Raw genomic sequence first — 72,089 nt, 5'->3', positions numbered from 1 at the left:
CCCACAGGAAAGCAGCTGCAAATGTGACACCGTGCTGGCTGCTAGACTGCATGGGGACCTACTTACTACTGTAGCTGGGGTCTGCCTTCCTGCTTTCTTGTAGCTCCCATACTCAGCGGTATACCTTAACTGACAGATGTATTCTTTCAATGGGAGCTGAACAGAAAAACTGTGGTATTGAAGACAGCTCCCACAGGAAAGCAGCTGCAAATGTGACACCGTGCTGGCTGCTAGACTGCATGGGGACCTACTTACTACAGTAGCTGGGATCTATCTTCCTGCTTTCTTGTAGCTCCCATTCTCTGTTGTATACCTTAAGAGACAAATGTATTTTTTCAATGGTAGCTGAACAGAAAAACTGTGGTATTGAAGATAGCTCCCACAAGAAAGCAGCTGCAAATGTGACACCGTGCTGGCTGATAGATTGCATGGGGACCTACTTATTACAGTAGCTGGGATCTATCTTCCTGCTTTCTTGTAGCTCCCATACTCAGTGGTATACCTTAACTGACAAATGTATTCTTTCAATGGGAGCTGAGGAGAAAAAGTGTGGTATTGAAGATAGCTCCCACAGGAAAGCAGCTGCAAATGTGACACCGTGCTGGCTGATAGACTGCATGGGGACCTACTTACTACAGTAGCTGGGATCTATCTTCCTGCTTTCTTGTAGCTCCCATACTCAGCGGTATACCTTAACTGACACATGTATTCTTTCAATGGGAGCTGAACAAAAAAACTGTGGTATTGAAGATAGCTCCCACAGGAAAGCAGCTGCAAATGTGACACCGTGCTGGCTGCTAGACTGCATGGGGACCTACTTACTACTGTAGCTGGGATCTATCTTCCTGCTTTCTTGTAGCTCCCATACTCAGTGGTATAACTTTACAGACAAAACGTAGTTTATTCAATGGGAGCTGAACAGAAAAACTGTGGTATTGAAGATAGCTCCCACAGGAAAGGAGCTGCAAATGTGACACCGTGCTGTCTGATAGACTGCATGGGGACCTACTTATTATTGTAGTTGGTTTCTGCCTTCCTGCTTTCTTGTAGTCCCCGTAGTCAGTGGTATACCTTAACTGAAAAATGTATTCTTTCAATGGGAGCTGAGGAGAAAAAGTGTGGTATTGAAGATAGCTCCCACACGAAAGCAGCTGCAAATGTGACACCGTGCTGGCTGCTAGACTGCATGGGGACCTACTTACTACTGTAGCTGGGGTCTGCCTTCCTGCTTTCTTGTAGCTCCCATACTCAGCGGTATACCTTAACTGACAGATGTATTCTTTCAATGGTAGCTGAACAGAAAAACTGTGGTATTGAAGATAGCTCCCACAGGAAAGCAGCTGCAAATGTGACACCGTGCTGGCTGATAGACTGCATGGGGACCTACTTACTACAGTAGCTGGGATCTATCTTCCTGCTTTCTTGTAGCTCCCATACTCAGTTGTATACCTTAACTGACAAATGTATTTTTTCAATGGGAGCTGAACAGAAAAACTGTGGTATTGAAGATAGCTCCCACAGGAAAGGAGCTGCAAATGTGACACCGTGCTGGCTGGTAGACTGCATGGGGACCTACTTACTACTGTAGCTGGGGTCTGCCTTCCTGCTTTCTTGTAGCCCACGTACTCAGTGGTGTACATTAACTGACAAATGTATTCCTTCAATGGGAGCTGAAAAGAAAAACTGTGGTATTGAAGATAGCTCCCACAGGAAAGCAGCTGCAAATGTGACACCGTGCTGGCTGATAGAGTGCATGGGGACCTACTTACTACTGTAGCTGGGGTCTGCCTTCCTGCTTTCTTGTAGCCCCCATACTCAGTGGTATACCTTAACTGACAAATGTATTCTTTCAATGGGAGCTGAAGAAAAGAGTGTGGTATTGAAGATAGCTCCCACAGGAAAGCAGCTGCAAATGTGACACCGTGCTGGCTGATAGACTGCATGGGGACCTACTTACTACAGTAGCTGGGATCTATCTTCCTGCTTTCTTGTAGCTCCCATACTCTGTTGTATGCCTTAACTGACAAATGTATTCTTTCAGTGGGAGCTGAACAAAAAACTGTGGTATTGAAGATAGCTCCCACAGGAAAGCAGCTGCAAATGTGACACCGTGCTGGCTGATAGACTGCATGGGGACCTACTTACTACTGTAGCTGGGGTCTGCCTTCCTGCTTTCTTGTAGCCCCCGTACTCAGTGGTGTACCTTAACTGACAAATGTATTCTTTCAATGGGAGCTGAACAGAAAAACTGTGGTATTGAATATAGCTCCCAAAGGAAAGGAGCTGCAAATGTGACACCGTGCTGGCTGCTAGACTGCATGGGAACCTACTTACTACAGTAGCTGGGGTCTATCTTCCTGCTTTCTTGTAGCTCCCATACTCAGTGGTTTAACTTTACAGACAAAACGTAGTTTTTTCAATGGGAGCTGTGGAGAAAAAGTGTGGTATTGAAGATAGCTCCCACAGGAAAGCAGCTGCAAATGTGACACCATGCCGGCTGATAGACTGCATGGGGACCTACTTACTACAGTAGCTGGGATCTATCTTCCTGCTTTCTTGTAGCTCCCATACACAGTGGTATACCTTAAGAGACAAATGTATTTTTTCAATGGGAGCTGAACAGAAAAAGTGTGGTATTGAAGATAGCTCCCACAGGAAAGCAGCTGCAAATGTGACACCGTGCGGGCTGCTAGACTGCATGTGGACCTACTTACTACTGTAGCTGGGGTCTGCCTTCCTGCTTTCTTGTAGCTGCCATACTCAGTGGTATACCTCAAGAGACAAATGTATTTTTTCAATGGGAGCTGAACAGAAAAAGTGTGGTATTGAAGATAGCTCCCACAGGAAAGCAGCTGCAAATGTGACACCGTGCTGGCTGCTAGACTGCATGGGGATCTACTTACTACTGTAGCTGGGGTCTGCCTTCCTGCTTTCTTGTAGCTCCCATACTCAGCGGTATACCTTAACTGACAGATGTATTCTTTCAATGGGAGCTGAACAGAAAAAGTGTGGTATTGAAGATAGCTCCCACAGGAAAGCAGCTGCAAATGTGACACCGTGCTGGCTGATAGACTGCATGAGGACCTACTTACTACAGTAGCTGGGATCTATCTTCCTGCTTTCTTGTAGCTCCCATACTCAGTTGTATACCTTAAGAGACAAATGTATTTTTTCAATGGGAGCTGAGGAGAAAAACTGTGCTATTGAAGATAGCTCCCACAGGAAAGGAGCTGCAAATGTGACACCGTGCTGGCTGGTAGACTGCATGGGGACCTACTTACTACTGTAGCTGGGGTCTGCCTTCCTGCTTTCTTGTAGCCCCCGTACTCAGTGGTGTACCTTAACTGACAAATGTATTCTTTCAATGGGAGCTGAACAGAAAAACTGTGGTATTGAAGATAGCTCCCACAGGAAAGGAGCTGCAAATATGACACCGTGCTGGCTGATAGACTGCATGGGGACCTACTTACTACAGTAGCTGGGGTCTGCCTTCCTGCTATCTTGTAGCTCCCATACTCAGTGGTATACCTTAACTGACAATGCATTCTTTCAATGGGATCTGAGCTGAATAAGTGTGGTATTGAAGATAGCTCCCACAGGAAAGCAGCTGCAAATGTGACACCGTGCGGACTGCTAGACTGCATGGGGACCTACTTACTACTGTAGCTGGGGTCTGCCTTCCTGCTGTATTGTAGCTCCCATACTCAGTGGTATACCTTAAGAGACAAATGTATTTTTTCAATGGGAGCTGAACAGAAAAACTGTGGTATTGAAGATAGCTCCCACAGGAAAGGAGCTGCAAATGTGACACCGTGCTGGCTGCTAGACTGCATGGGGACCTACTTACTACTGTAGCTGGGGTCTATCTTCCTGCTTTCTTGTAGCTCCGATACTCAGTGGTATAACTTTACATACAAAACGTAGTTTTTTCAATGGGAGCTGAACAGAAAAACTGTGGTATTGAAGATAGCTCCCACAGGAAAGCAGCTGCAAATGTGACACCATGCTGGCTGATAGACTGCATGGGGACCTACTTACTACTGTAGCTGGGGTCTGCCTTCCTGCTTTCTTGTAGCCCCCGTACTCAGTGGTGTACCTTAACTGACAAATGTATTCCTTCAATGGGAGCTGAAAAGAAAAACTGTGGTATTGAAGATAGCTCCCACAGGAATGGAGCTGCAAATGTGACACCGTGCTGGCTGATAGAGTGCATGGGGACCTACTTACTACTGTAGCTGGGGTCTGCCTTCCTGCTTTCTTGTAGCCCCCATACTCAGTGGTATACCTTAACTGACAAATGTATTCTTTCAATGGGAGCTGAAGAAAAGAGTGTGGTATTGAAGATAGCTCCCACAGGAAAGCAGCTGCAAATGTGACACCGTGCTGGCTGATAGACTGCATGGGGACCTACTTACTACAGTAGCTGGGATCTATCTTCCTGCTTTCTTGTAGCTCCCATACTCTGTTGTATACCTTATCTGACAAATGTATTCTTTCAGTGGGAGCTGAACAGAAAAAGTGTGGTATTGAAGATAGCTCCCACAAGAAAGCAGCTGCAAATGTGACACCGTGCTGGCTGATAGACTGCATGGGGACCTACTTACTACAGTAGCTGGGATCTATCTTCCTGCTTTCTTGTAGCTCCCATACTCTGTTGTATACCTTAAGAGACAAATGTATTCTTTCAATGGGATCTGAGGAGAAAAAGTGTGGTATTGAAGATAGCTCCCACACGACAGCAGCTGCAAATGTGACACCGTGCTGGCTGATAGACTGCATGGGGACCTACTTACTACTGTAGCTGGGGTCTGCCTTCCTGCTTTCTTGTAGCTCCCATACTCAGTTGTATACCTTAAGAGACAAATGTATTTTTTCAATGGGAGCTGAGGAGAAAAAGTGTGGTATTGAAGATAGCTCCCACAGGAAAGGAGCTGCAAATGTGACACCGTGCTGGCTGGTAGACTGCATGGGGACCTACTTACTACTGTAGCTGGGGTCTGCCTTCCTGCTTTCTTGTAGCCCCCGTACTCAGTGGTGTACCTTAACTGACAAATGTATTCTTTCAATGGGAGCTGAACAAAAAAGTGTGGTATTGAAGATAGCTCCCACAGGAAAGCAGCTGCAAATGTGACACCGTGCTGGCTGATAGACTGCATGGGGACCTACTTACTGCAGTAGCTGGGTTCTATCTTCCTGCTTTCTTTTAGCTCCCATACTCAGTGGTATACCTTAAGAGACAAATGTATTTTTTCAATGGGAGCTGAACAGAAAAAGTGTGGTATTGAAGATAGCTCCCACAGGAAAGCAGCTGCAAATGTGACACCGTGCTAGCTGATAGACTGCATGGGGACCTACTTATTACAGTAGCTGGGATCTATCTTCCTGCTTTCTTGTAGCTCCCATACTCTGTTGTATGCCTTAACTGACAAATTTATTCTTTCAATGGGAGCTGAACAAAAAAGTGTGGTATTGAAGATAGACCCACAGGAAAGCAGCTGCAAATGTGACACCGTGCTGGCTGATAGACTGCATGGGGACCTACTTACTACTGTAGCTGGGGTCAGCCTTCCTGCTTTCTTGTAGCTCCCATACTCAGCGGTATACCTTAACTGACACATGTATTCTTTCAATGGTAGCTGAACAGAAAAACTGTGGTATTAAAGATAGCTCCCACAGGAAACCAGCTGCAAATGTGACACCGTGCTGGCTGATAGACTGCATGGGGACCTACTTACTGCAGTAGCTGGGGTCTATCTTCCTGCTTTCTTGTAGCTCCCATACTCTGTTGTATGCTTTAACTGACAAATGTATTCTTTCAGTGGGAGCTGAACAAAAAAGTGTGGTATTGAAGATAGCTCCCACACGAAAGCAGCTGCAAATGTGACACCGTGCTGGCTGATAGACTGCATGGGGACCTACTTACTACTGTAGCTGGGGTCAGTCTTCCTGCTTTCTTGTAGCTCCCATACTCAGCGGTATACCTTAACTGACACATGTATTCTTTCAATGGGAGCTGAACAGAAAAACTGTGGTATTGAAGATAGCTCCCACAGGAAAGCAGCTGCAAATGTGACACCGTGCTGGCTGCTAGACTGCATGGGGACCTACTTACTGCTGTAGCTGGGGTCTGCCTTCCTGCTTTCTTGTAGCTCCCATACTCAGCGGTATACCTTAACTGACAGATGTATTCTTTCAATGGGAGCTGAACAGAAAAAGTGTGGTATTGAAGATAGCTCCCACAGGAAAGCAGCTGCAAATGTGACACCGTGCTGGCTGGTAGACTGCATGGGGACCTACTTACTACTGTAGCTGGGGTCTGCCTTCCTGCTTTCTTGTAGCCCCCGTACTCAGTGGTGTACCTTAACTGACAAATGTATTCCTTCAATGGGAGCTGAAAAGAAAAACTGTGGTATTGAAGATAGCTCCCACAGGAATGGAGCTGCAAATGTGACACCGTGCTGGCTGATAGAGTGCATGGGGACCTACTTACTACTGTAGCTGGGGTCTGCCTTCCTGCTTTCTTGTAGCTCCCATACTCAGCGGTATACCTTAACTGAAAAATGTATTCTTTCAATGGTAGCTGAACAGAAAAACTGTGGTATTAAAGATAGCTCCCACAGGAAACCAGCTGCAAATGTGACACCGTGCTGGCTGATAGACTGCATGGGGACCTACTTACTACTGTAGCTGGGTTCTATCTTCCTGCTTTCTTGTAGCTCCCATACTCTGTTGTATGCCTTAACTGACAAATTTATTCTTTCAATGGGAGCTGAACAAAAAAGTGTGGTATTGAAGATAGACCCACAGGAAAGCAGCTGCAAATGTGACACCGTGCTGGCTGATAGACTGCATGGGGACCTACTTACTACTGTAGCTGGGGTCAGCCTTCCTGCTTTCTTGTAGCTCCCATACTCAGCGGTATACCTTAACTGACACATGTATTCTTTCAATGGTAGCTGAACAGAAAAACTGTGGTATTAAAGATAGCTCCCACAGGAAACCAGCTGCAAATGTGACACCGTGCTGGCTGATAGACTGCATGGGGACCTACTTACTGCAGTAGCTGGGGTCTATCTTCCTGCTTTCTTGTAGCTCCCATACTCTGTTGTATGCTTTAACTGACAAATGTATTCTTTCAGTGGGAGCTGAACAAAAAAGTGTGGTATTGAAGATAGCTCCCACACGAAAGCAGCTGCAAATGTGACACCGTGCTGGCTGATAGACTGCATGGGGACCTACTTACTACTGTAGCTGGGGTCAGTCTTCCTGCTTTCTTGTAGCTCCCATACTCAGCGGTATACCTTAACTGACACATGTATTCTTTCAATGGGAGCTGAACAGAAAAACTGTGGTATTGAAGATAGCTCCCACAGGAAAGCAGCTGCAAATGTGACACCGTGCTGGCTGATAGACTGCATGGGGACCTACTTACTACTGTAGCTGGGGTCTATCTTCCTGCTTTCTTGTAGCTCCCATACTCAGTGGTATAACTTTACAGACAAAACGTAGTTTTTTCAATGGGAGCTGAGGAGAAAAAGTGTGGTATTGAAGATAGCTCCCACAGGAAAGGAGCTGCAAATGTGACACCGTGCTGGCTGCTAGACTGCATGGGGACCTACTTACTACAGTAGCTGGGGTCTGCCTTCCTGCTTTCTTGTAGCTCCCATACTCAGCGGTATACCTTAACTGACAGATGTATTCTTTCAATGGGAGCTGAACAGAAAAACTGTGGTATTGAAGATAGCTCCCACAGGAAAGCAGCTGCAAATGTGACACCGTGCTGGCTGATAGACTGCATGGGGACCTACTTACTACAGTAGCTGGGATCTATCTTCCTGCTTTCTTGTAGCTCCCATACTCAGTTGTATACCTTAAGAGACAAATGTATTTTTTCAATGGGAGCTGAGGAGAAAAACTGTGGTATTGAAGATAGCTCCCACAGGAAAGGAGCTGCAAATGTGACACCGTGCTGGCTGGTAGACTGCATGGGGACCTACTTACTACAGTAGCTGGGGTCTGCCTTCCTGCTTTCTTGTAGCCCCCGTACTCAGTGGTGTACCTTAACTGACAAATGTATTCTTTCAATGGGAGCTGAACAGAAAAACTGTGGTATTGAATATAGCTCCCAAAGGAAAGGAGCTGCAAATGTGACACCGTGCTGGCTGCTAGACTGCATGGGAACCTACTTACTACAGTAGCTGGGGTTTATCTTCCTGCTTTCTTGTAGCTCCCATACTCAGTGGTTTAACTTTACAGACAAAACGTAGTTTTTTCAATGGGAGCTGTGGAGAAAAAGTGTGGTATTGAAGATAGCTCCCACAGGAAAGCAGCTGCAAATGTGACACCATGCTGGCTGATAGACTGCATGGGGACCTACTTACTACAGTAGCTGGGATCTATCTTCCTGCTTTCTTGTAGCTCCCATACTCAGTGGTATACCTTAAGAGACAAATGTATTTTTTCAATGGGAGCTGAACAGAAAAACTGTGGTATTGAAGATAGCTCCCACAGGAAAGCAGCTGCAAATGTGACACCGTGCGGGCTGCTAGACTGCATGTGGACCTACTTACTACTGTAGCTGGGGTCTGCCTTCCTGCTTTCTTGTAGCTTCCATACTCAGTGGTATACCTCAAGAGACAAATGTATTTTTTCAATGGGAGCTGAACAGAAAAAGTGTGGTATTGAAGATAGCTCCCACAGGAAAGGAACAGCAAATGTGACACCGTGCTGGCTGATAGACTGCATGGGGACCTACTTACTACAGTAGCTGGGGTCTATCTTCCTGCTTTCTTGTAGCTCCCATACTCAGTGGTATACTTTAAATGACAAATGTATTCTTTCAATGGGAGCTGAGGAGAAAAAGTGTGGTATTGAAGATAGCTCCCACAGGAAAGCAGCTGCAAATGTGACACCGTGCTGGCTGCTAGACTGCATGGGGATCTACTTACTACTGTAGCTGGGGTCTGCCTTCCTGCTTTCTTGTAGCTCCCATACTCAGCGGTATACCTTAACTGACAGATGTATTCTTTCAATGGGAGCTGAACAGAAAAAGTGTGGTATTGAAGATAGCTCCCACAGGAAAGCAGCTGCAAATGTGACACCGTGCTGGCTGATAGACTGCATGGGGACCTACTTACTACAGTAGCTGGGATCTATCTTCCTGCTTTCTTGTAGCTCCCATACTCAGTTGTATACCTTAAGAGACAAATGTATTTTTTCAATGGGAGCTGAGGAGATAAACTGTGCTATTGAAGATAGCTCCCACAGGAAAGGAGCTGCAAATGTGACACCGTGCTGGCTGGTAGACTGCATGGGGACCTACTTACTACTGTAGCTGGGGTCTGCCTTCCTGCTTTCTTGTAGCCCCCGTACTCAGTGGTGTACCTTAACTGACAAATGTATTCTTTCAATGGGAGCTGAACAGAAAAACTGTGGTATTGAAGATAGCTCCCACAGGAAAGCAGCTGCAAATGTGACACCGTGCGGGCTGCTACACTGCATGTGGACCTACTTACTACTGTAGCTGGTGTCTACCTTCCTGCTTTCTTGTAGCTCCCATACTCAGCGGTATACCTTAACTGACAGATGTATTCTTTCAATGGGAGCTGAACAAAAAAGTGTGGTATTGAAGATAGCTCCCACAGGAAAGCAGCTGCAAATGTGACACCGTGCTGGCTGATAGACTGCATGGGGACCTACTTACTGCAGTAGCTGGGTTCTATCTTCCTGCTTTCTTGTAGCTCCCATACTCTGTTGTATGCCTTAACTGACAAATGTATTCTTTCAGTGGGAGCTGAACAAAAAAGTGTGGTATTGAAGATAGCTCCCACACGAAAGCAGCTGCAAATGTGACACCGTGCTGGCTGATAGACTGCATGGGGACCTACTTACTACTGTAGCTGGGGTCAGCCTTCCTGCTTTCTTTTAGCTCCCATACTCAGCGGTATACCTTAACTGACACATGTATTCTTTCAATGGGAGCTGAACAGAAAAACTGTGGTATTGAAGATAGCTCCCACAGGAAAGCAGCTGCAAATGTGACACCGTGCTGGCTGATAGACTGCATGGGGACCTACTTACTACTGTAGCTGGGGTCTATCTTCCTGCTTTCTTGTAGCTCCCATACTCAGTGGTATAACTTTACAGACAAAACGTAGTTTATTCAATGGGAGCTGAGGAGAAAAAGGTGGTATTGAAAATAGCTCCCACAGGAAAGGAGCTGCAAATGTGACACCGTGCTGTCTGATAGACTGCATGGGGACCTACTTACTACTGTAGTTGGTTTCTGCCTTCCTGCTTTCTTGTAGTCCCCGTAGTCAGTGGTATACCTGAACTGAAAAATGTATTCTTTCAATGGGAGCTGAGGAGAAAAAATGTGGTATTGAAGATAGCTCCCACAGGAAAGCAGCTGCAAATGTGACACCGTGCTGGCTGATAGACTGCATGGGGACCTACTTACTACTGTAGCTGGGGTCTATCTTCCTGCTTTCTTGTAGCCCCCATACTCAGTGGTATACCTTAACTGACAAATGTATTCTTTCAATGGGAGCTGAAGAAAAGAGTGTGGTATTGAAGATAGCTCCCACAGGAAAGCAGCTGCAAATGTGACACCGTGCTGGCTGATAGACTGCATGGGGACCTACTTACTACAGTAGCTGGGGTCTGCCTTCCCGCTGTATTGTAGCTCCCATACTCAGTGGTATACCTTAAGAGACAAATGTATTTTTTCAATGGTAGCTGAACAGAAAAACTGTGGTATTGAAGATAGCTCCCACAAGAAAGCAGCTGCAATTGTGACACCGTGCTGGCTGATAGATTGCATGGGGACCTACTTATTACAGTAGCTGGGATCTATCTTCCTGCTTTCTTGTAGCTCCCATACTCAGTGGTATACCTTAACTGACAAATGTATTCTTTCAATGGGAGCTGAGGAGAAAAAGTGTGGTATTGAAGATAGCTCCCACAGGAAAGCAGCTGCAAATGTGACACCATGCCGGCTGATAGACTGCATGGGGACCTACTTACTACAGTAGCTGGGATCTATCTTCCTGCTTTCTTGTAGCTCCCATACTCAGCGGTATACCTTAACTGACAGATGTATTCTTTCAATGGGAGCTGAACAGAAAAACTGTGGTATTGAAGATAGCTCCCACAGGAAAGCAGCTGCAAATGTGACACCGTGCTGGCTGCTAGACTGCATGGGGACCTACTTACTACAGTAGCTGGGATCTATCTTCCTGCTTTCTTGTAGCTCCCATACTCAGTTGTATACCTTAAGAGACAAATGTATTTTTTCAATGGGAGCTGAACAGAAAAACTGTGGTATTGAAGATAGCACCCACAGGAAAGGAGCTGCAAATGTGACACCGTGCTGGCTGGTAGACTGCATGGGGACCTACTTACTACTGTAGCTGGGGTCTGCCTTCCTGCTTTCTTGTAGCCCCCGTACTCAGTGGTGTACCTTAACTGACAAATGTATTCCTTCAATGGGAGCTGAAAAGAAAAACTGTGGTATTGAAGATAGCTCCCACAGGTATGGAGCTGCAAATGTGACACCGTGCTGACTGACAGAGTGCATGGGGACCTACTTACTACTGTAGCTGGGGTCTGCCTTCCTGCTTTCTTGTAGCCCCCATACTCAGTGGTATACCTTAACTGACAAATGTATTCTTTCAATGGGAGCTGAAGAAAAGAGTGTGGTATTGAAGATAGCTCCCACAGGAAAGCAGCTGCAAATGTGACACCGTGCTGGCTGATAGACTGCATGGGGACCTACTTACTACAGTAGCTGGGATCTATCTTCCTGCTTTCTTGTAGCTCCCATACTCTGTTGTATACCTTAACTGACAAATGTATTCTTTCAATGGGAGCTGAACAAAAAAGTGTGGTATTGAAGATAGCTCCCACAGGAAAGCAGCTGCAAATGTGACACCGTGCTGGCTGATAGACTGCATGGGGACCTACTTACTGCAGTAGCTGGGTTCTGTCTTCCTGCTTTCTTGTAGCTCCCATACTCTGTTGTATGCCTTAACTGACAAATGTATTCTTTCAGTGGGAGCTGAACAAAAAAGTGTGGTATTGAAGATAGCTCCCACACGAAAGCAGCTGCAAATGTGACACCGTGCTGGCTGATAGACTGCATGGGGACCTACTTACTACTGTAGCTGGGGTCAGTCTTCCTGCTTTCTTGTAGCTCCCATACTCAGCGGTATACCTTAACTGACACATGTATTCTTTCAATGGGAGCTGAACAGAAAAACTGTGGTATTGAAGATAGCTCCCACAGGAAACCAGCTGCAAATGTGACACCGTGCTGGCTGCTAGACTGCGTGGGGACCTACTTACTACTGTAGCTGGGGTCTATCTTCCTGCTTTCTTGTAGCTCCCATACTCAGTGGTATAACTTTACAGACAAAACGTAGTTTATTCAATGGGAGCTGAGGAGAAAAAGGTGGTATTGAAGATAGCTCCCACAGGAAAGGAGCTGCAAATGTGACACCGTGCTGTCTGATAGACTGCATGGGGACCTACTTACTACTGTAGTTGGTTTCTGCCTTCCTGCTTTCTTGTAGTCCCCGTAGTCAGTGGTATACCTTAACTGAAAAATGTATTCTTTCAATGGGAGCTGAGGAGAAAAAGTGTGGTATTGAAGATAGCTCCCACAGGAAAGCAGCTGCAAATGTGACACCGTGCTGGCTGCTAGACTGCATGGGGACCTACTTACTACTGTAGCTGGGGTCTGCCTTCCTGCTTTCTTGTAGCTCCCATACTCAGCGGTATACCTTAACTGACAGATGTATTCTTTCAATGGGAGCTGAACAGAAAAACTGTGGTATTGAAGATAGCTCCCACAGGAAAGCAGCTGCAAATGTGACACCGTGCTGGCTGATAGACTGCATGGGGACCTACTTACTACAGTAGCTGGGATCTATCTTCCTGCTTTCTTGTAGCTCCCATACTCTGTTGTATACCTTAACTGACAAATGTATTCTTTCAATGGGAGCTGAACAAAAAAGTGTGGTATTGAAGATAGCTCCCACAGGAAAGCAGCTGCAAATGTGACACCGTGCTGGCTGATAGACTGCATGGGGACCTACTTACTGCAGTAGCTGGGTTCTATCATCCTGCTTTCTTGTAGCTCCCATACTCTGTTGTATGCCTTAACTGACAAATGTATTCTTTCAGTGGGAGCTGAACAAAAAAGTGTGGTATTGAAGATAGCTCCCACACGAAAGCAGCTGCAAATGTGACACCGTGCTGGCTGATAGACTGCATGGGGACCTACTTACTACTGTAGCTGGGGTCTATCTTCCTGCTTTCTTGTAGCTCCCATACTCAGTGGTATAACTTTACAGACAAAACGTAGTTTATTCAATGGGACCTGAGGAGAAAAAGGTGGTATTGAAGATAGCTCCCACAGGAAAGGAGCTGCAAATGTGACACCGTGCTGTCTGATAGACTGCATGGGGACCTACTTACTACTGTAGTTGGTTTCTGCCTTCCTGCTTTCTTGTAGTCCCCGTAGTCAGTGGTATACCTTAACTGAAAAATGTATTCTTTCAATGGGAGCTGAGGAGAAAAAGTGTGGTATTGAAGATAGCTCCCACAGGAAAGCAGCTGCAAATGTGACACCGTGCTGGCTGCTAGACTGCATGGGGACCTACTTACTACTGTAGCTGGGGTCTGCCTTCCTGCTTTCTTGTAGCTCCCATACTCAGCGGTATACCTTAACTGACAGATGTATTCTTTCAATGGGAGCTGAACAGAAAAACTGTGGTATTGAAGATAGCTCCCACAGGAAAGCAGCTGCAAATGTGACACCGTGCTGGCTGATAGACTGCATGGGGACCTACTTACTACAGTAGCTGGGATCTATCTTCCTGCTTTCTTGTAGCTCCCATACTCTGTTGTATACCTTAACTGACAAATGTATTCTTTCAATGGGAGCTGAACAAAAAAGTGTGGTATTGAAGATAGCTCCCACAGGAAAGCAGCTGCAAATGTGACACCGTGCTGGCTGATAGACTGCATGGGGACCTACTTACTGCAGTAGCTGGGTTCTATCATCCTGCTTTCTTGTAGCTCCCATACTCTGTTGTATGCCTTAACTGACAAATGTATTCTTTCAGTGGGAGCTGAACAAAAAAGTGTGGTATTGAAGATAGCTCCCACACGAAAGCAGCTGCAAATGTGACACCGTGCTGGCTGATAGACTGCATGGGGACCTACTTACTACTGTAGCTGGGGTCTATCTTCCTGCTTTCTTGTAGCTCCCATACTCAGTGGTATAACTTTACAGACAAAACGTAGTTTATTCAATGGGACCTGAGGAGAAAAAGGTGGTATTGAAGATAGCTCCCACAGGAAAGGAGCTGCAAATGTGACACCGTGCTGTCTGATAGACTGCATGGGGACCTACTTACTACTGTAGTTGGTTTCTGCCTTCCTGCTTTCTTGTAGTCCCCGTAGTCAGTGGTATACCTTAACTGAAAAATGTATTCTTTCAAAGGGAGCTGAGGAGAAAAAGTGTGGTATTGAAGATAGCTCCCACAGGAAAGCAGCTGCAAATGTGACACCGTGCTGGCTGCTAGACTGCATGGGGACCTACTTACTACTGTAGCTGGGGTCTGCCTTCCTGCTTTCTTGTAGCTCCCATACTCAGCGGTATACCTTAACTGACAGATGTATTCTTTCAATGGGAGCTGAACAGAAAAACTGTGGTATTGAAGACAGCTCCCACAGGAAAGCAGCTGCAAATGTGACACCGTGCTGGCTGCTAGACTGCATGGGGACCTACTTACTACAGTAGCTGGGATCTATCTTCCTGCTTTCTTGTAGCTCCCATACTCTGTTGTATACCTTAACTGACAAATGTATTCTTTCAATGGGAGCTGAACAAAAAAGTGTGGTATTGAAGATAGCTCCCACAGGAAAGCAGCTGCAAATGTGACACCGTGCTGGCTGATAGACTGCATGGGGACCTACTTACTGCAGTAGCTGGGTTCTATCTTCCTGCTTTCTTGTAGCTCCCATACTCTGTTGTATGCCTTAACTGACAAATGTATTCTTTCAGTGGGAGCTGAACAAAAAAGTGTGGTATTGAAGATAGCTCCCACAAGAAAGCAGCTGCAAATGTGACACCGTGCTGGCTGATAGACTGCATGGGGACCTACTTACTACTGTAGCTGGGGTCAGTCTTCCTGCTTTCTTGTAGCTCCCATACTCAGCGGTATACCTTAACTGACACATGTATTCTTTCAATGGGAGCTGAACAGAAAAACTGTGGTATTGAAGATAGCTCCCACAGGAAACCAGCTGCAAATGTGACACCGTGCTGGCTGATAGACTGCATGGGGACCTACTTACTACTGTAGCTGGGGTCTATCTTCCTGCTTTCTTGTAGCTCCCATACTCAGTGGTATAACTTTACAGACAAAACGTAGTTTATTCAATGGGAGCTGAGGAGAAAAAGGTGGTATTGAAGATAGCTCCCACAGGAAAGGAGCTGCAAATGTGACACCGTGCTGGCTGATAGAGTGCATGGGGACCTACTTACTACTGTAGTTGGTTTCTGCCTTCCTGCTTTCTTGTAGTCCCCGTAGTCAAAGGTATACCTTAACTGACAGATGTATTCTTTCAATGGGAGCTGAACAGAAAAACTGTGGTATTGAAGATAGCTCCCACAGGAAAGCAGCTGCAAATGTGACACCGTACTGGCTGCTAGACTGCATGGGGACCTACTTACTACAGTAGCTGGGGTCTGCCTTCCTGCTTTCTTGTAGCTCCCATACTCAGCGGTATACCTTAACTGACAGATGTATTCTTTCAATGGGAGCTGAACAGAAAAACTGTGGTTGAAGATAGCTCCCACAGGAAAGGAGCTGCAAATGTGACACCGTGCTGGCTGATAGACTGCATGGGGACCTACTTACTACAGTAGCTGGGATCTATCTTCCTGCTTTCTTGTAGCTCCCATACTCAGTTGTATACCTTAAGAGACAAATGTATTCTTTCAATGGGAGCTGAACAGAAAAACTGTGGTATTGAAGATAGCTCCCACAGGAAAGGAGCTGCAAATGTGACACCGTGCTGGCTGCTAGACTGCATGGGGACCTACTTACTACTGTAGCTGGTGTCTGCCTTCCTGCTTTCTTGTAGCTCCCATACTCAGTGGTATACCTTAACTGACAAATGTATTCTTTCAATGGGAGCTGAAGAAAAGAGTGTGGTATTGAAGATAGCTCCCACAGGAAAGCAGCTGCAAATGTGACACCGTGCTGGCTGATAGACTGCATGGGGACCTACTTACTGCAGTAGCTGGGTTCTATCTTCCTGCTTTCTTGTAGCTCCCATACTCAGTGGTATACCTTAAGAGACAAATGTATTTTTTCAATGGGAGCTGAACAGAAAAAGTGTGGTATTGAAGATAGCTCCCACAGGAAAGCAGCTGCAAATGTGACACCGTGCTGGCTGCTAGACTGCATGGGGACCTACTTACTACTGTAGCTGGGGTCTGCCTTCCTGCTTTCTTGTAGCTCCCATACTCAGCGGTATACCTTAACTGACAGATGTATTCTTTCAATGGGAGCTGAACAGAAAAACTGTGGTATTGAAGATAGCTCCCACAGGAAAGCAGCTGCAAATGTGACACCGTGCTGGCTGATAGACTGCATGGGGACCTACTTACTACAGTAGCTGGGATCTATCTTCCTGCTTTCTTGTAGCTCCCATACTCAGTTGTATACCTTAAGAGACAAATGTATTTTTTCAATGGGAGCTGAACAGAAAAACTGTGGTATTGAAGATAGCTCCCACAGGAAAGGAGCTGCAAATGTGACACCGTGCTGGCTGGTAGACTGCATGGGGACCTACTTACTACTGTAGCTGGGGTCTGCCTTCCTGCTTTCTTGTAGCCCCCGTACTCAGTGGTGTACCTTAACTGACAAATGTATTCCTTCAATGGGAGCTGAAAAGAAAAACTGTGGTATTGAAGATAGCTCCCACAGGAATGGAGCTGCAAATGTGACACCGTGCTGGCTGATAGAGTGCATGGGGACCTACTTACTACTGTAGCTGGGGTCTGCCTTCCTGCTTTCTTGTAGCCCCCATACTCAGTGGTATACCTTAACTGACAAATGTATTCTTTCAATGGGAGCTGAAGAAAAGAGTGTGGTATTGAAGATAGCTCCCACAGGAAAGCAGCTGCAAATGTGACACCGTGCTGGCTGATAGACTGCATGGGGACCTACTTACTACTGTAGCTGGGATCTATCTTCCTGCTTTCTTGTAGCTCCCATACTCAGTTGTATACCTTAAGAGACAAATGTATTTTTTCAATGGGAGCTGAACAGAAAAACTGTGGTATTGAAGATAGCTCCCACAGGAAAGGAGCTGCAAATGTGACACCGTGCTGGCTGCTAGACTGCATGGGGACCTACTTACTACTGTAGCTGGGGTCTGCCTTCCTGCTTTCTTGTAGCCCCCGTACTCAGTGGTGTACCTTAACTGACAAATGTATTCCTTCAATGGGAGCTGAAAAGAAAAACTGTGGTATTGAAGATAGCTCCCACAGGAATGGAGCTGCAAATGTGACACCGTGCTGGCTGATAGAGTGCATGGGGACCTACTTACTACTGTAGCTGGGGTCTGCCTTCCTGCTTTCTTGTAGCCCCCATACTCAGTGGTATACCTTAACTGACAAATGTATTCTTTCAATGGGAGCTGAAGAAAAGAGTGTGGTATTGAAGATAGCTCCCACAGGAAAGCAGCTGCAAATGTGACACCGTGCTGGCTGATAGACTGCATGGGGACCTACTTACTACAGTAGCTGGGATCTATCTTCCTGCTTTCTTGTAGCTCCCATACTCTGTTGTATGCCTTAACTGACAAATGTACTCTTTCAATGGGAGCTGAACAAAAAAGTGTGGTATTGAAGATAGCTCCCACACGAAAGCAGCTGCAAATGTGACACCGTGCTGGCTGATAGACTGCATGGGGACCTACTTACTACTGTAGCTGGGGTCAGCCTTCCTGCTTTCTTGTAGCTCCCATACTCAGCGGTATACCTTAACTGACACAAGTATTCTTTCAATGGTAGCTGAACAGAAAAACTGTGGTATTAAAGATAGCTCCCACAGGAAACCAGCTGCAAATGTGACACCGTGCTGGCTGATAGACTGCATGGGGACCTACTTACTACTGTAGCTGGGGTCTATCTTCCTGCTTTCTTGTAGCTCCCATACTCAGTGGTATAACTTTACAGACAAAACGTAGTTTTTTCAATGGGAGCTGAGGAGAAAAAGGTGGTATTGAAGATAGCTCCCACAGGAAAGCAGCTGCAAATGTGACACCGTGCTGTCTGATAGACTGCATGGGGACCTACTTACTACAGTAGCTGGGATCTATCTTCCTGCTTTCTTGTAGCTCCCATACTCTGTTATATACCTTAAGAGACAAATGTATTTTTTCAACGGGAGCTGAACAGAAAAACTGTGGTATTGAAGATAGCTCCCACAGGAAAGCAGCTGCAAATGTGACACCGTGCTGGCTGCTAGACTGCATGTGGACCTACTTACTACTGTAGCTGGGGTCTGCCTTCCTGCTTTGTTGTAGCTCCCATACTCAGTGGTATACCTTAAGAGACAAATGTATTTTTTCAATGGGAGCTGAACAGAAAAACTGTGGTATTGAAGATAGCTCCCACAAGAAAGCAGCTGCAAATGTGACACCGTGCTGGCTGATAGACTGCATGTGGACCTACTTACTACAGTAGCTGGGATCTATCTTCCTGCTTTCTTGTAGCTCCCATACTCAGTTGTATACCTTAAGAGACAAATGTATTTTTTCAATGGGAGCTGAGGAGAAAAAGTGTGGTATTGAAGATAGCTCCCACAGGAAAGGAGCTGCAAATGTGACACCGTGCTGGCTGGTAGACTGCATGGGGACCTACTTACTACTGTAGCTGGGGTCTGCCTTCCTGCTTTCTTGTAGCCCCCGTACTCAGTGGTGTACCTTAACTGACAAATGTATTCTTTCAATGGGAGCTGAACAGAAAAACTGTGGTATTGAAGATAGCTCCCACAGGAAAGGAGCTGCAAATGTGACACCGTGCTGGCTGGTAGACTGCATGGGGACCTACTTACTACTGTAGCTGGGGTCTGCCTTCCTGCTTTCTTGTAGCTCCCATACTCAGTGGTATACCTTAACTGACAAATGTATTCTTTCAATGGGAGCTGAAGAAAAGAGTGTGGTATTGAAGATAGCTCCCACAGGAAAGCAGCTGCAAATGTGACACCGTGCTGGCTGATAGACTGCATGGGGACCTACTTACTGCAGTAGCTGGGTTCTATCTTCCTGCTTTCTTGTAGCTCCCATACTCTGTTGTATGCCTTAACTGACAAATGTATTCTTTCAATGGGAGCTGAACAGAAAAACTGTGGTATTGAAGATAGCTCCCACAGGAAAGCAGCTGCAAATGTGACACCGTGCTGGCTGATAGACTGCATGGGGACCTACTTACTACAGTAGCTGGGATCTATCTTCCTGCTTTGTTGTAGCTCCCATACTCAGTGGTATACCTTAAGAGACAAATGTATTATTTCAATAGGAGCTGAACAGAAAAAGTGTGGTATTGAAGATAGCTCCCACAGGAAAGCAGCTGCAAATGTGACACCGTGCTGGCTGCTAGACTGCATGGGGACCTACTTACTACTGTAGCTGGGGTCTATCTTCCTGCTTTGTTGTAGCTCCCATACTCAGTGGTATACCTTAAGAGACAAATGTATTTTTTCAATGGGAGCTGAACAGAAAAACTGTGGTATTGAAGATAGCTCCCACAAGAAAGCAGCTGCAAATGTGACACCGTGCTGGCTGATAGACTGCATGGGGACCTACTTACTACAGTAGCTGGGATCTATCTTCCTGCTTTCTTGTAGCTCCCATACTCTGTTGTATACCTTAAGAGACAAATGTATTCTTTCAATGGGATCTGAGGAGAAAAAGTGTGGTATTGAAGATAGCTCCCACACGAAAGCAGCTGCAAATGTGACACCGTGCTGGCTGATAGACTGCATGGGGACCTACTTACTACTGTAGCTGGGGTCTGCCTTTCTGCTTTCTTGTAGCTCCCATACTCAGTGGTATAACTTTACAGACAAAATGTAGTTTTTTCAATGGGAGCTGAGGAGAAAAAGTGTGGTATTGAAGATAGCTCCAACAGGAAAGCAGCTGCAAATGTGACACCGTGCTGGCTGATAGACTGCATGGGGACCTACTTACTACTGTAGCTGGGGCCTGCCTTCCTGCTTTCTTGTAGCTCCCATACTCAGCGGTATACCTTAACTGACAGATGTATTCTTTCAATGGGAGCTGAACAGAAAAACTGTGGTATTGAAGATAGCTCCCACAGGAAAGCAGCTGCAAATGTGACACCGTGCTGGCTGCTAGACTGTATGTGGACCTACTTACTACAGTAGCTGGGATCTATCTTCCTGCTTTCTTGTAGCTCCCATACTCAGTTGTATACCTTAAGAGACAAATGTATTTTTTCAATGGGAGCTGAGGAGAAAAAGTGTGGTATTGAAGATAGCTCCCACAGGAAAGGAGCTGCAAATGTGACACCGTGCTGGCTGGTAGACTGCATGGGGACCTACTTACTACTGTAGCTGGGGTCTGCCTTCCTGCTTTCTTGTAGCCCCCGTACTCAGTGGTGTACCTTAACTGACAAATGTATTCTTTCAATGGGAGCTGAACAGAAAAACTGTGGTATTGAAGATAGCTCCCACAGGAAAGGAGCTGCAAATGTGACACCGTACTGGCTGCTAGACTGCATGGGGACCTACTTACTACTGTAGCTGGTGTCTGCCTTCCTGCTTTCTTGTAGCTCCCATACTCAGTGGTATACCTTAACTGACAAATGTATTCTTTCAATGGGAGCTGAAGAAAAGAGTGTGGTATTGAAGATAGCTCCCACAGAAAAGCAGCTGCAAATGTGACACCGTGCTGGCTGATAGACTGCATGGGGACCTACTTACTGCAGTAGCTGGGTTCTATCTTCCTGCTTTCTTGTAGCTCCCATACTCTGTTGTATGCCTTATCTGACAAATGTATTCTTTCAATGGGAGCTGAACAGAAAAACTGTGGTATTGAAGATAGCTCCCACAGGAAAGCAGCTGCAAATGTGACACCGTGCTGTCTGATAGACTGCATGGGGACCTACTTACTACAGTAGCTGGGTTCTATCTTCCTGCTTTCTTGTAGCTCCCATACTCAGTGGTATACCTTAAGAGACAAATGTATTATTTCAATGGGAGCTGAACAGAAAAAGTGTGGTATTGAAGATAGCTCCCACAGGAAAGCAGCTGCAAATGTGACACCGTGCTGGCTGCTAGACTGCATGGGGACCTACTTACTACTGTAGCTGGGGTCTATCTTCCTGCTTTGTTGTAGCTCCCATACTCATTGGTATACCTTAAGAGACAAATGTATTTTTTCAATGGGAGCTGAACAGAAAAACTGTGGTATTGAAGATAGCTCCCACAAGAAAGCAGCTGCAAATGTGACACCGTGCTGGCTGATAGACTGCATGGGGACCTACTTACTACAGTAGCTGGTATCTATCTTCCTGCTTTCTTGTAGCTCCCATACTCTGTTGTATACCTTAAGAGACAAATGTATTCTTTCAATGGGATCTGAGGAGAAAAAGTGTGGTATTGAAGATAGCTCCCACACGAAAGCAGCTGCAAATGTGACACCGTGCTGGCTGATAGACTGCATGGGGACCTACTTACTACTGTAGCTGGGGTCTGCCTTTCTGCTTTCTTGTAGCTCCCATACTCAGTGGTATAACTTTACAGACAAAATGTAGTTTTTTCAATGGGAGCTGAGGAGAAAAAGTGTGGTATTGAAGATAGCTCCAACAGGAAAGCAGCTGCAAATGTGACACCGTGCTGGCTGATAGACTGCATGGGGACCTACTTACTACTGTAGCTGGGGCCTGCCTTCCTGCTTTCTTGTAGCTCCCATACTCAGCGGTATACCTTAACTGACAGATGTATTCTTTCAATGGGAGCTGAACAGAAAAACTGTGGTATTGAAGATAGCTCCCACAGGAAAGCAGCTGCAAATGTGACACCGTGCTGGCTGCTAGACTGCATGTGGACCTACTTACTACAGTAGCTGGGATCTATCTTCCTGCTTTCTTGTAGCTCCCATACTCAGTTGTATACCTTAAGAGACAAATGTATTTTTTCAATGGGAGCTGAGGAGAAAAAGTGTGGTATTGAAGATAGCTCCCACAGGAAAGGAGCTGCAAATGTGACACCGTGCTGGCTGGTAGACTGCATGGGGACCTACTTACTACTGTAGCTGGGGTCTGATTTCCTGCTTTCTTGTAGCCCCCGTACTCAGTGGTGTACCTTAACTGACAAATGTATTCTTTCAATGGGAGCTGAACAGAAAAACTGTGGTATTGAAGATAGCTCCCACAGGAAAGCAGCTGCAAATGTGACACCGTACTGGCTGCTAGACTGCATGGGGACCTACTTACTACTGTAGCTGGTGTCTGCCTTCCTGCTTTCTTGTAGCTCCCATACTCAGTGGTATACCTTAACTGACAAATGTATTCTTTCAATGGGAGCTGAAGAAAAGAGTGTGGTATTGAAGATAGCTCCCACAGGAAAGCAGCTGCAAATGTGACACCGTGCTGGCTGATAGACTGCATGGGGACCTACTTACTGCAGTAGGTGGGTTCTATCTTCCTGCTTTCTTGTAGCTCCCATACTCTGTTGTATGCCTTAACTGACAAATGTATTCTTTCAATGGGAGCTGAACAAAAAAGTGTGGTATTGAAGATAGCTCCCACAGGAAAGCAGCTGCAAATGTGACACCGTGCTGGCTGATAGACTGCATGGGGACCTACTTACTACAGTAGCTGGGTTCTATCTTCCTGCTTTCTTGTAGCTGCCATACTCAGTGGTATACCTTAAGAGACAAATGTATTTTTTCAATGGTAGCTGAACAAAAAAACTGTGGTATTGAAGATAGCTCCCACAAGAAAGCAGCTGCAAATGTGACACCGTGCTGGCTGATAGATTGCATGGGGACCTACTTATTACAGTAGCTGGGATCTATCTTCCTGCTTTCTTGTAGCTCCCATACTCAGTGGTATACCTTAACTGACAAATGTATTCTTTCAATGGGAGCTGAGGAGAAAAAGTGTGGTATTGAAGATAGCTCCCACAGGAAAGCAGCTGCAAATGTGACACCGTGCTGGCTGCTAGACTGCATGGGGACCTACTTACTACTGTAGCTGGGGTCTGCCTTCCTGCTTTCTTGTAGCTCCCATACTCAGCGGTATACCTTAACTGACAGATGTATTCTTTCAATGGGAGCTGAACAGAAAAACTGTGGTATTGAAGATAGCTCCCACAGGAAAGCAGCTGCAAATGTGACACCGTGCTGGCTGATAGACTGCATGGGGACCTACTTACTACTGTAGCTGGGGTCAGTCTTCCTGCTTTCTTGTAGCTCCCATACTCAGTTGTATACCTTAAGAGACAAATGTATTTTTTCAATGGGAGCTGAACAGAAAAACTGTGGTATTGAAGATAGCTCCCACAGGAAAGCAGCTGCAAATGTGACACCGTGCTGGCTGATAGACTGCATGGGGACCTACTTACTACTGTAGCTGGGGTCTATCTTCCTGCTTTCTTGTAGCTTCCATACTTAGTGGTATAACTTTACAGACAAAACGTAGTTTATTCAATGGGAGCTGAGGAGAAAAAGGTGGTATTGAAGATAGCTCCCACAGGAAAGGAGCTGCAAATGTGACACCGTGCTGTCTGATAGACTGCATGGGGACCTACTTACTACTGTAGTTGGTTTCTGCCTTCCTGCTTTCTTGTAGTCCCCGTACTCAGTGGTGTACCTTAACTGACAAATGTATTCCTTCAATGGGAGCTGAAAAGAAAAACTGTGGTATTGAAGATAGCTCCCACAGGTATGGAGCTGCAAATGTGACACCGTGCTGACTGACAGAGTGCATGGGGACCTACTTACTACTGTAGCTGGGGTCTGCCTTCCTGCTTTCTTGTAGCCCCCATACTCAGTGGTATACCTTAACTGACAAATGTATTCTTTCAATGGGAGCTGAAGAAAAGAGTGTGGTATTGAAGATAGCTCCCACAGGAAAGCAGCTGCAAATGTGACACCGTGCTGGCTGATAGACTGCATGGGGACCTACTTACTACAGTAGCTGGGATCTATCTTCCTGCTTTCTTGTAGCTCCCATACTCTGTTGTATACCTTAACTGACAAATGTATTCTTTCAATGGGAGCTGAACAAAAAAGTGTGGTATTGAAGATAGCTCCCACAGGAAAGCAGCTGCAAATGTGACACCGTGCTGGCTGATAGACTGCATGGGGACCTACTTACTGCAGTAGCTGGGTTCTGTCTTCCTGCTTTCTTGTAGCTCCCATACTCTGTTGTATGCCTTAACTGACAAATGTATTCTTTCAGTGGGAGCTGAACAAAAAAGTGTGGTATTGAAGATAGCTCCCACACGAAAGCAGCTGCAAATGTGACACCGTGCTGGCTGATAGACTGCATGGGGACCTACTTACTACTGTAGCTGGGGTCAGTCTTCCTGCTTTCTTGTAGCTCCCATACTCAGCGGTATACCTTAACTGACACATGTATTCTTTCAATGGGAGCTGAACAGAAAAACTGTGGTATTGAAGATAGCTCCCACAGGAAACCAGCTGCAAATGTGACACCGTGCTGGCTGCTAGACTGCATGGGGACCTACTTACTACTGTAGCTGGGGTCTATCTTCCTGCTTTCTTGTAGCTCCCATACTCAGTGGTATAACTTTACAGACAAAACGTAGTTTATTCAATGGGAGCTGAGGAGAAAAAGGTGGTATTGAAGATAGCTCCCACAGGAAAGGAGCTGCAAATGTGACACCGTGCTGTCTGATAGACTGCATGGGGACCTACTTACTACTGTACTTGGTTTCTGCCTTCCTGCTTTCTTGTAGTCCCCGTAGTCAGTGGTATACCTTAACTGAAAAATGTATTCTTTCAATGGGAGCTGAGGAGAAAAAGTGTGGTATTGAAGATAGCTCCCACAGGAAAGCAGCTGCAAATGTGACACCGTGCTGGCTGCTAGACTGCATGGGGACCTACTTACTACTGTAGCTGGGGTCTGCCTTCCTGCTTTCTTGTAGCTCCCATACTCAGCGGTATACCTTAACTGACAGATGTATTCTTTCAATGGGAGCTGAACAGAAAAACTGTGGTATTGAAGATAGCTCCCACAGGAAAGCAGCTGCAAATGTGACACCGTGCTGGCTGATAGACTGCATGGGGACCTACTTACTACAGTAGCTGGGATCTATCTTCCTGCTTTCTTGTAGCTCCCATACTCTGTTGTATACCTTAACTGACAAATGTATTCTTTCAATGGGAGCTGAACAAAAAAGTGTGGTATTGAAGATAGCTCCCACAGGAAAGCAGCTGCAAATGTGACACCGTGCTGGCTGATAGACTGCATGGGGACCTACTTACTGCAGTAGCTGGGTTCTATCATCCTGCTTTCTTGTAGCTCCCATACTCTGTTGTATGCCTTAACTGACAAATGTATTCTTTCAGTGGGAGCTGAACAAAAAAGTGTGGTATTGAAGATAGCTCCCACACGAAAGCAGCTGCAAATGTGACACCGTGCTGGCTGATAGACTGCATGGGGACCTACTTACTACTGTAGCTGGGGTCTATCTTCCTGCTTTCTTGTAGCTCCCATACTCAGTGGTATAACTTTACAGACAAAACGTAGTTTATTCAATGGGACCTGAGGAGAAAAAGGTGGTATTGAAGATAGCTCCCACAGGAAAGGAGCTGCAAATGTGACACCGTGCTGTCTGATAGACTGCATGGGGACCTACTTACTACTGTAGTTGGTTTCTGCCTTCCTGCTTTCTTGTAGTCCCCGTAGTCAGTGGTATACCTTAACTGAAAAATGTATTCTTTCAAAGGGAGCTGAGGAGAAAAAGTGTGGTATTGAAGATAGCTCCCACAGGAAAGCAGCTGCAAATGTGACACCGTGCTGGCTGCTAGACTGCATGGGGACCTACTTACTACTGTAGCTGGGGTCTGCCTTCCTGCTTTCTTGTAGCTCCCATACTCAGCGGTATACCTTAACTGACAGATGTATTCTTTCAATGGGAGCTGAACAGAAAAACTGTGGTATTGAAGACAGCTCCCACAGGAAAGCAGCTGCAAATGTGACACCGTGCTGGCTGCTAGACTGCATGGGGACCTACTTACTACAGTAGCTGGGATCTATCTTCCTGCTTTCTTGTAGCTCCCATACTCTGTTGTATACCTTAACTGACAAATGTATTCTTTCAATGGGAGCTGAACAAAAAAGTGTGGTATTGAAGATAGCTCCCACAGGAAAGCAGCTGCAAATGTGACACCGTGCTGGCTGATAGACTGCATGGGGACCTACTTACTGCAGTAGCTGGGTTCTATCTTCCTGCTTTCTTGTAGCTCCCATACTCTGTTGTATGCCTTAACTGACAAATGTATTCTTTCAGTGGGAGCTGAACAAAAAAGTGTGGTATTGAAGATAGCTCCCACAAGAAAGCAGCTGCAAATGTGACACCGTGCTGGCTGATAGACTGCATGGGGACCTACTTACTACTGTAGCTGGGGTCAGTCTTCCTGCTTTCTTGTAGCTCCCATACTCAGCGGTATACCTTAACTGACACATGTATTCTTTCAATGGGAGCTGAACAGAAAAACTGTGGTATTGAAGATAGCTCCCACAGGAAACCAGCTGCAAATGTGACACCGTGCTGGCTGATAGACTGCATGGGGACCTACTTACTACTGTAGCTGGGGTCTATCTTCCTGCTTTCTTGTAGCTCCCATACTCAGTGGTATAACTTTACAGACAAAACGTAGTTTATTCAATGGGAGCTGAGGAGAAAAAGGTGGTATTGAAGATAGCTCCCACAGGAAAGGAGCTGCAAATGTGACACCGTGCTGGCTGATAGAGTGCATGGGGACCTACTTACTACTGTAGTTGGTTTCTGCCTTCCTGCTTTCTTGTAGTCCCCGTAGTCAAAGGTATACCTTAACTGACAGATGTATTCTTTCAATGGGAGCTGAACAGAAAAACTGTGGTATTGAAGATAGCTCCCACAGGAAAGCAGCTGCAAATGTGACACCGTACTGGCTGCTAGACTGCATGGGGACCTACTTACTACAGTAGCTGGGGTCTGCCTTCCTGCTTTCTTGTAGCTCCCATACTCAGCGGTATACCTTAACTGACAGATGTATTCTTTCAATGGGAGCTGAACAGAAAAACTGTGGTTGAAGATAGCTCCCACAGGAAAGGAGCTGCAAATGTGACACCGTGCTGGCTGATAGACTGCATGGGGACCTACTTACTACAGTAGCTGGGATCTATCTTCCTGCTTTCTTGTAGCTCCCATACTCAGTTGTATACCTTAAGAGACAAATGTATTCTTTCAATGGGAGCTGAACAGAAAAACTGTGGTATTGAAGATAGCTCCCACAGGAAAGGAGCTGCAAATGTGACACCGTGCTGGCTGCTAGACTGCATGGGGACCTACTTACTACTGTAGCTGGTGTCTGCCTTCCTGCTTTCTTGTAGCTCCCATACTCAGTGGTATACCTTAACTGACAAATGTATTCTTTCAATGGGAGCTGAAGAAAAGAGTGTGGTATTGAAGATAGCTCCCACAGGAAAGCAGCTGCAAATGTGACACCGTGCTGGCTGATAGACTGCATGGGGACCTACTTACTGCAGTAGCTGGGTTCTATCTTCCTGCTTTCTTGTAGCTCCCATACTCAGTGGTATACCTTAAGAGACAAATGTATTTTTTCAATGGGAGCTGAACAGAAAAAGTGTGGTATTGAAGATAGCTCCCACAGGAAAGCAGCTGCAAATGTGACACCGTGCTGGCTGCTAGACTGCATGGGGACCTACTTACTACTGTAGCTGGGGTCTGCCTTCCTGCTTTCTTGTAGCTCCCATACTCAGCGGTATACCTTAACTGACAGATGTATTCTTTCAATGGGAGCTGAACAGAAAAACTGTGGTATTGAAGATAGCTCCCACAGGAAAGCAGCTGCAAATGTGACACCGTGCTGGCTGATAGACTGCATGGGGACCTACTTACTACAGTAGCTGGGATCTATCTTCCTGCTTTCTTGTAGCTCCCATACTCAGTTGTATACCTTAAGAGACAAATGTATTTTTTCAATGGGAGCTGAACAGAAAAACTGTGGTATTGAAGATAGCTCCCACAGGAAAGGAGCTGCAAATGTGACACCGTGCTGGCTGGTAGACTGCATGGGGACCTACTTACTACTGTAGCTGGGGTCTGCCTTCCTGCTTTCTTGTAGCCCCCGTACTCAGTGGTGTACCTTAACTGACAAATGTATTCCTTCAATGGGAGCTGAAAAGAAAAACTGTGGTATTGAAGATAGCTCCCACAGGAATGGAGCTGCAAATGTGACACCGTGCTGGCTGATAGAGTGCATGGGGACCTACTTACTACTGTAGCTGGGGTCTGCCTTCCTGCTTTCTTGTAGCCCCCATACTCAGTGGTATACCTTAACTGACAAATGTATTCTTTCAATGGGAGCTGAAGAAAAGAGTGTGGTATTGAAGATAGCTCCCACAGGAAAGCAGCTGCAAATGTGACACCGTGCTGGCTGATAGACTGCATGGGGACCTACTTACTACTGTAGCTGGGATCTATCTTCCTGCTTTCTTGTAGCTCCCATACTCAGTTGTATACCTTAAGAGACAAATGTATTTTTTCAATGGGAGCTGAACAGAAAAAGTGTGGTATTGAAGATAGCTCCCACAGGAAAGGAGCTGCAAATGTGACACCGTGCTGGCTGGTAGACTGCATGGGGACCTACTTACTACTGTAGCTGGGGTCTGCCTTCCTGCTTTCTTGTAGCCCCCGTACTCAGTGGTGTACCTTAACTGACAAATGTATTCCTTCAATGGGAGCTGAAAAGAAAAACTGTGGTATTGAAGATAGCTCCCACAGGAATGGAGCTGCAAATGTGACACCGTGCTGGCTGATAGAGTGCATGGGGACCTACTTACTACTGTAGCTGGGGTCTGCCTTCCTGCTTTCTTGTAGCCCCCATACTCAGTGGTATACCTTAACTGACAAATGTATTCTTTCAATGGGAGCTGAAGAAAAGAGTGTGGTATTGAAGATAGCTCCCACAGGAAAGCAGCTGCAAATGTGACACCGTGCTGGCTGATAGACTGCATGGGGACCTACTTACTACAGTAGCTGGGATCTATCTTCCTGCTTTCTTGTAGCTCCCATACTCTGTTGTATGCCTTAACTGACAAATGTACTCTTTCAATGGGAGCTGAACAAAAAAGTGTGGTATTGAAGATAGCTCCCACACGAAAGCAGCTGCAAATGTGACACCGTGCTGGCTGATAGACTGCATGGGGACCTACTTAATACTGTAGCTGGGGTCAGTCTTCCTGCTTTCTTGTAGCTCCCATACTCAGCGGTATACCTTAACTGACACAAGTATTCTTTCAATGGTAGCTGAACAGACAAACTGTGGTATTAAAGATAGCTCCCACAGGAAACCAGCTGCAAATGTGACACCGTGCTGGCTGATAGACTGCATGGGGACCTACTTACTACTGTAGCTGGGGTCTATCTTCCTGCTTTCTTGTAGCTCCCATACTCAGTGGTATAACTTTACAGACAAAACGTAGTTTTTTCAATGGGAGCTGAGGAGAAAAAGGTGGTATTGAAGATAGCTCCCACAGGAAAGCAGCTGCAAATGTGACACCGTGCTGTCTGATAGACTGCATGGGGACCTACTTACTACAGTAGCTGGGATCTATCTTCCTGCTTTCTTGTAGCTCCCATACTCTGTTATATACCTTAAGAGACAAATGTATTTTTTCAACGGGAGCTGAACAGAAAAACTGTGGTATTGAAGATAGCTCCCACAGGAAAGCAGCTGCAAATGTGACACCGTGCTGGCTGCTAGACTGCATGTGGACCTACTTACTACTGTAGCTGGGGTCTGCCTTCCTGCTTTGTTGTAGCTCCCATACTCAGTGGTATACCTTAAGAGACAAATGTATTTTTTCAATGGGAGCTGAACAGAAAAACTGTGGTATTGAAGATAGCTCCCACAAGAAAGCAGCTGCAAATGTGACACCGTGCTGGCTGATAGACTGCATGTGGACCTACTTACTACAGTAGCTGGGATCTATCTTCCTGCTTTCTTGTAGCTCCCATACTCAGTTGTATACCTTAAGAGACAAATGTATTTTTTCAATGGGAGCTGAGGAGAAAAAGTGTGGTATTGAAGATAGCTCCCACAGGAAAGGAGCTGCAAATGTGACACCGTGCTGGCTGGTAGACTGCATGGGGACCTACTTACTACTGTAGCTGGGGTCTGCCTTCCTGCTTTCTTGTAGCCCCCGTACTCAGTGGTGTACCTTAACTGACAAATGTATTCTTTCAATGGGAGCTGAACAGAAAAACTGTGGTATTGAAGATAGCTCCCACAGGAAAGGAGCTGCAAATGTGACACCGTGCTGGCTGGTAGACTGCATGGGGACCTACTTACTACTGTAGCTGGGGTCTGCCTTCCTGCTTTCTTGTAGCTCCCATACTCAGTGGTATACCTTAACTGACAAATGTATTCTTTCAATGGGAGCTGAAGAAAAGAGTGTGGTATTGAAGATAGCTCCCACAGGAAAGCAGCTGCAAATGTGACACCGTGCTGGCTGATAGACTGCATGGGGACCTACTTACTGCAGTAGCTGGGTTCTATCTTCCTGCTTTCTTGTAGCTCCCATACTCTGTTGTATGCCTTAACTGACAAATGTATTCTTTCAATGGGAGCTGAACAGAAAAACTGTGGTATTGAAGATAGCTCCCACAGGAAAGCAGCTGCAAATGTGACACCGTGCTGGCTGATAGACTGCATGGGGACCTACTTACTACAGTAGCTGGGATCTATCTTCCTGCTTTGTTGTAGCTCCCATACTCAGTGGTATACCTTAAGAGACAAATGTATTATTTCAATAGGAGCTGAACAGAAAAAGTGTGGTATTGAAGATAGCTCCCACAGGAAAGCAGCTGCAAATGTGACACCGTGCTGGCTGCTAGACTGCATGGGGACCTACTTACTACTGTAGCTGGGGTCTATCTTCCTGCTTTGTTGTAGCTCCCATACTCAGTGGTATACCTTAAGAGACAAATGTATTTTTTCAATGGGAGCTGAACAGAAAAACTGTGGTATTGAAGATAGCTCCCACAAGAAAGCAGCTGCAAATGTGACACCGTGCTGGCTGATAGACTGCATGGGGACCTACTTACTACAGTAGCTGGGATCTATCTTCCTGCTTTCTTGTAGCTCCCATACTCTGTTGTATACCTTAAGAGACAAATGTATTCTTTCAATGGGATCTGAGGAGAAAAAGTGTGGTATTGAAGATAGCTCCCACACGAAAGCAGCTGCAAATGTGACACCGTGCTGGCTGATAGACTGCATGGGGACCTACTTACTACTGTAGCTGGGGTCTGCCTTTCTGCTTTCTTGTAGCTCCCATACTCAGTGGTATAACTTTACAGACAAAATGTAGTTTTTTCAATGGGAGCTGAGGAGAAAAAGTGTGGTATTGAAGATAGCTCCAACAGGAAAGCAGCTGCAAATGTGACACCGTGCTGGCTGATAGACTGCATGGGGACCTACTTACTACTGTAGCTGGGGCCTGCCTTCCTGCTTTCTTGTAGCTCCCATACTCAGCGGTATACCTTAACTGACAGATGTATTCTTTCAATGGGAGCTGAACAGAAAAACTGTGGTATTGAAGATAGCTCCCACAGGAAAGCAGCTGCAAATGTGACACCGTGCTGGCTGCTAGACTGTATGTGGACCTACTTACTACAGTAGCTGGGATCTATCTTCCTGCTTTCTTGTAGCTCCCATACTCAGTTGTATACCTTAAGAGACAAATGTATTTTTTCAATGGGAGCTGAGGAGAAAAAGTGTGGTATTGAAGATAGCTCCCACAGGAAAGGAGCTGCAAATGTGACACCGTGCTGGCTGGTAGACTGCATGGGGACCTACTTACTACTGTAGCTGGGGTCTGCCTTCCTGCTTTCTTGTAGCCCCCGTACTCAGTGGTGTACCTTAACTGACAAATGTATTCTTTCAATGGGAGCTGAACAGAAAAACTGTGGTATTGAAGATAGCTCCCACAGGAAAGGAGCTGCAAATGTGACACCGTACTGGCTGCTAGACTGCATGGGGACCTACTTACTACTGTAGCTGGTGTCTGCCTTCCTGCTTTCTTGTAGCTCCCATACTCAGTGGTATACCTTAACTGACAAATGTATTCTTTCAATGGGAGCTGAAGAAAAGAGTGTGGTATTGAAGATAGCTCCCACAGAAAAGCAGCTGCAAATGTGACACCGTGCTGGCTGATAGACTGCATGGGGACCTACTTACTGCAGTAGCTGGGTTCTATCTTCCTGCTTTCTTGTAGCTCCCATACTCTGTTGTATGCCTTATCTGACAAATGTATTCTTTCAATGGGAGCTGAACAGAAAAACTGTGGTATTGAAGATAGCTCCCACAGGAAAGCAGCTGCAAATGTGACACCGTGCTGGCTGATAGACTGCATGGGGACCTACTTACTACAGTAGCTGGGTTCTATCTTCCTGCTTTCTTGTAGCTCCCATACTCAGTGGTATACCTTAAGAGACAAATGTATTATTTCAATGGGAGCTGAACAGAAAAAGTGTGGTATTGAAGATAGCTCCCACAGGAAAGCAGCTGCAAATGTGACACCGTGCTGGCTGCTAGACTGCATGGGGACCTACTTACTACTGTAGCTGGGGTCTATCTTCCTGCTTTGTTGTAGCTCCCATACTCATTGGTATACCTTAAGAGACAAATGTATTTTTTCAATGGGAGCTGAACAGAAAAACTGTGGTATTGAAGATAGCTCCCACAAGAAAGCAGCTGCAAATGTGACACCGTGCTGGCTGATAGACTGCATGGGGACCTACTTACTACAGTAGCTGGTATCTATCTTCCTGCTTTCTTGTAGCTCCCATACTCTGTTGTATACCTTAAGAGACAAATGTATTCTTTCAATGGGATCTGAGGAGAAAAAGTGTGGTATTGAAGATAGCTCCCACACGAAAGCAGCTGCAAATGTGACACCGTGCTGGCTGATAGACTGCATGGGGACCTACTTACTACTGTAGCTGGGGTCTGCCTTTCTGCTTTCTTGTAGCTCCCATACTCAGTGGTATAACTTTACAGACAAAATGTAGTTTTTTCAATGGGAGCTGAGGAGAAAAAGTGTGGTATTGAAGATAGCTCCAACAGGAAAGCAGCTGCAAATGTGACACCGTGCTGGCTGATAGACTGCATGGGGACCTACTTACTACTGTAGCTGGGGCCTGCCTTCCTGCTTTCTTGTAGCTCCCATACTCAGCGGTATACCTTAACTGACAGATGTATTCTTTCAATGGGAGCTGAACAGAAAAACTGTGGTATTGAAGATAGCTCCCACAGGAAAGCAGCTGCAAATGTGACACCGTGCTGGCTGCTAGACTGCATGTGGACCTACTTACTACAGTAGCTGGGATCTATCTTCCTGCTTTCTTGTAGCTCCCATACTCAGTTGTATACCTTAAGAGACAAATGTATTTTTTCAATGGGAGCTGAGGAGAAAAAGTGTGGTATTGAAGATAGCTCCCACAGGAAAGGAGCTGCAAATGTGACACCGTGCTGGCTGGTAGACTGCATGGGGACCTACTTACTACTGTAGCTGGGGTCTGATTTCCTGCTTTCTTGTAGCCCCCGTACTCAGTGGTGTACCTTAACTGACAAATGTATTCTTTCAATGGGAGCTGAACAGAAAAACTGTGGTATTGAAGATAGCTCCCACAGGAAAGGAGCTGCAAATGTGACACCGTACTGGCTGCTAGACTGCATGGGGACCTACTTACTACTGTAGCTGGTGTCTGCCTTCCTGCTTTCTTGTAGCTCCCATACTCAGTGGTATACCTTAACTGACAAATGTATTCTTTCAATGGGAGCTGAAGAAAAGAGTGTGGTATTGAAGATAGCTCCCACAGGAAAGCAGCTGCAAATGTGACACCGTGCTGGCTGATAGACTGCATGGGGACCTACTTACTGCAGTAGGTGGGTTCTATCTTCCTGCTTTCTTGTAGCTCCCATACTCTGTTGTATGCCTTAACTGACAAATGTATTCTTTCAATGGGAGCTGAACAAAAAAGTGTGGTATTGAAGATAGCTCCCACAGGAAAGCAGCTGCAAATGTGACACCGTGCTGGCTGATAGACTGCATGGGGACCTACTTACTACAGTAGCTGGGTTCTATCTTCCTGCTTTCTTGTAGCTGCCATACTCAGTGGTATACCTTAAGAGACAAATGTATTTTTTCAATGGTAGCTGAACAAAAAAACTGTGGTATTGAAGATAGCTCCCACAAGAAAGCAGCTGCAAATGTGACACCGTGCTGGCTGATAGATTGCATGGGGACCTACTTATTACAGTAGCTGGGATCTATCTTCCTGCTTTCTTGTAGCTCCCATACTCAGTGGTATACCTTAACTGACAAATGTATTCTTTCAATGGGAGCTGAGGAGAAAAAGTGTGGTATTGAAGATAGCTCCCACAGGAAAGCAGCTGCAAATGTGACACCGTGCTGGCTGCTAGAGTGCATGGGGACCTACTTACTACTGTAGCTGGGGTCTGCCTTCCTGCTTTCTTGTAGCTCCCATACTCAGCGGTATACCTTAACTGACAGATGTATTCTTTCAATGGGAGCTGAACAGAAAAACTGTGGTATTGAAGATAGCTCCCACAGGAAAGCAGCTGCAAATGTGACACCGTGCTGGCTGATAGACTGCATGGGGACCTACTTACTACTGTAGCTGGGGTCAGTCTTCCTGCTTTCTTGTAGCTCCCATACTCAGTTGTATACCTTAAGAGACAAATGTATTTTTTCAATGGGAGCTGAACAGAAAAACTGTGGTATTGAAGATAGCTCCCACAGGAAAGCAGCTGCAAATGTGACACCGTGCTGGCTGATAGACTGCATGGGGACCTACTTACTACTGTAGCTGGGGTCTATCTTCCTGCTTTCTTGTAGCTTCCATACTTAGTGGTATAACTTTACAGACAAAACGTAGTTTATTCAATGGGAGCTGAGGAGAAAAAGGTGGTATTGAAGATAGCTCCCACAGGAAAGGAGCTGCAAATGTGACACCGTGCTGTCTGATAGACTGCATGGGGACCTACTTACTACTGTAGTTGGTTTCTGCCTTCCTGCTTTCTTGTAGTCCCCGTAGTCAGTGGTATACCTTAACTGAAAAATGTATTCTTTCAATGGGAGCTGAGGAGAAAAAGTGTGGTATTGAAGATAGCTCCCACAGGAAAGCAGCTGCAAATGTGACACCGTGCTGGCTGCTAGACTGCATGGGGACCTACTTACTACTGTAGCTGGGATCTATCTTCCTGCTTTCTTGTAGCTCCCATACTCAGTTGTATACCTTAAGAGACAAAATGTAGTTTTTTCAATGGGAGCTGATGAGAAAAAGTGTGGTATTGAAGATAGCTCCCACAGGAAAGCAGCTGCAAATGTGACACCGTGCTGGCTGCTAGACTGCATGGGGACCTACTTACTACTGTAGCTGGGATCTATCTTTCTGCTTTCTTGTAGCTCCCATACTCAGTGGTATAACTTAACTGACAAATGTATTCTTTCAATGGGAACTGAGGAGAAAAAGTGTGGTATTGAAGATAGCTCCCACAGGAAAGCAGCTGCAAATGTGACACCGTGCTGGCTGATAGACTGCATGGGGACCTACTTACTACTGTAGCTGCGGTCTGCCTTCCTGCTTTCTTGTATCTCCCATACTCAGTGGTATATCTTAACTGACAAAATGCAGTTTTTTCAATGGGAGCTGAGAAGAAAAAGTGTGGTATTGAAGATAGCTCCCACAGGAAAGCAGCTGCAAATGTGACACCGTGCTGGCTGCTAGACTGCATGGGGACCTACTTACTACTGTAGCTGGGATCTATCTTCCTGCTTTCTTGTAGCTCCCATACTCAGTGGTATACCTTAACTGACAAATGTATTCTTTCAATAGGAGCTGAACAGAAAAAGTGTGGTATTGAAGATAGCTCCCACAGGAAAGCAGCTGCAAATGTGACACCGTGCTGGCTGCTAGACTGCATGGGGACCTACTTACTACTGTAGCTGTGATCTATCTTCCTGCTTTCTTGTAGCTCCCATACTCTGTTGTATACCTTAAGAGACAAATGTATTCTTTCAATGGGATCTGAGGAGAAAAAGTGTGGTATTGAAGATAGCTCCCACACGAAAGCAGCTGCAAATGTGACACCGTGCTGGCTGATAGACTGCATGGGGACCTACTTACTGCAGTAGCTGGGTTCTATCTTCCTGCTTTCTTGTAGCTCCCATACTCTGTTGTATGCCTTAACTGACAAATGTATTCTTTCAGTGGGAGCTGAACAAAAAAGTGTGGTATTGAAGATAGCTCCCACACGAAAGCAGCTGCAAATGTGACACCGTGCTGGCTGATAGACTGCATGGGGACCTACTTAATACTGTAGCTGGGGTCAGTCTTCCTGCTTTCTTGTAGCTCCCATACTCAGCGGTATACCTTAACTGACACATGTATTCTTTCAATGGGAGCTGAACAGAAAAACTGTGGTATTGAAGATAGCTCCCACAGGAAACCAGCTGCAAATGTGACACCGTGCTGGCTGATAGACTGCATGGGGACCTACTTACTACTGTAGCTGGGGTCTATCTTCCTGCTTTCTTGTAGCTCCCATACTCAGTGGTATAACTTTACAGACAAAACGTAATTTATTCAATGGGAGCTGAGGAGAAAAAGGTGGTATTGAAGATAGCTCCCACAGGAAAGGAGCTGCAAATGTGACACCGTGCTGGCTGATAGAGTGCATGGGGACCTACTTACTGCAGTAGCTGGGTTCTATCTTCCTGCTTTCTTGTAGCTCCCATACTCTGTTGTATGCCTTAACTGACAAATGTATTCTTTCAATGGGAGCTGAACAAAAAAGTGTGGTATTGAAGATAGCTCCCACAGGAAAGCAGCTGCAAATGTGACACCGTGCTGGCTGATAGACTGTATGGGGACCTACTTACTACAGTAGCTGGGATCTATCTTCCTGCTTTCTTGTAGCTCCCATACTCAGTGGTATACCTTAAGAGACAAATGTATTTTTCAATGGGAGCTGAACAGAAAAAGTGTGGTATTGAAGATAGCTCCCACAGGAAAGCAGCTGCAAATGTGACACCGTGCTGGCTGCTAGACTGCATGGGGACCTACTTACTACTGTAGCTGGGGTCTGCCTTCCTGCTTTCTTGTAGCTCCCATACTCAGCGGTATACCTTAACTGACAGATGTATTCTTTCAATGGGAGCTGAACAGAAAAACTGTGGTATTGAAGATAGCTCCCACAGGAAAGCAGCTGCAAATGTGACACCGTGCTGGCTGATAGACTGCATGGGGACCTACTTACTACAGTAGCTGGGATCTATCTTCCTGCTTTCTTGTAGCTCCCATACTCAGTTGTATACCTTAAGAGACAAATGTAATTTTTCAATGGGAGCTGAACAGAAAAACTGTGGTATTGAAGATAGCTCCCACAGGAAAGGAGCTGCAAATGTGACACCGTGCTGGCTGGTAGACTGCATGGGGACCTACTTACTACTGTAGCTGGGGTCTGCCTTCCTGCTTTCTTGTAGCCCCCGTACTCAGTGGTGTACCTTAACTGACAAATGTATTCCTTCAATGGGAGCTGAAAAGAAAAACTGTGGTATTGAAGATAGCTCCCACAGGAATGGAGCTGCAAATGTGACACCGTGCTGGCTGATAGAGTGCATGGGGACCTACTTACTACTGTAGCTGGGGTCTGCCTTCCTGCTTTCTTGTAGCCCCCATACTCAGTGGTATACCTTAACTGACAAATGTATTCTTTCAATGGGAGCTGAAGAAAAGAGTGTGGTATTGAAGATAGCTCCCACAGGAAAGCAGCTGCAAATGTGACACCGTGCTGGCTGATAGACTGCATGGGGACCTACTTACTACAGTAGCTGGGATCTATCTTCCTGCTTTCTTGTAGCTCCCATACTCAGTTGTATACCTTAAGAGACAAATGTATTTTTTCAATGGGAGCTGAACAGAAAAACTGTGGTATTGAAGATAGCTCCCACAGGAAAGGAGCTGCAAATGTGACACCGTGCTGGCTGGTAGACTGCATGGGGACCTACTTACTACTGTAGCTGGGGTCTGCCTTCCTGCTTTCTTGTAGCCCCCGTACTCAGTGGTGTACCTTAACTGACAAATGTATTCCTTCAATGGGAGCTGAAAAGAAAAACTGTGGTATTGAAGATAGCTCCCACAGGAATGGAGCTGCAAATGTGACACCGTGCTGGCTGATAGAGTGCATGGGGACCTACTTACTACAGTAGCTGGGATCTATCTTCCTGCTTTCTTGTAGCTCCCATACTCTGTTGTATGCCTTAACTGACAAATGTATTCTTTCAATGGGAGCTGAACAAAAAAGTGTGGTATTGAAGATAGCTCCCACACGAAAGCAGCTGCAAATGTGACACCGTGCTGGCTGATAGACTGCATGGGGACCTACTTACTACTGTAGCTGGGGTCAGCCTTCCTGCTTTCTTGTAGCTCCCATACTCAGCGGTATACCTTAACTGACACAAGTATTCTTTCAATGGTAGCTGAACAGAAAAACTGTGGTATTAAAGTTAGCTCCCACAGGAAACCAGCTGCAAATGTGACACCGTGCTGGCTGATAGACTGCATGGGGACCTACTTACTACTGTAGCTGGGGTCTATCTTCCTGCTTTCTTGTAGCTCCCATACTCAGTGGTATAACTTTACAGACAAAACGTAGTTTTTTCAATGGGAGCTGAGGAGAAAAAGGTGGTATTGAAGATAGCTCCCACAGGAAAGCAGCTGCAAATGTGACACCGTGCTGTCTGATAGACTGCATGGGGACCTACTTACTACAGTAGCTGGGATCTATCTTCCTGCTTTCTTGTAGCTCCCATACTCTGTTATATACCTTAAGAGACAAATGTATTTTTTCAACGGGAGCTGAACAGAAAAACTGTGGTATTGAAGATAGCTCCCACAGGAAAGCAGCTGCAAATGTGACACCGTGCTGGCTGCTAGACTGCATGTGGACCTACTTACTACTGTAGCTGGGGTCTGCCTTCCTGCTTTGTTGTAGCTCCCATACTCAGTGGTATACCTTAAGAGACAAATGTATTTTTTCAATGGGAGCTGAACAGAAAAACTGTGGTATTGAAGATAGCTCCCACAAGAAAGCAGCTGCAAATGTGACACCGTGCTGGCTGCTAGACTGCATGTGGACCTACTTACTACAGTAGCTGGGATCTATCTTCCTGCTTTCTTGTAGCTCCCATACTCAGTTGTATACCTTAAGAGACAAATGTATTTTTTCAATGGGAGCTGAGGAGAAAAAGTGTGGTATTGAAGATAGCTCCCACAGGAAAGGAGCTGCAAATGTGACACCGTGCTGGCTGGTAGACTGCATGGGGACCTACTTACTACTGTAGCTGGGGTCTGCCTTCCTGCTTTCTTGTAGCCCCCGTACTCAGTGGTGTACCTTAACTGACAAATGTATTCTTTCAATGGGAGCTGAACAGAAAAACTGTGGTATTGAAGATAGCTCCCACAGGAAAGGAGCTGCAAATGTGACACCGTGCTGGCTGCTAGACTGCATGGGGACCTACTTACTACTGTAGCTGGTGTCTGCCTTCCTGCTTTCTTGTAGCTCCCATCCTCAGTGGTATACCTTAACTGACAAATGTATTCTTTCAATGGGAGCTGAAGAAAAGAGTGTGTTATTGAAGATAGCTCCCACAGGAAAGCAGCTGCAAATGTGACACCGTGCTGGCTGATAGACTGCATGGGGACCTACTTACTGTAGTAGCTGGGTTCTATCTTCCTGCTTTCTTGTAGCTCCCATACTCTGTTGTATGCCTTAACTGACAAATGTATTCTTTCAATGGGAGCTGAACAGAAAAACTGTGGTATTGAAGATAGCTCCCACAGGAAAGCAGCTGCAAATGTGACACCGTGCTGGCTGATAGACTGCATGGGGACCTACTTACTACAGTAGCTGGGTTCTATCTTCCTGCTTTCTTGTAGCTCCCATACTCAGTGGTATACCTTAAGAGACAAATGTATTATTTCAATAGGAGCTGAACAGAAAAAGTGTGGTATTGAAGATAGCTCCCACAGGAAAGCAGCTGCAAATGTGACACCGTGCTGGCTGCTAGACTGCATGGGGACCTACTTACTACTGTAGCTGGGGTCTATCTTCCTGCTTTGTTGTAGCTCCCATACTCAGTGGTATACCTTAAGAGACAAATGTATTTTTTCAATGGGAGCTGAACAGAAAAACTGTGGTATTGAAGATAGCTCCCACAAGAAAGCAGCTGCAAATGTGACACCGTGCTGGCTGATAGACTGCATGGGGACCTACTTACTACAGTAGCTGGGATCTATCTTCCTGCTTTCTTGTAGCTCCCATACTCTGTTGTATACCTTAAGAGACAAATGTATTCTTTCAATGGGATCTGAGGAGAAAAAGTGTGGTATTGAAGATAGCTCCCACACGAAAGCAGCTGCAAATGTGACACCGTGCTGGCTGATAGACTGCATGGGGACCTACTTACTACTGTAGCTGGGGTCTGCCTTTCTGCTTTCTTGTAGCTCCCATACTCAGTGGTATAACTTTACAGACAAAATATAGTTTTTTCAATGGGAGCTGAGGAGAAAAAGTGTGGTATTGAAGATAGCTCCAACAGGAAAGCAGCTGCAAATGTGACACCGTGCTGGCTGATAGACTGCATGGGGACCTACTTACTACTGTAGCTGGGGCCTGCCTTCCTGCTTTCTTGTAGCTCCCATACTCAGCGGTATACCTTAACTGACAGATGTATTCTTTCAATGGGAGCTGAACAGAAAAACTGTGGTATTGAAGATAGCTCCCACAGGAAAGCAGCTGCAAATGTGACACCGTGCTGGCTGCTAGACTGTATGTGGACCTAGTTACTACAGTAGCTGGGATCTATCTTCCTGCTTTCTTGTAGCTCCCATACTCAGTTGTATACCTTAAGAGACAAATGTATTTTTTCAATGGGAGCTGAGGAGAAAAAGTGTGGTATTGAAGATAGCTCGTACAGGAAAGGAGCTGCAAATGTGACACCGTGCTGGCTGGTAGACTGCATGGGGACCTACTTACTACTGTAGCTGGGGTCTGCCTTCCTGCTTTCTTGTAGCCCCCGTACTCAGTGGTGTACCTTAACTGACAAATGTATTCTTTCAATGGGAGCTGAACAGAAAAACTGTGGTATTGAAGATAGCTCCCACAGGAAAGGAGCTGCAAATGTGACACCGTACTGGCTGCTAGACTGCATGGGGACCTACTTACTACTGTAGCTGGTGTCTGCCTTCCTGCTTTCTTGTAGCTCCCATACTCAGTGGTATACCTTAACTGACAAATGTATTCTTTCAATGGGAGCTGAAGAAAAGAGTGTGGTATTGAAGATAGCTCCCACAGAAAAGCAGCTGCAAATGTGACACCGTGCTGGCTGATAGACTGCATGGGGACCTACTTACTGCAGTAGCTGGGTTCTATCTTCCTGCTTTCTTGTAGCTCCCATACTCTGTTGTATGCCTTATCTGACAAATGTATTCTTTCAATGGGAGCTGAACAGAAAAACTGTGGTATTGAAGATAGCTCCCACAGGAAAGCAGCTGCAAATGTGACACCGTGCTGGCTGATAGACTGCATGGGGACCTACTTACTACTGTAGCTGGGGTCTGCCTTTCTGCTTTCTTGTAGCTCCCATACTCAGTGGTATAACTTTACAGACAAAATGTAGTTTTTTCAATGGGAGCTGAGGAGAAAAAGTGTGGTATTGAAGATAGCTCCAACAGGAAAGCAGCTGCAAATGTGACACCGTGCTGGCTGATAGACTGCATGGGGACCTACTTACTACTGTAGCTGGGGCCTGCCTTCCTGCTTTCTTGTAGCTCCTATACTCAGCGGTATACCTTAACTGACAGATGTATTCTTTCAATGGGAGCTGAACAGAAAAACTGTGGTATTGAAGATAGCTCCCACAGGAAAGCAGCTGCAAATGTGACACCGTGCTGGCTGCTAGACTGCATGTGGACCTACTTACTACAGTAGCTGGGATCTATCTTCCTGCTTTCTTGTAGCTCCCATACTCAGTTGTATACCTAAGAGACAAATGTATTTTTTCAATGGGAGCTGAGGAGAAAAAGTGTGGTATTGAAGATAGCTCCCACAGGAAAGGAGCTGCAAATGTGACACCGTGCTGGCTGGTAGACTGCATGGGGACCTACTTACTACTGTAGCTGGGGTCTGCCTTCCTGCTTTCTTGTAGCCCCCGTACTCAGTGGTGTACCTTAACTGACAAATGTATTCTTTCAATGGGAGCTGAACAGAAAAACTGTGGTATTGAAGATAGCTCCCACAGGAAAGGAGCTGCAAATGTGACACCGTACTGGCTGCTAGACTGCATGGGGACCTACTTACTACTGTAGCTGGTGTCTGCCTTCCTGCTTTCTTGTAGCTCCCATACTCAGTGGTATACCTTAACTGACAAATGTATTCTTTCAATGGGAGCTGAAGAAAAGAGTGTGGTATTGAAGATAGCTCCCACAGGAAAGCAGCTGCAAATGTGACACCGTGCTGGCTGATAGACTGCATGGGGACCTACTTACTGCAGTAGGTGGGTTCTATCTTCCTGCTTTCTTGTAGCTCCCATACTCTGTTGTATGCCTTAACTGACAAATGTATTCTTTCAATGGGAGCTGAACAAAAAAGTGTGGTATTGAAGATAGCTCCCACAGGAAAGCAGCTGCAAATGTGACACCGTGCTGGCTGATAGACTGCATGGGGACCTACTTACTACAGTAGCTGGGTTCTATCTTCCTGCTTTCTTGTAGCTGCCATACTCAGTGGTATACCTTAAGAGACAAATGTATTTTTTCAATGGTAGCTGAACAAAAAAACTGTGGTATTGAAGATAGCTCCCACAAGAAAGCAGCTGCAAATGTGACACCGTGCTGGCTGATAGATTGCATGGGGACCTACTTATTACAGTAGCTGGGATCTATCTTCCTGCTTTCTTGTAGCTCCCATACTCAGTGGTATACCTTAACTGACAAATGTATTCTTTCAATGGGAGCTGAGGAGAAAAAGTGTGGTATTGAAGATAGCTCCCACAGGAAAGCAGCTGCAAATGTGACACCGTGCTGGCTGCTAGACTGCATGGGGACCTACTTACTACTGTAGCTGGGGTCTGCCTTCCTGCTTTCTTGTAGCTCCCATACTCAGCGGTATACCTTAACTGACAGATGTATTCTTTCAATGGGAGCTGAACAGAAAAACTGTGGTATTGAAGATAGCTCCCACAGGAAAGCAGCTGCAAATGTGACACCGTGCTGGCTGATAGACTGCATGGGGACCTACTTACTACTGTAGCTGGGGTCAGTCTTCCTGCTTTCTTGTAGCTCCCATACTCAGTTGTATACCTTAAGAGACAAATGTATTTTTTCAATGGGAGCTGAACAGAAAAACTGTGGTATTGAAGATAGCTCCCACAGGAAAGCAGCTGCAAATGTGACACCGTGCTGGCTGATAGACTGCATGGGGACCTACTTACTACTGTAGCTGGGGTCTATCTTCCTGCTTTCTTGTAGCTTCCATACTTAGTGGTATAACTTTACAGACAAAACGTAGTTTATTCAATGGGAGCTGAGGAGAAAAAGGTGGTATTGAAGATAGCTCCCACAGGAAAGGAGTTGCAAATGTGACACCGTGCTGTCTGATAGACTGCATGGGGACCTACTTACTACTGTAGTTGGTTTCTGCCTTCCTGCTTTCTTGTAGTCCCCGTAGTCAGTGGTATACCTTAACTGAAAAATGTATTCTTTCAATGGGAGCTGAGGAGAAAAAGTGTGGTATTGAAGATAGCTCCCACAGGAAAGCAGCTGCAAATGTGACACCGTGCTGGCTGCTAGACTGCATGGGGACCTACTTACTACTGTAGCTGGGATCTATCTTCCTGCTTTCTTGTAGCTCCCATACTCAGTTGTATACCTTAAGAGACAAAATGTAGTTTTTTCAATGGGAGCTGATGAGAAAAAGTGTGGTATTGAAGATAGCTCCCACAGGAAAGCAGCTGCAAATGTGACACCGTGCTGGCTGCTAGACTGCATGGGGACCTACTTACTACTGTAGCTGGGATCTATCTTTCTGCTTTCTTGTAGCTCCCATACTCAGTGGTATAACTTAACTGACAAATGTATTCTTTCAATGGGAACTGAGGAGAAAAAGTGTGGTATTGAAGATAGCTCCCACAGGAAAGCAGCTGCAAATGTGACACCGTGCTGGCTGATAGACTGCATGGGGACCTACTTACTACTGTAGCTGCGGTCTGCCTTCCTGCTTTCTTGTATCTCCCATACTCAGTGGTATATCTTAACTGACAAAATGCAGTTTTTTCAATGGGAGCTGAGAAGAAAAAGTGTGGTATTGAAGATAGCTCCCACAGGAAAGCAGCTGCAAATGTGACACCGTGCTGGCTGCTAGACTGCATGGGGACCTACTTACTACTGTAGCTGGGATCTATCTTCCTGCTTTCTTGTAGCTCCCATACTCAGTGGTATACCTTAACTGACAAATGTATTCTTTCAATAGGAGCTGAACAGAAAAAGTGTGGTATTGAAGATAGCTCCCACAGGAAAGCAGCTGCAAATGTGACACCGTGCTGGCTGCTAGACTGCATGGGGACCTACTTACTACTGTAGCTGTGATCTATCTTCCTGCTTTCTTGTAGCTCCCATACTCTGTTGTATACCTTAAGAGACAAATGTATTCTTTCAATGGGATCTGAGGAGAAAAAGTGTGGTATTGAAGATAGCTCCCACACGAAAGCAGCTGCAAATGTGACACCGTGCTGGCTGATAGACTGCATGGGGACCTACTTACTGCAGTAGCTGGGTTCTATCTTCCTGCTTTCTTGTAGCTCCCATACTCTGTTGTATGCCTTAACTGACAAATGTATTCTTTCAGTGGGAGCTGAACAAAAAAGTGTGGTATTGAAGATAGCTCCCACACGAAAGCAGCTGCAAATGTGACACCGTGCTGGCTGATAGACTGCATGGGGACCTACTTAATACTGTAGCTGGGGTCAGTCTTCCTGCTTTCTTGTAGCTCCCATACTCAGCGGTATACCTTAACTGACACATGTATTCTTTCAATGGGAGCTGAACAGAAAAACTGTGGTATTGAAGATAGCTCCCACAGGAAACCAGCTGCAAATGTGACACCGTGCTGGCTGATAGACTGCATGGGGACCTACTTACTACTGTAGCTGGGGTCTATCTTCCTGCTTTCTTGTAGCTCCCATACTCAGTGGTATAACTTTACAGACAAAACGTAATTTATTCAATGGGAGCTGAGGAGAAAAAGGTGGTATTGAAGATAGCTCCCACAGGAAAGGAGCTGCAAATGTGACACCGTGCTGGCTGATAGAGTGCATGGGGACCTACTTACTACTGTAGTTGGTTTCTGCCTTCCTGCTTTCTTGTAGTCCCCGTAGTCAAAGGTATACCTTAACTGACAGATGTATTCTTTCAATGGGAGCTGAACAGAAAAACTGTGGTATTGAAGATAGCTCCCACAGGAAAGCAGCTGCAAATGTGACACCGTACTGGCTGCTAGACTGCATGGGGACCTACTTACTACAGTAGCTGGGGTCTGCCTTCCTGCTTTCTTGTAGCTCCCATACTCAGCGGTATACCTTAACTGACAGATGTATTCTTTCAATGGGAGCTGAACAGAAAAACTGTGGTTGAAGATAGCTCCCACAGGAAAGGAGCTGCAAATGTGACACCGTGCTGGCTGATAGACTGCATGGGGACCTACTTACTGCAGTAGCTGGGTTCTATCTTCCTGCTTTCTTGTAGCTCCCATACTCTGTTGTATGCCTTAACTGACAAATGTATTCTTTCAATGGGAGCTGAACAAAAAAGTGTGGTATTGAAGATAGCTCCCACAGGAAAGCAGCTGCAAATGTGACACCGTGCTGGCTGATAGACTGTATGGGGACCTACTTACTACAGTAGCTGGGATCTATCTTCCTGCTTTCTTGTAGCTCCCATACTCAGTGGTATACCTTAAGAGACAAATGTATTTTTCAATGGGAGCTGAACAGAAAAAGTGTGGTATTGAAGATAGCTCCCACAGGAAAGCAGCTGCAAATGTGACACCGTGCTGGCTGCTAGACTGCATGGGGACCTACTTACTACTGTAGCTGGGGTCTGCCTTCCTGCTTTCTTGTAGCTCCCATACTCAGCGGTATACCTTAACTGACAGATGTATTCTTTCAATGGGAGCTGAACAGAAAAACTGTGGTATTGAAGATAGCTCCCACAGGAAAGCAGCTGCAAATGTGACACCGTGCTGGCTGATAGACTGCATGGGGACCTACTTACTACAGTAGCTGGGATCTATCTTCCTGCTTTCTTGTAGCTCCCATACTCAGTTGTATACCTTAAGAGACAAATGTATTTTTTCAATGGGAGCTGAACAGAAAAACTGTGGTATTGAAGATAGCTCCCACAGGAAAGGAGCTGCAAATGTGACACCGTGCTGGCTGGTAGACTGCATGGGGACCTACTTACTACTGTAGCTGGGGTCTGCCTTCCTGCTTTCTTGTAGCCCCCGTACTCAGTGGTGTACCTTAACTGACAAATGTATTCCTTCAATGGGAGCTGAAAAGAAAAACTGTGGTATTGAAGATAGCTCCCACAGGAATGGAGCTGCAAATGTGACACCGTGCTGGCTGATAGAGTGCATGGGGACCTACTTACTACTGTAGCTGGGGTCTGCCTTCCTGCTTTCTTGTAGCCCCCATACTCAGTGGTATACCTTAACTGACAAATGTATTCTTTCAATGGGAGCTGAAGAAAAGAGTGTGGTATTGAAGATAGCTCCCACAGGAAAGCAGCTGCAAATGTGACACCGTGCTGGCTGATAGACTGCATGGGGACCTACTTACTACAGTAGCTGGGATCTATCTTCCTGCTTTCTTGTAGCTCCCATACTCAGTTGTATACCTTAAGAGACAAATGTATTTTTTCAATGGGAGCTGAACAGAAAAACTGTGGTATTGAAGATAGCTCCCACAGGAAAGGAGCTGCAAATGTGACACCGTGCTGGCTGGTAGACTGCATGGGGACCTACTTACTACTGTAGCTGGGGTCTGCCTTCCTGCTTTCTTGTAGCCCCCGTACTCAGTGGTGTACCTTAACTGACAAATGTATTCCTTCAATGGGAGCTGAAAAGAAAAACTGTGGTATTGAAGATAGCTCCCACAGGAATGGAGCTGCAAATGTGACACCGTGCTGGCTGATAGAGTGCATGGGGACCTACTTACTACTGTAGCTGGGGTCTGCCTTCCTGCTTTCTTGTAGCCCCCATACTCAGTGGTATACCTTAACTGACAAATGTATTCTTTCAATGGGAGCTGAAGAAAAGAGTGTGGTATTGAAGATAGCTCCCACAGGAAAGCAGCTGCAAATGTGACACCGTGCTGGCTGATAGACTGCATGGGGACCTACTTACTACAGTAGCTGGGATCTATCTTCCTGCTTTCTTGTAGCTCCCATACTCTGTTGTATGCCTTAACTGACAAATGTATTCTTTCAATGGGAGCTGAACAAAAAAGTGTGGTATTGAAGATAGCTCCCACACGAAAGCAGCTGCAAATGTGACACCGTGCTGGCTGATAGACTGCATGGGGACCTACTTACTACTGTAGCTGGGGTCAGCCTTCCTGCTTTCTTGTAGCTCCCATACTCAGCGGTATACCTTAACTGACACAAGTATTCTTTCAATGGTAGCTGAACAGAAAAACTGTGGTATTAAAGTTAGCTCCCACAGGAAACCAGCTGCAAATGTGACACCGTGCTGGCTGATAGACTGCATGGGGACCTACTTACTACTGTAGCTGGGGTCTATCTTCCTGCTTTCTTGTAGCTCCCATACTCAGTGGTATAACTTTACAGACAAAACGTAGTTTTTTCAATGGGAGCTGAGGAGAAAAAGGTGGTATTGAAGATAGCTCCCACAGGAAAGCAGCTGCAAATGTGACACCGTGCTGTCTGATAGACTGCATGGGGACCTACTTACTACAGTAGCTGGGATCTATCTTCCTGCTTTCTTGTAGCTCCCATACTCTGTTATATACCTTAAGAGACAAATGTATTTTTTCAACGGGAGCTGAACAGAAAAACTGTGGTATTGAAGATAGCTCCCACAGGAAAGCAGCTGCAAATGTGACACCGTGCTGGCTGATAGACTGCATGGGGACCTACTTACTACAGTAGCTGGGTTCTATCTTCCTGCTTTCTTGTAGCTCCCATACTCAGTGGTATACCTTAAGAGACAAATGTATTATTTCAATAGGAGCTGAACAGAAAAAGTGTGGTATTGAAGATAGCTCCCACAGGAAAGCAGCTGCAAATGTGACACCGTGCTGGCTGCTAGACTGCATGGGGACCTACTTACTACTGTAGCTGGGGTCTATCTTCCTGCTTTGTTGTAGCTCCCATACTCAGTGGTATACCTTAAGAGACAAATGTATTTTTTCAATGGGAGCTGAACAGAAAAACTGTGGTATTGAAGATAGCTCCCACAAGAAAGCAGCTGCAAATGTGACACCGTGCTGGCTGATAGACTGCATGGGGACCTACTTACTACAGTAGCTGGGATCTATCTTCCTGCTTTCTTGTAGCTCCCATACTCTGTTGTATACCTTAAGAGACAAATGTATTCTTTCAATGGGATCTGAGGAGAAAAAGTGTGGTATTGAAGATAGCTCCCACACGAAAGCAGCTGCAAATGTGACACCGTGCTGGCTGATAGACTGCATGGGGACCTACTTACTACTGTAGCTGGGGTCTGCCTTTCTGCTTTCTTGTAGCTCCCATACTCAGTGGTATAACTTTACAGACAAAATGTAGTTTTTTCAATGGGAGCTGAGGAGAAAAAGTGTGGTATTGAAGATAGCTCCAACAGGAAAGCAGCTGCAAATGTGACACCGTGCTGGCTGATAGACTGCATGGGGACCTACTTACTACTGTAGCTGGGGCCTGCCTTCCTGCTTTCTTGTAGCTCCCATACTCAGCGGTATACCTTAACTGACAGATGTATTCTTTCAATGGGAGCTGAACAGAAAAACTGTGGTATTGAAGATAGCTCCCACAGGAAAGCAGCTGCAAATGTGACACCGTGCTGGCTGCTAGACTGTATGTGGACCTAGTTACTACAGTAGCTGGGATCTATCTTCCTGCTTTCTTGTAGCTCCCATACTCAGTTGTATACCTTAAGAGACAAATGTATTTTTTCAATGGGAGCTGAGGAGAAAAAGTGTGGTATTGAAGATAGCTCGTACAGGAAAGGAGCTGCAAATGTGACACCGTGCTGGCTGGTAGACTGCATGGGGACCTACTTACTACTGTAGCTGGGGTCTGCCTTCCTGCTTTCTTGTAGCCCCCGTACTCAGTGGTGTACCTTAACTGACAAATGTATTCTTTCAATGGGAGCTGAACAGAAAAACTGTGGTATTGAAGATAGCTCCCACAGGAAAGGAGCTGCAAATGTGACACCGTACTGGCTGCTAGACTGCATGGGGACCTACTTACTACTGTAGCTGGTGTCTGCCTTCCTGCTTTCTTGTAGCTCCCATACTCAGTGGTATACCTTAACTGACAAATGTATTCTTTCAATGGGAGCTGAAGAAAAGAGTGTGGTATTGAAGATAGCTCCCACAGAAAAGCAGCTGCAAATGTGACACCGTGCTGGCTGATAGACTGCATGGGGACCTACTTACTGCAGTAGCTGGGTTCTATCTTCCTGCTTTCTTGTAGCTCCCATACTCTGTTGTATGCCTTATCTGACAAATGTATTCTTTCAATGGGAGCTGAACAGAAAAACTGTGGTATTGAAGATAGCTCCCACAGGAAAGCAGCTGCAAATGTGACACCGTGCTGGCTGATAGACTGCATGGGGACCTACTTACTACAGTAGCTGGGTTCTATCTTCCTGCTTTCTTGTAGCTCCCATACTCAGTGGTATACCTTAAGAGACAAATGTATTATTTCAATGGGAGCTGAACAGAAAAAGTGTGGTATTGAAGATAGCTCCCACAGGAAAGCAGCTGCAAATGTGACACCGTGCTGGCTGCTAGACTGCATGGGGACCTACTTACTACTGTAGCTGGGGTCTATCTTCCTGCTTTGTTGTAGCTCCCATACTCATTGGTATACCTTAAGAGACAAATGTATTTTTTCAATGGGAGCTGAACAGAAAAACTGTGGTATTGAAGATAGCTCCCACAAGAAAGCAGCTGCAAATGTGACACCGTGCTGGCTGATAGACTGCATGGGGACCTACTTACTACAGTAGCTGGGATCTATCTTCCTGCTTTCTTGTAGCTCCCATACTCTGTTGTATACCTGAAGAGACAAATGTATTCTTTCAATGGGATCTGAGGAGAAAAAGTGTGGTATTGAAGATAGCTCCCACAGGAAAGCAGCTGCAAATGTGACACCGTGCTGGCTGATAGACTGCATGGGGACCTACTTACTACTGTAGCTGGGGTCTGCCTTTCTGCTTTCTTGTAGCTCCCATACTCAGTGGTATAACTTTACAGACAAAATGTAGTTTTTTCAATGGGAGCTGAGGAGAAAAAGTGTGGTATTGAAGATAGCTCCAACAGGAAAGCAGCTGCAAATGTGACACCGTGCTGGCTGATAGACTGCATGGGGACCTACTTACTACTGTAGCTGGGGCCTGCCTTCCTGCTTTCTTGTAGCTCCTATACTCAGTGGTATACCTTAACTGACAGATGTATTCTTTCAATGGGAGCTGAACAGAAAAACTGTGGTATTGAAGATAGCTCCCACAGGAAAGCAGCTGCAAATGTGACACCGTGCTGGCTGCTAGACTGCATGTGGACCTACTTACTACAGTAGCTGGGATCTATCTTCCTGCTTTCTTGTAGCTCCCATACTCAGTTGTATACCTAAGAGACAAATGTATTTTTTCAATGGGAGCTGAGGAGAAAAAGTGTGGTATTGAAGATAGCTCCCACAGGAAAGGAGCTGCAAATGTGACACCGTGCTGGCTGGTAGACTGCATGGGGACCTACTTACTACTGTAGCTGGGGTCTGCCTTCCTGCTTTCTTGTAGCCCCCGTACTCAGTGGTGTACCTTAACTGACAAATGTATTCTTTCAATGGGAGCTGAACAGAAAAACTGTGGTATTGAAGATAGCTCCCACAGGAAAGGAGCTGCAAATGTGACACCGTACTGGCTGCTAGACTGCATGGGGACCTACTTACTACTGTAGCTGGTGTCTGCCTTCCTGCTTTCTTGTAGCTCCCATACTCAGTGGTATACCTTAACTGACAAATGTATTCTTTCAATGGGAGCTGAAGAAAAGAGTGTGGTATTGAAGATAGCTCCCACAGGAAAGCAGCTGCAAATGTGACACCGTGCTGGCTGATAGACTGCATGGGGACCTACTTACTGCAGTAGGTGGGTTCTATCTTCCTGCTTTCTTGTAGCTCCCATACTCTGTTGTATGCCTTAACTGACAAATGTATTCTTTCAATGGGAGCTGAACAAAAAAGTGTGGTATTGAAGATAGCTCCCACAGGAAAGCAGCTGCAAATGTGACACCGTGCTGGCTGATAGACTGCATGGGGACCTACTTACTACAGTAGCTGGGTTCTATCTTCCTGCTTTCTTGTAGCTGCCATACTCAGTGGTATACCTTAAGAGACAAATGTATTTTTTCAATGGTAGCTGAACAAAAAAACTGTGGTATTGAAGATAGCTCCCACAAGAAAGCAGCTGCAAATGTGACACCGTGCTGGCTGATAGATTGCATGGGGACCTACTTATTACAGTAGCTGGGATCTATCTTCCTGCTTTCTTGTAGCTCCCATACTCAGTGGTATACCTTAACTGACAAATGTATTCTTTCAATGGGAGCTGAGGAGAAAAAGTGTGGTATTGAAGATAGCTCCCACAGGAAAGCAGCTGCAAATGTGACACCGTGCTGGCTGCTAGACTGCATGGGGACCTACTTACTACTGTAGCTGGGGTCTGCCTTCCTGCTTTCTTGTAGCTCCCATACTCAGCGGTATACCTTAACTGACAGATGTATTCTTTCAATGGGAGCTGAACAGAAAAACTGTGGTATTGAAGATAGCTCCCACAGGAAAGCAGCTGCAAATGTGACACCGTGCTGGCTGATAGACTGCATGGGGACCTACTTACTACTGTAGCTGGGGTCAGTCTTCCTGCTTTCTTGTAGCTCCCATACTCAGTTGTATACCTTAAGAGACAAATGTATTTTTTCAATGGGAGCTGAACAGAAAAACTGTGGTATTGAAGATAGCTCCCACAGGAAAGCAGCTGCAAATGTGACACCGTGCTGGCTGATAGACTGCATGGGGACCTACTTACTACTGTAGCTGGGGTCTATCTTCCTGCTTTCTTGTAGCTCCCATACTTAGTGGTATAACTTTACAGACAAAACGTAGTTTATTCAATGGGAGCTGAGGAGAAAAAGGTGGTATTGAAGATAGCTCCCACAGGAAAGGAGCTGCAAATGTGACACCGTGCTGTCTGATAGACTGCATGGGGACCTACTTACTACTGTAGTTGGTTTCTGCCTTCCTGCTTTCTTGTAGTCCCCGTAGTCAGTGGTATACCTTAACTGAAAAATGTATTCTTTCAATGGGAGCTGAGGAGAAAAAGTGTGGTATTGAAGATAGCTCCCACAGGAAAGCAGCTGCAAATGTGACACCGTGCTGGCTGCTAGACTGCATGGGGACCTACTTACTACTGTAGCTGGGATCTATCTTCCTGCTTTCTTGTAGCTCCCATACTCAGTTGTATACCTTAAGAGACAAAATGTAGTTTTTTCAATGGGAGCTGATGAGAAAAAGTGTGGTATTGAAGATAGCTCCCACAGGAAAGCAGCTGCAAATGTGACACCGTGCTGGCTGCTAGACTGCATGGGGACCTACTTACTACTGTAGCTGGGATCTATCTTTCTGCTTTCTTGTAGCTCCCATACTCAGTGGTATACCTTAACTGACAAATGTATTTTTTCAATGGGAACTGAGGAGAAAAAGTGTGGTATTGAAGATAGCTCCCACAGGAAAGCAGCTGCAAATGTGACACCGTGCTGGCTGATAGACTGCATGGGGACCTACTTACTACTGTAGCTGCGGTCTGCCTTCCTGCTTTCTTGTATCTCCCATACTCAGTGGTATATCTTAACTGACAAAATGCAGTTTTTTCAATGGGAGCTGAGAAGAAAAAGTGTGGTATTGAAGATAGCTCCCACAGGAAAGCAGCTGCAAATGTGACACCGTGCTGGCTGCTAGACTGCATGGGGACCTACTTACTACTGTAGCTGGGATCTATCTTCCTGCTTTCTTGTAGCTCCCATACTCAGTGGTATACCTTAACTGACAAATGTATTCTTTCAATAGGAGCTGAACAGAAAAAGTGTGGTATTGAAGATAGCTCCCACACGAAAGCAGCTGCAAATGTGACACCGTGCTGGCTGATAGACTGCATGGGGACCTACTTACTACTGTAGCTGGGGTCTGCCTTTCTGCTTTCTTGTAGCTCCCATACTCAGTGGTATAACTTTACAGACAAAATGTAGTTTTTTCAATGGGAGCTGAGGAGAAAAAGTGTGGTATTGAAGATAGCTCCAACAGGAAAGCAGCTGCAAATGTGACACCGTGCTGGCTGATAGACTGCATGGGGACCTACTTATTACAGTAGCTGGGATCTATCTTCCTGCTTTCTTGTAGCTCCCATACTCAGCGGTATACCTTAACTGACAGATGTATTCTTTCAATGGGAGCTGAACAGAAAAACTGTGGTATTGAAGATAGCTCCCACAGGAAAGCAGCTGCAAATGTGACACCGTGCTGGCTGCTAGACTGCATGTGGACCTACTTACTACAGTAGCTGGGATCTATCTTCCTGCTTTCTTGTAGCTCCCATACTCAGTTGTATACCTTAAGAGACAAATGTATTTTTTCAATGGGAGCTGAGGAGAAAAAGTGTGGTATTGAAGATAGCTCCCACAGGAAAGGAGCTGCAAATGTGACACCGTGCTGGCTGGTAGACTGCATGGGGACCTACTTACTACTGTAGCTGGGGTCTGCCTTCCTGCTTTCTTGTAGCCCCCGTACTCAGTGGTGTACCTTAACTGACAAATGTATTCTTTCAATGGGAGCTGAACAGAAAAACTGTGGTATTGAAGATAGCTCCCACAGGAAAGGAGCTGCAAATGTGACACCGTGCTGGCTGCTAGACTGCATGGGGACCTACTTACTACTGTAGCTGGGGCCTGCCTTCCTGCTTTCTTGTAGCTCCCATACTCAGTGGTATACCTTAACTGACAAATGTATTCTTTCAATGGGAGCTGAAGAAAAGAGTGTGGTATTGAAGATAGCTCCCACAGGAAAGCAGCTGCAAATGTGACACCGTGCTGGCTGATAGACTGCATGGGGACCTACTTACTGCAGTAGCTGGGTTCTATCTTCCTGCTTTCTTGTAGCTCCCATACTCTGTTGTATGCCTTAACTGACAAATGTATTCTTTCAATGGGAGCTGAACAAAAAAGTGTGGTATTGAAGATAGCTCCCACAGGAAAGCAGCTGCAAATGTGACACCGTGCTGGCTGATAGACTGCATGGGGACCTACTTACTACAGTAGCTGGGTTCTATCTTCCTGCTTTCTTGTAGCTCCCATACTCAGTGGTATACCTTAAGAGACAAATGTATTTTTTCAATGGGAGCTGAACAGAAAAAGTGTGGTATTGAAGATAGCTCCCACAGGAAAGCAGCTGCAAATGTGACACCGTGCTGGCTGATAGACTGCATGGGGACCTACTTACTACTGTAGCTGGGGTCTATCTTCCTGCTTTCTTGTAGCTCCCATACTCAGTGGTATAACTTTACAAACAAAACTTAGTTTTTTCAATGGGAGCTGAGGAGAAAAAGTGTGGTATTGAAGATAGCTCCCACAGGAAAGCAGCTGCAAATGTGACACCGTGCTGGCTGATAGACTGCATGGGGAACTACTTACTACAGTAGCTGGGATCTATCTTCCTGCTTTCTTGTAGCTCCCATACTCTGTTGTATACCTTAAGAGACAAATGTATTTTTTCAATGGGAGCTGAACAGGAAAAGTGTGGTATTGAAGATAGCTTCCACAGGAAAGGAGCTGCAAATGTGACACCGTGCTAGCTGATAGACTGCATGGGGACCTACTTATTACAGTAGCTGGGATCTATCTTCCTGCTTTCTTGTAGCTCCCATAGTCAGTGGTATACCTTAACTGACAAATGTATTTTTTCAATGGGAGCTGAACAGAAAAACTGTGGCATTGAAGATAGCTCCCACAGGAAAGGAGCTGCAAATGTGACACCGTGCTGGCTGATAGACTGCATGGGGACCTACTTACTACACTAGCTGGGGTCTGCCTTCCTGCTGTATTGTAGCTCCCATACTCAGTGGTATACCTTAAGAGACAAATGTATTTTTTCAATGGTAGCTGAACAAAAAAACTGTGGTATTGAAGATAGCTCCCACAAGAAAGCAGCTGCAAATGTGACACCGTGCTGGCTGATAGATTGCATGGGGACCTACTTATTACAGTAGCTGGGATCTATCTTCCTGCTTTCTTGTAGCTCCCATACTCAGTGGTATACCTTAACTGACAAATGTATTCTTTCAATGGGAGCTGAGGAGAAAAAGTGTGGTATTGAAGATAGGTCCCACAGGAAAGCAGCTGCAAATGTGACACCGTGCTGGCTGCTAGACTGCATGGGGACCTACTTACTACTGTAGCTGGGGTCTGCCTTCCTGCTTTCTTGTAGCTCCCATACTCAGCGGTATACCTTAACTGACAGATGTATTCTTTCAATGGGAGCTGAACAGAAAAACTGTGGTATTGAAGATAGCTCCCACAGGAAAGCAGCTGCAAATGTGACACCGTGCTGGCTGCTAGACTGCATGGGGACCTACTTACTACTGTAGCTGGGGTCAGTCTTCCTGCTTTCTTGTAGCTCCCATACTCAATTGTATACCTTAAGAGACAAATGTATTTTTTCAATGGGAGCTGAACAGAAAAACTGTGGTATTGAAGATAGCTCCCACAGGAAACCAGCTGCAAATGTGACACCGTGCTGGCTGATAGACTGCATGGGGACCTACTTACTACTGTAGCTGGGGTCTATCTTCCTGCTTTCTTGTAGCTCCCATACTTAGTGGTATAACTTTACAGACAAAACGTAGTTTATTCAATGGGAGCTGAGGAGAAAAAGTGTGGTATTGAAGATAGCTCCCACAGGAAAGGAGCTGCAAATGTGACACCGTGCTGGCTGGTAGACTGCATGGGGACCTACTTACTACTGTAGCTAGGGTCTGCCTTCCTGCTTTCTTGTAGCCCCCGTACTCAGTGGTGTACCTTAACTGACAAATGTATTCTTTCAATGGGAGCTGAACAGAAAAACTGTGGTATTGAAGATAGCTCCCACAGGAAAGGAGCTGCAAATGTGACACCGTGCTGGCTGCTAGACTGCATGGGGACCTACTTACTACTGTAGCTGGTGTCTGCCTTCCTGCTTTCTTGTAGCTCCCATACTCAGTGGTATACCTTAACTGACAAATGTATTCTTTCAATGGGAGCTGAAGAAAAGAGTGTGGTATTGAAGATAGCTCCCACAGGAAAGCAGCTGCAAATGTGACACCGTGCTGGCTGATAGACTGCATGGGGACCTACTTACTGCAGTAGCTGGGTTCTATCTTCCTGCTTTCTTGTAGCTCCCATACTCTGTTGTATGCCTTAACTGACAAATGTATTCTTTCAATGGGAGCTGAACAAAAAAGTGTAGTATTGAAGATAGCTCCCACAGGAAAGCAGCTGCAAATGTGACACCGTGCTGGCTGATAGACTGCATGGGGACCTACTTACTACAGTAGCTGGGTTCTATCTTCCTGCTTTCTTGTAGCTCCCATACTCAGTGGTATACCTTAAGAGACAAATGTATTTTTTCAATGGGAGCTGAACAGAAAAAGTGTGGTATTGAAGATAGCTCCCACAGGAAAGCAGCTGCAAATGTGACACCGTGCTGGCTGATAGACTGCATGGGGACCTACTTACTACTGTAGCTGGGGTCTATCTTCCTGCTTTCTTGTAGCTCCCATACTCAGTGGTATAACTTTACAAACAAAACTTAGTTTTTTCAATGGGAGCTGAGGAGAAAAAGTGTGGTATTGAAGATAGCTCCCACAGGAAAGCAGCTGCAAATGTGACACCGTGCTGGCTGATAGACTGCATGGGGACCTACTTACTACAGTAGCTGGGATCTATCTTCCTGCTTTCTTGTAGCTCCCATACTCTGTTGTATACCTTAAGAGACAAATGTATTTTTTCAATGGGAGCTGAACAGAAAAAGTGTGGTATTGAAGATAGCTTCCACAGGAAAGGAGCTGCAAATGTGACACCGTGCTAGCTGATAGACTGCATGGGGACCTACTTATTACAGTAGCTGGGATCTATCTTCCTGCTTTCTTGTAGCTCTCATAGTCAGTGGTATACCTTAACTGACAAATGTATTTTTTCAATGGGAGCTGAACAGAAAAACTGTGGTATTGAAGATAGCTCCCACAGGAAAGGAGCTGCAAATGTGACACCGTGCTGGCTGATAGACTGCATGGGGACCTACTTACTACACTAGCTGGGGTCTGCCTTCCTGCTGTATTGTAGCTCCCATACTCAGTGGTATACCTTAAGAGACAAATGTATTTTTTCAATGGTAGCTGAACAAAAAAACTGTGGTATTGAAGATAGCTCCCACAAGAAAGCAGCTGCAAATGTGACACCGTGTTGGCTGCTAGACTGCATGGGGACCTACTTACTACTGTAGCTGGGGTCTGCCTTCCTGCTTTCTTGTAGCTCCCATACTCAGCGGTATACCTTAACTGACAGATGTATTCTTTCAATGGGAGCTGAACAGAAAAACTGTGGTATTGAAGATAGCTCCCACAGGAAAGCAGCTGCAAATGTGACACCGTGCTGGCTGATAGACTGCATGGGGACCTACTTACTACTGTAGCTGGGGTCAGTCTTCCTGCTTTCTTGTAGCTCCCATACTCAATTGTATACCTTAAGAGACAAATGTATTTTTTCAATGGGAGCTGAACAGAAAAACTGTGGTATTGAAGATAGCTCCCACAGGAAACCAGCTGCAAATGTGACACCGTGCTGGCTGATAGACTGCATGGGGACCTACTTACTACTGTAGCTGGGGTCTATCTTCCTGCTTTCTTGTAGCTCCCATACTTAGTGGTATAACTTTACAGACAAAACGTAGTTTATTCAATGGGAGCTGAGGAGAAAAAGTGTGGTATTGAAGATAGCTCCCACAGGAAAGGAGCTGCAAATGTGACACCGTGCTGTCTGATAGACTGCATGGGGACCTACTTACTACTGTAGTTGGTTTCTGCCTTCCTGCTTTCTTGTAGTCCCCGTAGTCAGTGGTATACCTTAACTGAAAAATGTATTCTTTCAATGGGAGCTGAGGAGAAAAAGTGTGGTATTGAAGATAGCTCCCACAGGAAAGCAGCTGCAAATGTGACACCGTGCTGGCTGCTAGACTGCATGGGGACTTACTTACTACTGTAGCTGGGATCTATCTTCCTGCTTTCTTGTAGCTCCCATACTCAGTTGTATACCTTAAGAGACAAAATGTAGTTTTTTCAATGGGAGCTGAGGAGAAAAAGTGTGGTATTGAAGATAGCTCCCACAGGAAAGCAGCTGCAAATGTGACACCGTGCTGGCTGCTAGACTGCATGGGGACCTACTTACTACTGTAGCTGGGATCTATCTTCCTGCTTTCTTGTAGCTCCCATACTCAGCGGTATACCTTAACTGACAAATGTATTCTTTCAATGGGAGCTGAACAGAAAAAGTGTGGTATTGAAGATAGCTCCCACAGGAAAGCAGCTGCAAATGTGACACCGTGCTGGCTGATAGACTGCATGGGGACCTACTTACTACTGTAGCTGGGATCTGCCTTCCTGCTTTCTTGTAGCTCCCATACTCAGTGGTATACCTTAACTGACAAATGTATTCTTTCAATGGGAGCTGAACAGAAAAACTGTGGTATTGAAGATAGCTCCCACAGGAAAGCAGCTGCAAATGTGACACCGTGCTGGCTGATAGACTGCATGGGGACCTACTTACTTCTGTAGCTGGGATCTATCTTCCTGCTTTCTTGTAGCTCCCATACTCAGTTGTATACCTTAAGAGAGAAAATGTAGTTTTTTCAATGGGAGCTGAACATAAAAAGTGTGGTATTGAAAATAGCTCCCACAGGAAAGCAGCTGCAAATGTGACACCGTGCTGGCTGCTAGACTGCATGGGGACCTACTTACTACTGTAGCTGGGGTCTGCCTTCCTGCTTTCTTGTAGCTCCCATACTCAGCGGTATACCTTAACTGACAAATGTATTCTTTCAATGGGAGCTGAGGAGAAAAACTGTGGTATTGAAGATAGCTCCCACAGGGAAGCAGCTGCAAATGTGACACCGTGCTGGCTGATAGACTGCATGGGGACCTACTTACTACTGTAGCTGGGATCTATCTTCCTGCTTTCTTGTAGCTCCCATACTCAGTTGTATACCTCAAGAGACAAAATGTAGTTTTTTCAATGAGAGCTGAACAGAAAAAGTGTGGTATTGAAGATAGCTCCCACAGGAAAGCAGCTGCAACTGTGACACCGTGCTGGCTGCTAGACTGCATGGGGACTTAGTTACTACTGTAGCTGGGATCTATCTTCCTGCTTTCTTGTAGCTCCCATACTCAGTTGTATACCTAAGAGACAAAATGTAGTTTCTTCAATGGGAGCTGAACAGAAAAAGTGTGGTATTGAAAATAGCTCCCACAGGAAAGCAGCTGCAAATGTGACACCGTGCTGGCTGCTAGACTGCATGGGGACCTACTTACTACTGTAGCTGTGATCTATCTTCCTGCTTTCTTGTAGCTCCCATACTCTGTTGTATACCTTAAGAGACAAATGTATTCTTTCAATGGGATCTGAGGAGAAAAAGTGTGGTATTGAAGATAGCTCCCACACGAAAGCAGCTGCAAATGTGACACCGTGCTGGCTGATAGACTGCATGGGGACCTACTTACTACTGTAGCTGGGGTCTGCCTTTCTGCTTTCTTGTAGCTCCCATACTCAGTGGTATAACTTTACAGACAAAATGTAGTTTTTTCAATGGGAGCTGAGGAGAAAAAGTGTGGTATTGAAGATAGCTCCAACAGGAAAGCAGCTGCAAATGTGACACCGTGCTGGCTGCTAGACTGCATGGGGACCTACTTACTACTGTAGCTGGGGTCTGCCTTCCTGCTTTCTTGTAGCTCCCATACTCAGCGGTATACCTTAACTGACAGATGTATTCTTTCAATGGGAGCTGAACAGAAAAACTGTGGTATTGAAGATAGCTCCCACAGGAAAGCAGCTGCAAATGTGACACCGTGCTGGCTGCTAGACTGCATGTGGACCTACTTACTACAGTAGCTGGGATCTATCTTCCTGCTTTCTTGTAGCTCCCATACTCAGTTGTATACCTTAAGAGACAAATGTATTTTTTCAATGGGAGCTGAGGAGAAAAAGTGTGGTATTGAAGATAGCTCCCACAGGAAAGGAGCTGCAAATGTGACACCGTGCTGGCTGGTAGACTGCATGGGGACCTACTTACTACTGTAGCTGGGGTCTGCCTTCCTGCTTTCTTGTAGCCCCCGTACTCAGTGGTGTACCTTAACTGACAAATGTATTCTTTCAATGGGAGCTGAACAGAAAAACTGTGGTATTGAAGATAGCTCCCACAGGAAAGGAGCTGCAAATGTGACACCGTGCTGGCTGCTAGACTGCATGGGGACCTACTTACTACTGTAGCTGGTGTCTGCCTTCCTGCTTTCTTGTAGCTCCCATACTCAGTGGTATACCTTAACTGACAAATGTATTCTTTCAATGGGAGCTGAAGAAAAGAGTGTGGTATTGAAGATAGCTCCCACAGGAAAGCAGCTGCAAATGTGACACCGTGCTGGCTGATAGACTGCATGGGGACCTACTTACTGCAGTAGCTGTGTTCTATCTTCCTGCTTTCTTGTAGCTCCCATACTCTGTTGTATGCCTTAACTGACAAATGTATTCTTTCAATGGGAGCTGAACAAAAAAGTGTGGTATTGAAGATAGCTCCCACAGGAAAGCAGCTGCAAATGTGACACCGTGCTGGCTGATAGACTGCATGGGGACCTACTTACTACAGTAGCTGGGTTCTATCTTCCTGCTTTCTTGTAGCTCCCATACTCAGTGGTATACCTTAAGAGACAAATGTATTTTTTCAATGGGAGCTGAACAGAAAAAGTGTGGTATTGAAGATTGCTCCCACAGGAAAGCAGCTGCAAATGTGACACCGTGCTGGCTGATAGACTGCATGGGGACCTACTTACTACTGTAGCTGGGGTCTATCTTCCTGCTTTCTTGTAGCTCCCATACTCAGTGGTATAACTTTACAAACAAAACTTAGTTTTTTCAATGGGAGCTGAGGAGAAAAAGTGTGGTATTGAAGATAGCTCCCACAGGAAAGCAGCTGCAAATGTGACACCGTGCTGGCTGATAGACTGCATGGGGAACTACTTACTACAGTAGCTGGGATCTATCTTCCTGCTTTCTTGTAGCTCCCATACTCTGTTGTATACCTTAAGAGACAAATGTATTTTTTCAATGGGAGCTGAACAGAAAAAGTGTGGTATTGAAGATAGCTTCCACAGGAAAGGAGCTGCAAATGTGACACCGTGCTAGCTGATAGACTGCATGGGGACCTACTTATTACAGTAGCTGGGATCTATCTTCCTGCTTTCTTGTAGCTCCCATAGTCAGTGGTATACCTTAACTGACAAATGTATTTTTTCAATGGGAGCTGAACAGAAAAACTGTGGCATTGAAGATAGCTCCCACAGGAAAGGAGCTGCAAATGTGACACCGTGCTGGCTGATAGACTGCATGGGGACCTACTTACTACACTAGCTGGGGTCTGCCTTCCTGCTGTATTGTAGCTCCCATACTCAGTGGTATACCTTAAGAGACAAATGTATTTTTTCAATGGTAGCTGAACAAAAAAACTGTGGTATTGAAGATAGCTCCCACAAGAAAGCAGCTGCAAATGTGACACCGTGCTGGCTGATAGATTGCATGGGGACCTACTTATTACAGTAGCTGGGATCTATCTTCCTGCTTTCTTGTAGCTCCCATACTCAGTGGTATACCTTAACTGACAAATGTATTCTTTCAATGGGAGCTGAGGAGAAAAAGTGTGGTATTGAAGATAGGTCCCACAGGAAAGCAGCTGCAAATGTGACACCGTGCTGGCTGCTAGACTGCATGGGGACCTACTTACTACTGTAGCTGGGGTCTGCCTTCCTGCTTTCTTGTAGCTCCCATACTCAGCGGTATACCTTAACTGACAGATGTATTCTTTCAATGGGAGCTGAACAGAAAAACTGTGGTATTGAAGATAGCTCCCACAGGAAAGCAGCTGCAAATGTGACACCGTGCTGGCTGCTAGACTGCATGGGGACCTACTTACTACTGTAGCTGGGGTCAGTCTTCCTGCTTTCTTGTAGCTCCCATACTCAATTGTATACCTTAAGAGACAAATGTATTTTTTCAATGGGAGCTGAACAGAAAAACTGTGGTATTGAAGATAGCTCCCACAGGAAACCAGCTGCAAATGTGACACCGTGCTGGCTGATAGACTGCATGGGGACCTACTTACTACTGTAGCTGGGGTCTATCTTCCTGCTTTCTTGTAGCTCCCATACTTAGTGGTATAACTTTACAGACAAAACGTAGTTTATTCAATGGGAGCTGAGGAGAAAAAGTGTGGTATTGAAGATAGCTCCCACAGGAAAGGAGCTGCAAATGTGACACCGTGCTGGCTGGTAGACTGCATGGGGACCTACTTACTACTGTAGCTAGGGTCTGCCTTCCTGCTTTCTTGTAGCCCCCGTACTCAGTGGTGTACCTTAACTGACAAATGTATTCTTTCAATGGGAGCTGAACAGAAAAACTGTGGTATTGAAGATAGCTCCCACAGGAAAGGAGCTGCAAATGTGACACCGTGCTGGCTGCTAGACTGCATGGGGACCTACTTACTACTGTAGCTGGTGTCTGCCTTCCTGCTTTCTTGTAGCTCCCATACTCAGTGGTATACCTTAACTGACAAATGTATTCTTTCAATGGGAGCTGAAGAAAAGAGTGTGGTATTGAAGATAGCTCCCACAGGAAAGCAACTGCAAATGTGACACCGTGCTGGCTGATAGACTGCATGGGGACCTACTTACTGCAGTAGCTGGGTTCTATCTTCCTGCTTTCTTGTAGCTCCCATACTCTGTTGTATGCCTTAACTGACAAATGTATTCTTTCAATGGGAGCTGAACAAAAAAGTGTAGTATTGAAGATAGCTCCCACAGGAAAGCAGCTGCAAATGTGACACCGTGCTGGCTGATAGACTGCATGGGGACCTACTTACTACAGTAGCTGGGTTCTATCTTCCTGCTTTCTTGTAGCTCCCATACTCAGTGGTATACCTTAAGAGACAAATGTATTTTTTCAATGGGAGCTGAACAGAAAAAGTGTGGTATTGAAGATAGCTCCCACAGGAAAGCAGCTGCAAATGTGACACCGTGCTGGCTGATAGACTGCATGGGGACCTACTTACTACTGTAGCTGGGGTCTATCTTCCTGCTTTCTTGTAGCTCCCATACTCAGTGGTATAACTTTACAAACAAAACGTAGTTTTTTCAATGGGAGCTGAGGAGAAAAAGTGTGGTATTGAAGATAGCTCCCACAGGAAAGCAGCTGCAAATGTGACACCGTGCTGTCTGATAGACTGCATGGGGACCGACTTACTACAGTAGCTGGGATCTATCTTCCTGCTTTGTTGTAGCTCCCATACTCTGTTGTATACCTTAAGAGACAAATGTATTTTTTCAATGGGAGCTGAACAGAAAAAGTGTGGTATTGAAGATAGCTTCCACAGGAAAGGAGCTGCAAATGTGACACCGTGCTAGCTGATAGACTGCATGGGGACCTACTTATTACAGTAGCTGGGATCTATCTTCCTGCTTTCTTGTAGCTCTCATAGTCAGTGGTATACCTTAACTGACAAATGTATTTTTTCAATGGGAGCTGAACAGAAAAACTGTGGTATTGAAGATAGCTCCCACAGGAAAGCAGCTGCAAATGTGACACCGTGCTGGCTGATAGACTGCATGGGGACCTACTTACTACACTAGCTGGGGTCTGCCTTCCTGCTGTATTGTAGCTCCCATACTCAGTGGTATACCTTAAGAGACAAATGTATTTTTTCAATGGTAGCTGAACAAAAAAACTGTGGTATTGAAGATAGCTCCCACAAGAAAGCAGCTGCAAATGTGACACCGTGCTGGCTGATAGATTGCATGGGGACCTACTTATTACAGTAGCTGGGATCTATCTTCCTGCTTTCTTGTAGCTCCCATACTCAGTGGTATACCTTAACTGACAAATGTATTCTTTCAATGGGAGCTGAGGAGAAAAAGTGTGGTATTGAAGATAGCTCCCACAGGAAAGCAGCTGCAAATGTGACACCGTGCTGGCTGCTAGACTGCATGGGGACCTACTTACTACTGTAGCTGGGGTCTATCTTCCTGCTTTCTTGTAGCTCCCATACTTAGTGGTATAACTTTACAGACAAAACGTAGTTTATTCAATGGGAGCTGAGGAGAAAAAGTGTGGTATTGAAGATAGCTCCCACAGGAAAGGAGCTGCAAATGTGACACCGTGCTGGCTGGTAGACTGCATGGGGACCTACTTACTACTGTAGCTAGGGTCTGCCTTCCTGCTTTCTTGTAGCCCCCGTACTCAGTGGTGTACCTTAACTGACAAATGTATTCTTTCAATGGGAGCTGAACAGAAAAACTGTGGTATTGAAGATAGCTCCCACAGGAAAGGAGCTGCAAATGTGACACCGTGCTGGCTGCTAGACTGCATGGGGACCTACTTACTACTGTAGCTGGTGTCTGCCTTCCTGCTTTCTTGTAGCTCCCATACTCAGTGGTATACCTTAACTGACAAATGTATTCTTTCAATGGGAGCTGAAGAAAAGAGTGTGGTATTGAAGATAGCTCCCACAGGAAAGCAACTGCAAATGTGACACCGTGCTGGCTGATAGACTGCATGGGGACCTACTTACTGCAGTAGCTGGGTTCTATCTTCCTGCTTTCTTGTAGCTCCCATACTCTGTTGTATGCCTTAACTGACAAATGTATTCTTTCAATGGGAGCTGAACAAAAAAGTGTAGTATTGAAGATAGCTCCCACAGGAAAGCAGCTGCAAATGTGACACCGTGCTGGCTGATAGACTGCATGGGGACCTACTTACTACAGTAGCTGGGTTCTATCTTCCTGCTTTCTTGTAGCTCCCATACTCAGTGGTATACCTTAAGAGACAAATGTATTTTTTCAATGGGAGCTGAACAGAAAAAGTGTGGTATTGAAGATAGCTCCCACAGGAAAGCAGCTGCAAATGTGACACCGTGCTGGCTGATAGACTGCATGGGGACCTACTTACTACTGTAGCTGGGGTCTATCTTCCTGCTTTCTTGTAGCTCCCATACTCAGTGGTATAACTTTACAAACAAAACGTAGTTTTTTCAATGGGAGCTGAGGAGAAAAAGTGTGGTATTGAAGATAGCTCCCACAGGAAAGCAGCTGCAAATGTGACACCGTGCTGTCTGATAGACTGCATGGGGACCTACTTACTACAGTAGCTGGGATCTATCTTCCTGCTTTGTTGTAGCTCCCATACTCTGTTGTATACCTTAAGAGACAAATGTATTTTTTCAATGGGAGCTGAACAGAAAAAGTGTGGTATTGAAGATAGCTTCCACAGGAAAGGAGCTGCAAATGTGACACCGTGCTAGCTGATAGACTGCATGGGGACCTACTTATTACAGTAGCTGGGATCTATCTTCCTGCTTTCTTGTAGCTCTCATAGTCAGTGGTATACCTTAACTGACAAATGTATTTTTTCAATGGGAGCTGAACAGAAAAACTGTGGTATTGAAGATAGCTCCCACAGTAAAGCAGCTGCAAATGTGACACCGTGCTGGCTGATAGACTGCATGGGGACCTACTTACTACACTAGCTGGGGTCTGCCTTCCTGCTGTATTGTAGCTCCCATACTCAGTGGTATACCTTAAGAGACAAATGTATTTTTTCAATGGTAGCTGAACAAAAAAACTGTGGTATTGAAGATAGCTCCCACAAGAAAGCAGCTGCAAATGTGACACCGTGCTGGCTGATAGATTGCATGGGGACCTACTTATTACAGTAGCTGGGATCTATCTTCCTGCTTTCTTGTAGCTCCCATACTCAGTGGTATACCTTAACTGACAAATGTATTCTTTCAATGGGAGCTGAGGAGAAAAAGTGTGGTATTGAAGATAGCTCCCACAGGAAAGCAGCTGCAAATGTGACACCGTGCTGGCTGCTAGACTGCATGGGGACCTACTTACTACTGTAGCTGGGGTCTGCCTTCCTGCTTTCTTGTAGCTCCCATACTCAGCGGTATACCTTAACTGACAGATGTATTCTTTCAATGGGAGCTGAACAGAAAAAGTGTGGTATTGAAGATAGCTCCCACAGGAAAGCAGCTGCAAATGTGACACCGTGCTGGCTGATAGACTGCATGGGGACCTACTTACTACTGTAGCTGGGGTCAGTCTTCCTGCTTTCTTGTAGCTCCCATACTCAATTGTATACCTTAAGAGACAAATGTATTTTTTCAATGGGAGCTGAACAGAAAAACTGTGGTATTGAAGATAGCTCCCACAGGAAACCAGCTGCAAATGTGACACCGTGCTGGCTGATAGACTGCATGGGGACCTACTTACTACTGTAGCTGGGGTCTATCTTCCTGCTTTCTTGTAGCTCCCATACTTAGTGGTATAACTTTACAGACAAAACGTAGTTTATTCAATGGGAGCTGAGGAGAAAAAGTGTGGTATTGAAGATAGCTCCCACAGGAAAGGAGCTGCAAATGTGACACCGTGCTGTCTGATAGACTGCATGGGGACCTACTTACTACTGTAGTTGGTTTCTGCCTTCCTGCTTTCTTGTAGTCCCCGTAGTCAGTGGTATACCTTAACTGAAAAATGTATTCTTTCAATGGGAGCTGAGGAGAAAAAGTGTGGTATTGAAGATAGCTCCCACAGGAAAGCAGCTGCAAATGTGACACCGTGCTGGCTGCTAGACTGCATGGGGACTTACTTACTACTGTAGCTGGGATCTATCTTCCTGCTTTCTTGTAGCTCCCATACTCAGTTGTATACCTTAAAAGACAAAATGTAGTTTTTTCAATGGGAGCTGAGGAGAAAAAGTGTGGTATTGAAGATAGCTCCCACAGGAAAGCAGCTGCAAATGTGACACCGTGCTGGCTGCTAGACTGCATGGGGACCTACTTACTACTGTAGCTGGGATCTATCTTCCTGCTTTCTTGTAGCTCCCATACTCAGCGGTATACCTTAACTGACAAATGTATTCTTTCAATGGGAGCTGAACAGAAAAAGTGTGGTATTGAAGATAGCTCCCACAGGAAAGCAGCTGCAAATGTGACACCGTGCTGGCTGATAGACTGCATGGGGACCTACTTACTACTGTAGCTGGGATCTGCCTTCCTGCTTTATTGTAGCTCCCATACTCAGTGGTATACCTTAACTGACAAATGTATTCTTTCAATGGGAGCTGAACAGAAAAACTGTGGTATTGAAGATAGCTCCCACAGGAAAGCAGCTGCAAATGTGACACCGTGCTGGCTGATAGATTGCATGGGGTCCTACTTAGTACTGTAGCTGGGATCTCTCTTCCTGCTTTCTTGTAGCTCCCATACTCAGTTGTATACCTTAAGAGACAAAATGTAGTTTCTTCAATGGGAGCTGAACAGAAAAAGTGTGGTATTGAAGATAGCTCCCACAGGAAAGCAGCTGCAAATGTGACACCGTGCTGTCTGATAGACTGCATGGGTTCCTACTTAGTACTGTAGCTGGGATCTCTCTTTCTGCTTTCTTGAAGCTCCCATACTCAGCGGTATACCTTAACTGACAAAATGTAGTTTTTTCAACGGGAGCTGAGAAGAAAAAGTGTGGTATTGAAGATAGCTCCCACAGGAAAGCAGCTGCAAATGTGACACCGTGCTGGCTGCTAGACTGCATGGGGACCTACTTACTACTGTAGCTGGGATCTATCTTCCTGCTTTCTTGTAGCTCCCATACTCAGTTGTATACCTTAAGAGACAAAATGTAGTTTTTTCAATGAGAGCTGAACAGAAAAAGTGTGGTATTGAAGATAGCTCCCACAGGAAAGCAGCTGCAACTGTGACACCGTGCTGGCTGCTAGACTGCATGGGGACTTAGTTACTACTGTAGCTGGGATCTATCTTCCTGCTTTCTTGTAGCTCCCATACTCAGTTGTATACCTAAGAGACAAAATGTAGTTTCTTCAATGGGAGCTGAGGAGAAAAACTGTGGTATTGAAGATAGCTCCCACAGGAAAGCAGCTGCAAATGTGACACCGTGCTGGCTGCTAGACTGCATGGGGACCTACTTACTACTGTAGCTGGTGTCTGCCTTCCTGCTTTCTTGTAGCTCCCATAATCAGCGGTATACCTTAACTGACAAAATGTAGTTTTTTCAATGGGAGCTGAGAAGAAAAAGTGTGGTATTGAAGATAGCTCCCACAGGAAAGCAGCTGCAAATGTGACACCGTGCTGGTTGCTAGACTGCATGGGGACCTGCTTACTACTGTAGCTGGGGTCTGCCTTCCTGCTTTCTTGTAGCTCCCATACTCAGCGGTATACCTTAACTGACAAAATGTAGTTTCTTCAATGGGAGCTGAACAGAAAAAGTGTGGTATTGAAGATAGCTCCCACAGGAAAGCAGCTGCAAATGTGACACCGTGCTGTCTGATAGACTGCATGGGTTCCTACTTAGTACTGTAGCTGGGATCTCTCTTTCTGCTTTCTTGAAGCTCCCATACTCAGCGGTATACCTTAACTGACAAAATGTAGTTTTTTCAACGGGAGCTGAGAAGAAAAAGTGTGGTATTGAAGATAGCTCCCACAGGAAAGCAGCTGCAAATGTGACACCGTGCTGGCTGCTAGACTGCATGGGGACCTACTTACTACTGTAGCTGGGGTCTGCCTTCCTGCTTTCTTGTAGCTCCCATACTCAGTGGTATACCTTAACTGACAAATGTATTCTTTCAATGGGAGCTGAACAGAAAAAGTGTGGTATTGAAGATAGCTCCCACAGGAAAGCAGCTGCAAATGTGACACCGTGCTGGCTGATAGACTGCATGGGGATCTACTTACTACTGTAGCTGGGGTCTGCCTTCCTGCTTTCTTGTAGCTCCCATACTCAGCGGTATACCTTAACTGACAAATGTATTCTTTCAATGGGAGCTGAGGAGAAAAACTGTGGTATTGAAGATAGCTCCCACAGGAAAGCAGCTGCAAATGTGACACCGTGCTGGCTGATAGACTGCATGGGGACCTACTTACTACTGTAGCTGGGATCTATCTTCCTGCTTTCTTGTAGCTCCCATACTCAGTTGTATACCTTAAGAGACAAAATGTAGTTTCTTCAATGGGAGCTGAGGAGAAAAAGTGTGGTATTGAAGATAGCTCCCACAGGAAAGCAGCTGCAAATGTGACACCGTGCTGGCTGCTAGACTGCATGGGGTCCTACTTAGTACTGTAGCTGGGATCTATCTTTCTGCTTTCTTGAAGCTCCCATACTCAGCGGTATACCTTAACTGACAAAATGTAGTTTTTTCAATGGGAGCTGAGAAGAAAAAGTGTTGTATTGAAGATAGCTCCCACAGGAAAGCAGCTGCAAATGTGACACCGTGCTGGTTGCTAGACTGCATGGGGACCTACTTACTACTGTAGCTGGGGTCTGCCTTCCTGCTTTCTTGTAGCTCCCATACTCAGCGGTATACCTTAACTGACAGATGTAGTCTTTCAATGGGAGCTGAACAGAAAAAGTGTGGTATTGAAGATAGCTCCCACAGGAAAGCAGCTGCAAATGTGACACCGTGCTGGCTGCTAGACTGCATGGGGACCTACTTACTACTGTAGCTGGGATCTATCTTCCTGCTTTCTTGTAGCTCCCATACTCAGTTGTATACCTTAAGAGACAAAATGTAGTTTTTTCAATGAGAGCTGAACTGAAAAAGTGTGGTATTGAAGATAGCTCCCACAGGAAAGCAGCTGCAAATGTGACACCGTGCTGGCTGCTAGACTGCATGGGGTCCTACTTAGTACTGTAGCTGGGATCTCTCTTCCTGCTTTCTTGTAGCTCCCATACTCAGTTGTATACCTTAAGAGACAAAATGTAGTTTCTTCAATGGGAGCTGAGGAGAAAAACTGTGGTATTGAAGATAGCTCCCACAGGAAAGCAGCTGCAAATGTGACACCGTGCTGGCTGCTAGACTGCATGGGGTCCTACTTAGTACTGTAGCTGGGATCTCTCTTTCTGCTTTCTTGAAGCTCCCATACTCAGCGGTATACCTTAACTGACAAAATGTAGTTTTTTCAATGGGAGCTGAACAGAAAAAGTGTGCTATTGAAGATAGCTCCCGTAGGAAAGCAGCTGCAAATGTGACACCGTGCTGGCTGATAGACTGCATGGGGACTTACTTACTACTGTAGCTGAGATCTATCTTCCTGCTTTCTTGTAGCTCCCATATTCAGCGGTATACCTTAACTGACAAATGTATTCTTTCGATGGGAGCTGAACAGAAAAAGTGTGGTATTGAAGATAGCTCCCACAGGAAAGCAGCTGCAAATGTGACACCGTGCTGGCTGATAGACTGCGTGGGGACCTACTTACTACTGTAGCTGGGATCTATCTTCCTGCTTTCTTGTAGCTCCCATACTCAGTTGTATACCTTAAGAGACAAAATGTAGTTTCTTCAATGGGAGCTGAACAGAAAAAGTGTGGTATTGAAGATAGCTCCCACAGGAAAGCAGCTGCAAATGTGACACCGTGCTAGCTGATAGACTGCATGGGGACCTACTTACTACTGTAGCTGGGATCTCTCTTTCTGCTTTCTTGAAGCTCCCATACTCAGCGGTATATCTTAAGAGACAAATGTATTCTTTCAGTGGGAACTGAGGAGAAAAAGTGTGGTATTGAAGATAGCTCCCACAGGAAAGCAGCTGCAAATGTGACACCGTGCTGACTGATAGACTGCATGGGGACCTACTTACTACTGTAGCTGGGGTCTGCCTTCCTGCTTTCTTGTAGCTCCCATACTCAGCGGTGTACCTTAACTGACAAAATGTAGTTTTTTCAATGGGAGCTGAGATGAAAAAGTGTGGTATTGAAGATAGCTCCCACAGGAAAGCAGCTGCAAATGTGACACCGTGCTGGCTGCTAGACTGCATGGGGACCTACTTACTACTGTAGCTGGGGTCTGCCTTCCTGCTTTCTTGTAGCTCCCATACTCAGCGGTATACCTTAACTGACAAATGTATTCTTTCAATGGGAACTGAGGAGAAAAAGTGTGGTATTGAAGATAGCTCCCACAGGAAAGCAGCTGCAAATGTGACACCGTGCTGGCTGCTAGA

The sequence above is a fragment of the Colius striatus genome, unplaced genomic scaffold (assembly GCF_028858725.1).
Source record: "Colius striatus isolate bColStr4 unplaced genomic scaffold, bColStr4.1.hap1 scaffold_47, whole genome shotgun sequence".
Classification (NCBI taxonomy): Eukaryota; Metazoa; Chordata; class Aves; order Coliiformes; family Coliidae; genus Colius; species Colius striatus.
The sequence above is the reverse complement of the archived record's forward strand: the minus strand, read 5'-3'. Positions refer to the sequence as shown.